General features: G+C 39.9%; 1 long non-coding RNA gene across 1 annotated transcript; it reads left to right on the plus strand.

The window, feature by feature from the left end:
• Positions 1-26200: 26200 nt before the first annotated feature.
• On the plus strand, positions 26201-27653 carry LOC129452329 (uncharacterized). The gene is made up of 2 exons (XR_008647074.2): positions 26201-26825; positions 27025-27653. It is a non-coding gene; the product is annotated as an uncharacterized lncRNA (long non-coding RNA).
• The last annotated feature ends 44436 nt before the right edge of the window (positions 27654-72089 follow it).

The following is a 72089-nucleotide window of genomic DNA, read 5'->3' on the forward strand; positions in this document are numbered from 1 at the left end:
CAACATGAATTAAGTACTGTAGCTCTTGATGTATTTTTGGTCTTTAAGTTTCCTAAAAGCTAATAAATAAATGGCCAAAAGCACAACTTTTATATAGACAAATTAGGTCAAAGATTATGGAGGGGTGCCCTAACGCAGTGGTTCTCAAACTTGGGTCCGGGGCCCCCAGGGGGGCCGCGAGATGGTGCCAGGGGGGCTCCAGTTTTATGACATTTTTATAAAATACACTACTTTGTATAATTTAATGTTTTGTTTAGTTAAAATGTAAAGTTTTAGAACTGTTTTTTTGTCATACATTTTCTTTGGGGGGGGGCACGAAGGAATGCATTTTGCACAAAGGGGGTCGCACGCTGAAAAAGTTTGAGAACCACTGCCCTAACTAACACTCTACTAAATATTTTACTAAGAAATTGGACACCACTACTAGGCCGCCATATGACATCGTACGCCCTATGTCAAAGTAGATGCAATGTTTATCATAAACTTAAAAGATGCTGCCTTCACCTGTAGTCATCCGTAGTTTGGTTACAGCCTAAAAAGGTGGTCCTGGAAGCCCAAAAGGATCAAAAATTTTTTGTTGGTCCTGGATCAACGCTTTAATCAAAGAAACCCCAACTTACCCTTAACTCAAACACCAAAATTTGTGTGAAATAATAGTTTGTATATACGGCATTGTATAATACGGCAATTTGATTGGTTAATGAAAATGTTGATCCAGGACCAACAATGTTCAAAATTATTCAACCCCCCAATGCTGTTAAGGGTTTTAGGGAATTTAGTGTACATTTGTAATTGTATTCAGAATGAAATCCTACAATGACTTCTTAAAGAACCATATGCAACTAAAATGACATCAATTGGTTTTGTAATATAGTAGTAAATGTGTCTTTTGTGAATTCTTCATTGACACAATTATTCAACCCCTTAAAGAACTACCACTCTGAAGAACAGAGGTTCATTGAAGTGTTTTCAATCAGGTATTGAAAACACCTGTGGATGTCAGGGAACAGCAATAAAGCCTAATAAGCACCAATTAGGCAGCTTTAAAATGACTGTGATACTCAACTCCTTCTAAACATTTACTGGTGTGGTTACAAACATGGTGAAGTCAAAAGAATGGTCCAGGAAGACAAGAGAAGAGGTGATTAATCTTCACAGGAAGGGCAATGGCTATAAGAAGATTGCAAAGATGTTAAACATACCAAGAGACACCATAGGAAGCATCATTCCCAAATTCAAGGCAAAGGGCACTGTTGAAACGCTTCCTGGTCGTGGCAGAAAAAAGATGCTAACTGCGACTGCTGTGCGCTATCTGAAGCGTAGAGTGGAAAAAAGTCCCCGTGTGACTGCTGAGGAACTGAGAAAAGATTTGTCAGATGTGGGTACTGAAGTTTCTGCTCAGACAATACGGCGCACCCTGCGTACTGAAGGCCTCCATGCCAGAACTCCCAGGCGGACCCCCTTGCTGTCTCCAAAGAATAAGAACAGTCGACTGCAGTATGCCAAAAGTCATGTGGACAAACCACAGAAGTTTTGGGATAGTGTTCTGTGGACTGATGAAACAAAATTAGAACTGTTTGGGCTCATGGATCAACGCTATGTTTGGAGGAGGAAAAACAAGGACTATGAAGAAAAGAACACCCTGCCTACTGTGAAGCATGGTGGGGGGTCAATCATGCTTTGGGGCTATTTTGCTTCTGCAGGTACAGGGAAACTTCTGCGTATGCAAGGTACCATGAATTCTCTTCAGTACCAGGAGATATTGGATGACAATGTGTTGCAGTCCGTCACAAACCTGAGGCTTGGGAGACGTTGGACCTTTCAACAGGACAGTGATCCCAAGCATACCTCCAAATCCACTAGAGCATGGTTGCAGAAAAAAGACTGGAACATTTTGAAGTGGCCATCGCAGTCACCAGACTTAAATCTGATTGAGAACCTCTGGTGGGACTTAAAGAAAGCAGTTGCAGTGCGCAAGCCTAAGAATGTGACTGAACTGGAGGCTTTTGCCCATGATGAATGGGCGAAGATACCCGTAGATCGCTGCAAGACACTTGTGTCAAACTATGCTTCACGTTTAAAAGCTGTTTTAACTGTAAAAGGATGTTGTACTAAGTACTAAGATTGAATGTCACTTGGGGGTTGAATAAAACTGATAATGATGTGAGCACAGAAAAGACATTTGTGGTTATTTCATTATAAATGTTATGTTATATTTGTCTGACCTACACATGCCTCTTTGATGTAGATGTAAGCAGGATGACTAAATGATCAAAATCAATGTCAAACCGGCCAAAACAATCAATTTCAGTTGGGGTTGAATAATTTTGAACACAACTGTACATATTTATTTAATACAAGAGTGAGTGCAGGTGCAAAAGAGGAGCTGGGGTCTCATCAGCTCCCTTGTTCAGTAGTCAGGGCACTGTGGTTAGGTAGTCTGCCATTATGCCAAAAAACGTTAGTTACCTAAAAATTCCATGCAACGCAAAAACCGGTGAGCATCGATGGTCCCTATGTTCCCTTACTGGAAATCACGTGGCCTTTTCTAAAGCCTTCCAACCGAAAATCACGCGAGCCTACTCAATAAACTTTATGAAATGCAAACTTTTATAAAGACAAACGTTTGTTTTAGTTTAAATATAAACACACATTGCTAGACAGTTAGGGACCACAATCTACTCAATATTTAAAATAATATTTATTTTAAATTGTAAAGATTTTTTTTTTTTTTTTAAATTTATTTTGAGTGCAAAAATAGGGAGGGGAAAAAAAAAAACACACAAAAAAAAAACAAAACAAAACAAAACAAAAAAAACACACAAAAACGAAACATAAGCATTGTCCTGAGACTGGGCTTCTTACATTATTTATAATCATAAAACATATTCAATTTAATGCGAAGGCTTATGCTCTATTTCAGAAAGTCCATAATTGGATCCCATCTTCTTTCAAAGGCAGGGGTTTTCAATTGCACATGTGCTGTTAACCGTTCCATTAAATAAACTGTTCTTATCTTTTGTGTCCATTGCGCAATGGTAGGTGGTTCTGGCTTTAACCAACATATTGTTATCATTTTCCTTGCTATCATTAAGAGGAGATGGAGAAGAAACGATTGATCTTGAGAGAGATTGTCTGGGAAGATATCCAGTAAAAACGTTTGGGAGTCAAAAGAAATATTTACTTTTAATAGATCTTCCAAGATACCCTTAACATCCTTCCAAAAGCCATATATGTTGGGACAGTCCCAAAAAATGTGGGTTTGATCTCCGATCAGTCCACAGTTCCTCCAACATTTGTCACTCATACTACACTTAGTGAGGAAAGACTTCAACGGAGTCCTGAAAAATCTAATTTTCGTCTTCCAATCAAACTCCCTCCAAACCTGACTGCCCACTCCCTTATGACAGCCAGAGCAAATGTTACTCCAAACATCGTCATCCAAAATAACATTCAACTCCATTTCCCATTGTTGTTTTACATATTGTGTATTATCTGACATGTCAATCAACATTTTTTTGTACATCAAGGACATTTGTTTTTTCATTACACCACCATTTTCAATCAAGTTAATAAAGTGCTTCTCTATATTTGTGGGCTCTCTTCTGATTAATTCCCAATCATTATGTTTTGTTACATAGCTTCTTATTTGTAAATACTTATATAAATCCCTTGAGGGTAACTTGAATTTCACTTGTAGTTGATCAAAGGTTTTAAATACATTTCCCTCAAACAATTGATTCACTGAGATGAGACCCCTCTCAGCCCAACTCCGAAAGCCGCTGCTATCTGATAAAGATGGAATGAACTCAATATTCTTATAAATAGTCATAGCTCGAGATAAAGCAGTCTTTCCTTTCAATTGTTTTTGGACCTTATTCCAAATCTTTAAAGTGTACTTGACCCATAAATTCGCAATTTTTATTTTTTTCTGAGACTGCTGATTGAGAAATGGCAGTTGAGAGAGAGGGACTCCCGAGACTGAATATTCTTCCATAGGGACCCAGTGTGACTCCGGATCATGAATGATCCATGCCACCACAGCTTTAATTTGGGCAGCCCAATAGTACAATTTGAGATCTGGCATATTAAGCCCCCATTTTCCTTTGGTGACATTAATATTTTAAGACGCACTCTTGGTCTTTTGTTCTGCCATATAAATTTTGACATTATTTTATCTAGAAATTTGAAAATAGATTGTGGAATATCAATAGGGAGGTTTTGGAAGAGAAATAATAATCTTGGAAGGATATTCATTCTTATACATTCTATTCTACCAAAAAGAGAAAGCGGTAGTACATCCCATCTGTTCAAGTCAGATCTGATTTCCTTTAATAATTTATCATAATTAGATGAAAACAACTGTGTGGTCTTAGGGGTAAGGATTACTCCAAGATATCTAAACCCCTGTTTAGAGTGTCTAAATGAGACAAGATTATTCAATTGCAAGGGCCAAGTCCCGACAAGCATTAAAGCTTCAGATTTATTTGTATTAATTTTATAACCTGATATCATGCTATAATATTTAAGACTGTTAAGCAAAGCTGGGACGGAAGTTAAGGGGTTTTCTAAAAATAATAAAATATCGTCAGCGAAGAGTGACAATTTGTGCTGAGTATTTGAATCATCTCTTATTCCCTGTATCTGAGGGTTAGATCTAATCAATTCGGCTATAGGGGCTCTATACTCAGAGCAAATAATGAGGGTGAAAGAACTTCACCCTGCCTAGTACCGCGTCCCAGTGGGAAAAATTTTGAGCAGTGTCCATTGACCCTTACTCGTGACTTTGGGTTTTTATAAAATGTTTGGACCCACTTTATGAACGTCTCATTAAATCCCATGTGTCTCAATGTCTGTTGTAGAAATCCCCAGTCCACCCGATCGAATGCTTTCTCAGCATCCAGGCTGAGAAGCATTGATGGGGTATTCCTTTTCTGTGCTATTATTTGAAGATTTAAAGCTCTTCGAACATTATCAGCCCCCTGTCTATTGGTAATAAAGCCCGTCTGATCGGGATTCACAAGTTTTCTCATGTATTTTTGTATTCTGTTTGCAATAATAGCAGTAAGTATCTTTAAATCAACACAGAGGAGGCTGATGGGACGATAAGACGAGCACAGAGTAGGGTCTTTACCATCTTTATGTATTACACTAACAGTGTTGGGGTTAGTTACTCAAAAAAGTAATATATTACTTATTACATATTACATATTACTCTCAAAAATAGTAATGCCTTACTTTACTTTATTACTCCCTGGAGCAAGTAACTAGTTATATTACTAGTTATATTACTAGTTACATTTTTTTTCTGGGCAAGAATGTTTATTTGGGCAAGCCACGGCCAAGAAAACATCCAAACACAAAACTCCCAAATCAATAAAAAGTTACAATTTTATTAGATTAAATTTGATAACAATTTACTCGTTCAAAATACAGGGATGACAACAGGTTGCAATTATTTTTAGATGGACACCTTTAAATGGACAGCTGATAAAATAATGACGGTTCACAATAAATTATTTCCTGATTAAGACTTCCAAGAGTTCTGTATTCTTAGCAGGGGGATACCATGATGTTAGTGCACATTATTTACCCACCCACTATACACAGCAATGCACAGCAAATTCATCCAACACCCAAACATATAAATATATCAATTTAACACCGCAAAGTAATAAATACACAATCAATTCAATAAATATCATTAAAATCACTCAAGCTAAAGACACAGCCTTCGTCAATTACGGTAAAATTGATATACAAAATTGATGGGATAAACAACCTGCACGCAACCCCTGTTTACATACAAACAAACAATGAAATGAGCGCCGGGAGACCGTGGCATAACCTCACATTCATCAAGGTCTCCACGGCGAGAAAACCCACCGTAAATACACCACATTTTAATACAACATAAAAATTACTGCTGGCTTCCTTACCCGCTACCGGACGTGGGGCACAGCGTTCGGAGAAACATTAAAGAGTGTGCACTTCACCGTCAAGTTATTTTCCTTCCGTTGAACATAATAAAATAATGACTGAATCTCCTCCCGTCGAAACTAGCGAACCTTCCTCTGAAAAAAAGCTTGCCGTTGTTGACGCTTCCATTTTCCCGATCTGTCTTTGAGTGCGCCGCTCTGCTGCCGGCTGCCGGGTGTCGACCAATCGGTGATGGTAAATGATACCTCATGCCAAACTTAGACCAATCACTGTTCCATTCACGCCCTCCTCCACTTCCCTTTTGTTCTCTGTGTTGTGTGCCTTTGTGTGATGAAGGTGCTACTGGCGAATGTAACGCAAGTAACTAGCTCGGGAAAACTGTAATAATATTACCATTTTCAGACGGGTAATGCGTTACACTACTAGTTACTGAAAAAAGTAATATTATTACAGTAACGCGTTACTTTGTAACGCGTTACACCCAACACTGTACACTAATAATTGCTTCAGACCATGACTGAGGAGGATCTCCCTCTGAGAGTGCATAATTGTAGGCTTTATCCAAAAGAGGAGTAAGCTCTTTTTCAAATATTTTATAGTATTCACCTGGGAGGCCATCCACTCCTGGAGATTTATTATTTTTTAGTTTTAAAATGCTGTTTTTTATTTCCTCTCTTGTAATTGGGCATGTCAATAGATTGGCTTCTTCCTCAGTCAATTTATTAAGACATATTGAGTTTAAAAAATTCTCAGTTTTTTCCCCCTTGTCTTGGCAACTCTCTTCCTTATACAGGTCTTGGTAGTAAGTGCCAAACGCCTTTGCCACTTCCTTGGGTTGAGATAGTATTTCCCCAGAATTTGGGCACCTGATTCTGTGAACCACTCTGCCTGCCTGTGCTTTTCGCAACTGAAACGCTAGCAATCTACTTGCCCTGTTACCAAATTCATAATTCTTTTGCCTTGTAAATCGAAGCTGCCCCTCTACTTTATAAGTTAATAATTCATTTAATTTCTGCCTTTTTTCTTTCAACCTATTTAGTGTTTCTGTATTTTGTACTGCTTGGTATTCTTTCTCTAATTGTTTAATTTTATTTTCCAGTTCTACTTGTTCTGCAAATCTCTCTCGTTTTAATCCTGATGAAATTGCAATAATGTTTCCTCTTAGAACACATTTAGCTCCCTCCCATAAAACTGATGGACTTACAGTCTCATTGTCATTAAATTGAATATATTCTAATAACACTTTCCTAATTTGTTGATAAATCATTTCATTATTTAGAATAGATACATTTGCTCTCCAGTACTTAAAATTATTATTTGGACTTAGCTTTAACGTCAGAGAAACTGGAGCGTGATCTGAGATGGTAATAGCTTCAATAGTGCATTGGATCACTCTATAGTAATCTACACCAGGTATCAGGAACATATCTAATCTTGAGTGACTACAGTGTGCATTTGAAAAGAAAGTAAAATCTTTATCTTTGGGATGCAGGCGACGCCAAACATCTATCAAGCCCAACTCCTCCATCAGTGCACTAAGAGTTAGAGATTTCCTGGTCTTTGGACCAAAGTCAGCAGGTAGTCTATCTACCGATGCTCTTAAAACGCAGTTAAAATCCCCCCCTATAAGAATTGTCCCTTCAGCTTTATCTGCTATTAATGATGCTGTTTTTTTAAAGAAAATGGGACAATCCTCATTTGGAGCATATACATTTACTAATGTCATTTTAGTGCCCCCTACACTCCCAATCACCATCAGGAATCTCCCCTCCTTGTCACTAAAAGTTTTCTCATGACAAAAATACACTGACTTGTTAAAGAGAATAGCAACTCCTCTTTTCCTCCCACTTTGACTAGAGCAGCTGTATTGTTGGTCTACCCACTCTCTTTTCAGCTTCATATGCTCTTTATCTGAGAGATGTGTTTCCTGTAACATTGCTATGGCACAATTCAGTTTTTTCAATTGATTCAGCACTTTTTTTCTTTTAATTGGACTACATAAGCCTTTAACATTATAAGTAACACATATTAACTTATTCATCTGTTAGTATATTGTATATATAGCTACTACAACTCTCTTGAATCTCACATAAATCACAAAAATAAAGATCATTACAAAAGATGACATTATAGCCCATCATACGTCTCAGGACAAGCAAAACACTTACAAATAAACACATAATTAACAAACTAAACAATGTAGGCTTCCACATACCCGACTGGGACAGATGTGAATCTTTTAACTCAAACCTGAATAGCCCAGTCCCCGATGTGTCTTGGACGGAGGCTGGTGACTGGTCCTCCGTGGGAAAAAAAAAACACGCCTTTTGCGGTATCGCTGTCGCTCCCAGAGCGTTTCGTTTGCGACTTGGGTGTGGATAGGTGGTCCTCCACTTAATGGTTCTCGCTTTCCGTCCAAATTAGAAATTTTCATTTTTTTTTCTCCTAAGTATGCTAACTTGATTAAATAGATAAACTTGGCGAAGGTATGCATTATTTATCGGCACTGAAAAAGGCTTTAATTTCAGCGTTGGTAAGCGTCGCTTGGCCTCCATTGGCTCTCCTTCCCGCTATACTCCATCCGCCACGGCACAACTCCTTATCCAGTCGCTCCCTCTCATCTACTCGAGCGTGCACCCCCATCTCCTCAAGCACCGGCACTGCATCCGTCAATGTCGGGTAGGTCTTCACACCATCTGCAGTAAACACTCTCAGCTGTGCAGGGTAAATACATGTTGCCCTAATGTTCTTCAACTTTAGCTGCTTTACAGCATCACGCACCAGCGCTCGTTTTTTCTGCAGTTCGGGAGAGAAATCATGATCAAAGTAGATCTGTTTTCCTGCGTACATAACTTTTTTCTGCTCCCATGCCTGCCGTATTATGATTTCTTTTACCGAAAAGTCCAAAAGTCTAACGATAAGCGAGCGGGGGGCTGCTTCAGGGTTTTTTGGCTTTGCAGTGAGCGCTCTATGCGCTCTTTCAATGGCGATGTTAAGTTCAGGGGGAAGTTGAAGAACAGATTTAAACAAATCATGTACAAAAAGCTTAACATCTTTTCCCTCGCTCCCTTCAGCAACGTTGTAAATTCTCAGGTTGTTTCGCCTTAGGCGATTTTGCATATCCTCACATCGTGCATTCAACTCCATTTCTCTATGCAGTAAGAAACGAAGAGCCCGCTCATGACGCCTGGTCGTATCTTCATTAGCACTGATTCGGTCCTCCGCCTTCGCGGTTCTCTTTTGCAATTCATTCATTTCTCCTTTCAGTTCACCGAATGACATTTCCAGACGTGTTAAAGTTAGCTGGGTCTGGGTATGTCCCTCTTGGTTGTCTTTCCTCATTTTTTCGAGCTCGCTAAGTATTTTTGACTCGGAGTCACGCATGCAAGAATCCGATTGGGAACTTTGGATTTGCAAGTTTTCGCCTTTTTCCTTAGCTGCGTCTTGTTTAGATTGTCCTTTGCCTCTAGTTGTCGCCATGTCGAGTTTATTAAGAATCGCCGAGTTTAATACTGGTTTTGTTAGGAAATTATTATAATTTTGGACGGAGCGTGTCACTCAAGCTGTTGCTGCCAACATGGCGTCACCGGAAGTCTCCATCCAAAGATTTTTATATGTAACATTTAATAATATTCCTCCAATTTTATGCACGTATATGTTAGAACATAATTACAGCGCTTTTTACAATGTGTAAACTTTAAAAAGTTAGCGAGATTTTGTTTTTTCCGGCTGTTGATGAGTAACAGCTGTGAATGATCACAACGCGCAGCCACGTCACAGGAGAATAAGTAGTGTCCCAATGTCAAGTGAGCTAGAGTCCTTACCAGTGCCCGAACCTGCATACACATTCACAACATCGGGAGATTGGGAACAAATTGAGACACTCGCCGAGCAGCACCCGCAGCCAGCAACAGTGCAGTGGTTGAGTGCGTCGCTTTAATTTGCCAGTGTAGAACGTTGCGTCGCATTAGTTCCGCTTTTGGCGCTCGCGTGTAAAATCTAAAAAAAAAAATGTATACTTTTTTATTTGGTCAGCATGGGGTGGCCACAGGGGTGGCCAGTGACATGCCTACAGAGGCACGGGCCACCCTTGGCCTCCGTGTAGAACCGCCACTGGTCTTAAGTTAATGTTTGGTTAACTGTTGAGGAAAAATATCTGATGTGTAAGATTATATTAGATCATTGCATTACAGTAGATCTTAAAGCTGTCTGTCTCGATTATCAAACAAACAAAAAAAGAAAGAAAAAAGATAAAATATATTTTTCTAATAGATATTGATTTTGACTTTGTGTTTGCCACATCTATTAGTTTTACCAGTGATTTTAAGGCATGGATGCAATGATTTTGCTCTTTAATCTTCAAAAATCTTAAACTCTATTTTTTTCGAAACTGACTTTGCTGACTATATTAACTTCAAACAGGTGTAGCTCTCTAGATTTTTTGTCAGATTCCGACAAATCATACATCGTTTTGAAGTTTTTTAAATATAAATTACCCATATATATTACTCATTCCGACTCATTTTGCTAGCACGGGCCACATATGTTTGTAGTTGGGTGATGCTCACGAAAACTTGGTTTTAAAAATGTCAAGCATGAAAATGTAAAAATTGCTTAAATTTACTTTTTTTCCCACCAGACATTGAAAAACAAAGTCTGGAGTAAATGGGAACATTAATTTAAAAACTTTTACTTATCATTTAACACTTTTTGTAACATAATTTAAAAAATTAGTCCTAAAAAATCTCATTACCGCAACAGTCAGAAAACATCAACACTGACATACTTTTAAAATGACATGACAAACCTGAAAGAACATAATTTGGAGATTCTGCACATGCATTTAAAATCAAACTATTATGCTTCTATTAATTAAATTAACATTTAATAAGCATCTGTTGCGGTAATGATAATCAAAATGTTGTGTAAGCATTCTGACAAGACAATATTTCAAATTAACTGTAAAAAAATGATCTTACCTGGTAGCCATCTTGAAGTAACTGGTCCATGTGCTTGGTCACTCAAAATCAAACTTTTTTAAAATTTGTATGTGTGCTTAAACTGTTCTCAAAAAGTGTTGCGGAGGATGAGAACATCAGGCATGGACACATCATTTTCCAAATTTTTCTTCATTATTATTATACATGAATATTCAGTAAATATTTTTTTCTGTCATCTTAAGTAGTCTAGCAAAACATCCATTTATTTTTTTTTATTAATTTTTTTGTGTTAATTTGATTAAATTACAACATAACGCATGTTCAAACACAGCCGGACACATTGTGGTAATGAGAATTTCAGCAGAAAATTAGATAAAATTTACAATTATAAATTCTTATGTTGAAATCACATATTGTGCAAGGTAGAACACAGTAGTGTGTTAATTCTGATGCTTTTTAATGTTACTATATGACACATTTTAAAGCTAAAATCATTAGTGCCGTGGTGTTTCAATGGTTTCGTGAGAATCACCCAGTTACATATTATTAACAAGGTAATATTAAGATATATATTTAATAAAAGTAACACAAAAATCTTGTACCGCTGTGTTCCTTTCGTCCCAGCAAATGGCGTGAAATGTGCAACTTATGTTTAAAGTGAAATTATACTCAAATGTCATTCTACATTTGTACAACATTTCACCTGGTATTGATAGACAACACTTGTGAGCTATGGACCACAGCAAAAAATATCCTGTCTAAAACATTATCTTTTAAAAATATGTTATGCTGAAAAATTTTACTCCTCCTCCTAATACAAACTACAGAGAAGAACTCAAAAGATGCCAATTACTTTTTTAATATAATTAATTATACTGGAAGATATGGGAGCACAAAGGTGACCTTTCATGAGAAAGAGCAATACATGGAAATGAAATGCAAATATAAGTGTTACATGTTTTCATTGTTTGTCTAGAGTAACCACAATCTGCATAAGGTTTACAAGCCATTCATGCTTCAGAAAGGGTCTAAGGCCCCATACACACTGCAGCTAAATTCAGATATCACCAGAGGTGGGTAGTAACGAATTACATTTACGAAAGTCTCGCGAGACGTTAGAGAGGCTGCATGCGTTGTGAGGGGTAGCTACGCATCACCCTTTTTAGCGTGCGACCACATGTATATGATAGGAGAAGCAGATGAGGGCATGTGCATTGTGCGAGATATCTGAGGCAGATCAAGTTCGGTCTATGTTTTCACTCTAAGAGGTCAAAAAAAAATAGTTTTATAATGCGATGCATGCTTTGTTCACTAAACGAGCTGACATCTCAGCGTACAGGAATTCAAGATCCAACCTGAAACACCAAAGTGGTAATGTCTATTTGAACACTATTAATGGCCATTTCACACACTGTCCGAATGTTTTTGCCATATGCACTCTTGTGCAAGCGATGAGAAATCCTAGTGTAAGTTAAACCATACAAACAGCACGTTCACATCTGCACATTTTCATATCATTTCCCCACAAAACTAAACAAACTGAACAGCATAATGTAACGACGTTTTGCGTTTACACACAAATCCGGACACCTCACTTATGTGAAGAAAATACATTCAAATAAAAACGAGGTTGTATTTTATTTAAATCCTTCCTAAAGAATGAATGAATAAAAATAAAAGAATAAAGTATGGTAATAAAGAAACATGTATTATATTTTATAATAAATGTAGAGTTGATTTGCACAAACAGATAAGTTCCATATGAATGTCACGGTTAATCCGTGTCATGTCTTGTTTCTGTTCTGATTGTTGTCACCTGGACATTCATTGATTAATTACCTGCTTCGTCACACCTGTATGTCATTTAGTCTGTGTATTTATACCCCTGTCTGTGTCACACTCACTGCTGGATCATTGTCGTAACTTCCATGTCTGTTCCTGTGTGCCATGTACTGCGTGTTCCTGTGTTACTTACCTGCCCGTTGTTTGCTACTCGTGTTTTGTTTCTCGTTTATCATTAAATGTTACCATGTCTTTGTGTGAACTCTGCGTATGCGTCCTGATTCATGTTCCCAGTCGTGACAATGAAATTCTAAAATGAGCATTTTTATCAAGCTCCTGTTTAGTAATTGCACTCTAAAGTCAATGAAAATAACTATTCATATAAAAACATGATAACAAACAGACACACATGTTCTTTTTTATTTACTGTTTGCTTGTTTAAAGGTAGATGCTGACAAGTTTGTGTTGTGAACATGAAAATAAATACAAAGACCGTCAGAAAAACATCTGTGTGTGTTTGAGATTTTTTCTCAAATGACACGTTATGTGATGTCAATGTATCCATTGCAGGACTGAGATAGGCTGCTTTACTTTAACATAGGTTTTACGTATATAACCAGAACAATGAGACTTTTAAGGGGAGGTTTGTAAGCCCTCCAAGTAGTCAGAAATTCAGTGCTTCTGCACTACTTCTCTATCAGATCGTAACGAGTAACTACCCACTGCGCAAAGTGACGTCGGAATTAAGTCTTTTTCATGTCATTTTTGGACGTCCGAATCCGGTCCATAAAAGGGGTTGTTTTGTAACGCCAGGCGACGTCTTTTTTTCGATGTCTTCTGCACGTCTAAAGGTTAACATCCGTAGGACCTCCATGTAAGGAAAAACAGACATGAAAAAAGCAAAAATAGAGGATTGTCTCTGCACTACACCAATTCATTGCAACACCGAAACACTTCAGTCATTTCCTGCCGGCCGTGGGATTCGAACTACCGATTTCTGGGTTATAAGCAAGTCTCACTAACCACTCAGCCACATGGCCATATCTTAGCATTGTAAATCAGGCATACTTATTGCATTCATACCATGAACTCAATGTTATGAGAATATGTGAGAATATTTTCATGTTAAATTGTTAGTATGGTCATATACTTTTAATATAACAAATTACACATTTAATTACAGATTTTTAAGTGTACATTTAGATGAATTTGTATATAATTCAAGAAAGCAGAAAAAACAGTACTGTATAAATAATATAGACTATTCGTAAGTATAAATCATGTTGGTACAGTAATGCTGATATTTGTAAATAAACTCATTTTTATAGGCCTGTCATAGACGTCCAAATGACATCCAAAGAATAACCCAGTTCAAATGTCAAATGTTGCCCGTAAAAATTACGTCTAAATGACGTCCAAAAAATTACCCAGTTCAAACGTCAAATGTTGCCGTAAATATGACGTCCAAATGACGTCCAAAACATTACCAAGTTCAAACGTCAAATGTTGCCCGTAAATATGACGTCCAAGTAGGGTCATGGTTGGACGTCCAAGTAGTGGACCTAGTTTGGACGTCGAAAAGATGTCCAGAATTGGTCATGGATCGACGGACCCAATATAGACATGATCTGCACGTCTATCCGACGTCCTGTGTTTAGTGGGTAACTACTTGTTTTTTGGTCTAATACTTTTTTACTCTTACTCAAGTAAATAATTAGATTGATACTTTTACTTGAGTAAATTTTTGTATAATTACTTTTACTTGAGTACAGATTTTGGGTACTCTACCCACCTCTGGTTGTCACTTCACCTTTTGATGTTAAATTCTGCTCGATACATACACACTTTAGTTCAGTAATTTACGAGTTACAACCACATTCAACTACTGAAATAACTCCCTCAAAATACAAGTAGTGATGGTAAGCTGTCCGGTTATAAGATCAACTGGAACAAATCCATACTTATGCCCCTTAATTTAGCTGCTAAATCAGAGATTCTTACCCACTATGATCCCTGTCAGCGACCAGTTTATTTATCTTGGAATCAGAGTTTTTCCTTCGTTATCTCTTATTTCCAAGTGGAACTATCAGTCTCTTTTGGATAAGATCAAGAGCGACCTTTTGTGTTGGTCCCCACTTTGTTTGGCTCTTCATGGAAGGATAGCTACAATAAAGATGAATATACTTACTAGATTAAGTTTTTTATTTTCAGTGTTACCCCTGACTCCACCTGCTGAATACTTTAAAGAGATCAATACAGCAGTATCGAAAGTTTTGTGGAATAATAAACGGCCTAGAATCCGTTTCAAATCTATGCATCGATTAAAACCTCATGGTGGCTTATCTCTACCAGATTTTTGGTCCTATTATTTAGCATACCAGATGAGACCTCAAGGACATGGCTAGATATTGACTCCCCGGTTCCATGGCGGGCTTTAAAAACTAATATTATTTCCCCATTACGTCTACAAGATTTACCCTTTACTGGAATATCTAAGAAAGCTCTAGAAAATTTTGGTCCAATTATATGCCATTCCATCAAAACCTGGAAAGCAGCAGAAAAGATTATGGGAGCCTCTGCTTCTTATAATGACCGTACCCCCATTTGGCATAATAATAATCTTTGCACTGGTAACAAACCATTTATTTCTAAATGCTGGGCTGAATGTGGTATCTACACTTTTAAAGACCTGTACAATGATTATGGGCTCAAGTCCTTTCAGATGTTAAAGGATGAGTTCTCTCTCCCAGGATTCTCCTTCTCTCTTTATTTAAGATTAAGATCTGCGCTGAAAGCTTACGGAGTGCCCTGGGCAAATAATATACCTTCTCATCCTATGGTAAAGTGGATAGATTCCAGCATGTCTTCCAGAGGTATTGTGACTATAATTTATAAATCACTTGTGGTACGACAGTATTCAAACATTCCAATTGAGAGTTTCTGGGAGAGAGAACTTAATACTGTGATTGATTGGGACAGTGTCTGGGAAAATTGCTTCATCACTTCTAAAAACCCAGCTCACCAAATGATTCATTACAAGTTAATTTATAAGGCATATGCCACTCCCTGTTTATTATATAAAATGAAAAGGAAGCCTGACCCTTTCTGTCATCTGTGTAATAGTTCAAGTATAGGTTCATACAAGCAAATTGCTTTGCTATGGTCCTGGGTACAGGATCTTGCGTCTGATCTTTTGAAGACTACGGTCCCAAAGGACCCACTGTTTTTTCTCTTGCTGGATGATTCCTCATTGACATTGTCAGTTAATCAAAAAAGGATTCTATCTGCAATTCTGACTGCTGCTAAAAAGGTTATTCTAAAATTATGGTTGGATCCATCTACTCCAACAAGAGTGATGTGGATGTCATATCTGCTGGACATTGCCCGGCTTGAGTGTACCACAGCCAAAATACATGGTGCCAATGGAAAGACAATACAATTTTGGTTGGACCTTATTGATGCTGTATCAGACCTCATGTAATCCTAAATGGTTTTGTAATATTGTATTGTAACCTCCTCTTTGGTTGTTTTTTGTTTGTTTTTGGCAGATCTTGGGCAATGTTGTTGTAAAAAGTTATAATTAAAAATGTTCAATAAACAAAGAATCACAAAAAAAATACAAGTAGTGATAAACAAGACGAGACGTGATAAACAAGACGGCAGAACGTTGCTATGGTTTCCTTATGTGTCAATCATGGCATTTTCGGGAGTGAGTCTTGTTCCGTACAGACATGGAGCAATTAGGGGATTCACTCCCGCTTTTAAATGCGATTAGCACTCCAAAAACTTTACAGTATTTACGCAGCCTAAGTCACTTCTTCTGTAGAAAAAGTGGAAAAACTTTTATTTGCATTATGGCTAATCGCAGTAGGACATTAAGGCCCGGTGCCAGAGGGGCCTGCCCACCACATAGAGATGATCACAACATTAACTGTGAAAAAATCTGCGCTCTGCACTTTTTTTCGCTTAGCCGTTAATTGTTTTAATGGTTTAGCAATGAGATGTTTTCTGACCCAGACTTACTGTTGGCTCTCGGGCAGGGAATTACAGTGTCATACACATACTTCTGACCCATACAGTTTTGTACTTTGAGGTAATGTCCAGAGCATATAATACCAATATTGTTCAATGTTTCTTTTTTGTATTATGGACCAGTGTACTTCGGAGGAGGACACAAAACTCGAGACGTGCACTGTTTAAACAACTTTAAAGAGGACATATCATGAAAATCTGACTTTTCCATATTTAAGTGCTATAATTGGGTCCCCAGTGCTTCTATTAACCTAGAAAATGTGAAAAAGAACAAACCTGAACCTTAGTTTTGGTAAACCACCCAAAAACCATACCTACACCTGTCACACCTACAAAGTGGCAATTCTAACATGTTATAATAAATTATCTATATAGTATTTTGAGCTAAAGCTGTGTTCTGGGGACACTAAAGATTTATTTTCCATCTTAAAAAAGTCTTGTGAAATGTCCTTTTTAATACTAACAGTGAACTGCATGTTTGTCACATTCACAGTGATAACTAACTATACCATGATAAAATCATTTTCTCTGCTAGTTATTTGCTAGAAATGAACTGCAATTTTAAAAATTATTATTTATTACCAACATGCATATAATCTAGACCCAGAGATTAGTCACCCATAATAACTTTAACAATAAAACAAAGTTATTGTTACTGCAACATTGCATTACCACTGTATGTCTATTGAACTACTTTTAGAATTATACTACACTGATACTTTGTCATTTTAAACCTGTCTGGAGCAAGAGAGAAATGCAAATTAGCATCAGAATCAACACAGACCACAAAACTACCCCATGATTTACACATCCGAGTTACATATATCCATCCTTTTTCATACGAAAACATATATTTTTAAAAATGTCCCAATCTTTATAACTGGTGAATATGGGGTCTGCTTCCTCCAAGTGCAAATAATGTGCTTCCATCCTTTCGCAAAAGTAATCCACATGGCTCTAGGGGAAAAATAAAGGCCTTCTGAGGGTAATCGATGTAATGTTGTAAGTGAAATATACATAACAAAAATAACTAGCTCCGGTAATGCCCCAATCTTAGACTCCTCTGCATTCAGGAAAGAGTATCAGAGTATCAAACATGGTTAGATTTATCCTGATAAATTGCTTTTCTTGTCCTAGATATAGGTGAGAAAACAATAGAGGCCTGCTACTGCAGGTTTCACATTTTCAGTTTGAATCACATACTTCAAAGAACTGAGATGCTCGATTAATTGACTCTTGAATGAAAACAGCAGACAAAAAAGTATTTGTTGAAGTTTCAAATGAAAACCAAACCAGAGTCCACTGTGCAAAACAAACTGGGGAAGCCATGCAAAAAAATCTTCATTTAGATTTTCCTGCCCACAGTTGTTTTCATAGAAACATTTGAGTTTATTTAAATGCAGTGCATACACTCTTTAAAGCTTTCTGATTGGTTTCAAGCACCCAGCATTTGTTGTGTCTTCATTTGTGCGTTGTGATTGGACTCTGTTACTTTTACTCTGTCACACTCTTTTATTATTGGTTGTATGTCAGTTTAAATAAGAGAGAGTCTGTGTCATAATGTAGAGTTTTGTCCTCGTCTTGATCATTGTAAACTCACAAAACCTCTTCACTGGGTAAAGATGAAAACTACAACCACTGTAATCCTTATTGGACAGCTTTATGGACTCACTTTATGTGCCATGAAACAACATTTCTTTATAAATCTGGAAAAGACATGGGATGATGCGCAACAATACTGCAGAAATAACTTTCATGATCTGTCCACCTTCCCCAGTGAGACTGAAGAACAGCAGTTTTTAGAAGATGCAACTGTTCAAACTTCAGACAGCTGGATTGGGCTCTACAAAGAATCAGGAATCTGGAAGTGGACAGGAGGTGAAGTTGCAGAACAAATAAGCTGGAGTGATAATCAACCAGAAAAAGATGACTGTATCTACATAAAAGATAAAAACAATAACAATGGCGACAACAATAACACAGACAACGACCGTAACGCAGACAACGACCATAACACCGACCGCAACAATGACCGCAAGGACAGTAACAACGACAACAACATCAGTAACAACGACCGCAACGACAGTAACAATGACGGCAACGACAGTAACAACGACCGCTATGACAGTAACACCGACCGCAACACCGACCGCAACACCGACCGCAACAACGACGGCAACGACAGTAACAACGACCGCAATGACAGTAACACGGACCGCAACCCCGACCGCAACCCCGACCGCAACAACGACCGCAACAACGACCGCAACGACAGCAACAATGACCGCAAAGACAGTAACAACGACCGCAACGACAGTAACAACGACCACAATGACATTAACACCAACCGCAACAACGATCGCAACGACCGCAACAACGACCGCAACGACAGCAACAACGACCGCAATGACAGTAACAACGACCGCAACGACAGTAACAACGACCGCAACAATGACCGTAACAATGACCATAACAATGACCGTAACAATGACCGCAACGACAGTAACAACGACAACAACGTCAGTAACAACGACCGCAACGACAGTAACAACGACCACAAGGATAATAACACCAACCGCAACAAGGATCGCAACGACAGCAACAACGACCGCAACGACAGCAACAACGACCGCAACGACAGTAACAACGACCGCAACGACAGTAACAACGACCGCAACAATGACCGTAACAACGACCGCAACAACGACCACAACGACCGCAACAACAACCGCAACAATGACCGCAACGACAGCAACAACGACCGCAATGACAGTAACAACAACCGCAACAACGACCGTAACAACGACCGCAACGACAGAAACAACGACCACAATGATAATAACACCAACCGCAACAAGGATCGCAACGACAGCAACAACGACCGCAACGACAGCAACAACAACCGCAACGACAGTAACAACGACCGCAACGACAGTAACAACGACCGCAACAATGACCGTAACAACGACCGCAACAACGACCACAACGACCGCAACAACAACCGCAACAATGACCGCAACGACAGCAACAACGACCACAACGACCGCAATGACAGTAACAACAACCGCAACAACGACCGTAACAACGACCGCAACGACAGCAATAACGACCGCGACGACAGCAACAACGACCGCAACGACAGAAACAACGACAGAAACAACAGTAACAATGGTAACAACAATGACAATAGCAACAACAACAGTAACAATGGTAACAACAATGGCAATAGCAACAACAATGGCAATAGCAACAACAGTAACAATGGCAATGACGGTAGCAACAGCAATGACAGTAACAACGGCAACAATAACAATGACAACAACAATGATAACAAAAATCTGAAACTGTATCATAAAGATTGCACAAATACATTCACCTTTTTCTGTATGAGAGTATTTGAGATTGTTGTGGTTCAGCAGACTGAGACCTGGGAGACAGCACTGGATTACTGCAGAGATCATTATGATGATCTGTCATCTCTGAGCTCAAACAGAAGCATGGATTACGCTTTAAGTAAAACCACAGAAGCTCAAACACAATATGTTTGGATTGGTCTGCGCTTTCTAACAGGGCAGTGGTTTTGGGTGAATGGAGATGATCTTGAGTACAAGGCCTGGTCTGAAGCTGAAGAGCCCCAATGTCCTGCCATAAACCAACGCTGTGGAGCCCTGGACACAAACACAAAGTCCTGGACTTTCAGAGACTGTCAGGAAAAGCTCAACTTCTTGTGCTTTTAAAGGTAAGTAGATGCTACATTATCTTTGCAATGTTGTAAGCAGCACACATTATAGCTATATGGTAGCACTCGTCTGATGCAGGGGTGGGTAAACTGCGACCCGTGGGCCACATAGGCTGTTTAGGCACTTGGAAAACCCCTCACATGGTGAAATTTAATAAATTGTTTATAGCCTACCATCAAGTAGCACAACAATCAAGTATCACAGATAAAAGTCACTTTACTGTGGTAAAAGACTTATTTTGGTCACTGTACAAGTCAAGTTGTTAAAGATAAATAATATTTTACCGCAAAGAACACAAACATTTGAACATTAGGTGTATATCTGTTTATTATGACATGCAAAGTCACTTATTAAACTAATTTTCTGTATAAGAGCCTTATTACAGTATACATACCCTTATTAATTTTTTTATTTTCTAATGTTGAAGTCTGTACAAATATTCTGTGTTGGGGTAACGCATTACAAGTAACGTGCATTAATATTACTTTTCTGTAGTAATGAGTAAAGTAACGCATTACTTTATAAAGGTACACATTAATATTTAAGTTACTCTTTAAAAATAGTAATGCAAGTTCCTTTTTAGTTTAATTAATTTGATTTAAAAATAATAACATACTGAATTAAACTGAACATAGTCACGTAGAACAATCTATGCATGCTCGCCTGAGTGGAAACAGTCATAATAAAAAAATACCCAATTACATATAAAATTATATGCGTTTATACTTTTACTTAAGTAAAAGTTGGAAAGTACAAGATGTTTAATGTACTTAAATATTAAATGTGAAACAAAAGCTTGTAAAAGTATTTATAAAATACAGTGGAGTAAAAATTATGATATTATGCTTTGGAATGTATTCCAAAGAAAAACAGTGATAAAATAGGAGTATTTGAAAAATGTACTTAAAGGACAAGTTTGGTATTTAACACTTAAAGTCTTGTTTTCAGATTGTTTATGATGAAATAGAACGGTTTTGACTGAAATTTGGACATATGCTGCTGCCCCGAGAATTTTAAGGGGTGTTTCTTGTATCACCTCCCACCTCTATAATGCCTATATAGGTGCACTGGAACAATCCTGCCTTAAATGCATTAAACTTTCGTATACAAAGACGTGAAACTCACCGAGTGGTCAGGGGTGTTCACTAAATGCTCACACAAAAATCGCTGCAAAATATGCATTGCAACAGGTTTTATCGTAGTTCTTGTCCAACTCCATTGATTTGTATTAGATGTGCTGTGAGGTACGGTATTACTCCACGCCGGGAACTTTGTTTGTATTCTTGCAGTTGGCAAAGGTGGATTATCGCCAACAACTGGGCTGGAGTGTCTATTATTCAAGCTCTCAACGGAAGAATGTACGGGTGTGAGGCGTTTGGAAAAATAGGTCCACAAGTTTACAACGAATACTAAAACACCTGTTGGAAAGCATCTTTTGAAGCGATTTTGGTGTGAGCATATCAGTAAACACCCCTCACCACTTGGTGAGTTTCACGTCTTTGTAAACGAAAGTTTAATGCATTTTAGAAAAGATTGTTCCTGTGCACCTATACACCCATTGTAGAGGTGGGAGGTGATAGAACAAACACCCAAAAATTCTCGGGACAGCATCATATGTCCAAATTTAGTCAAAACCGTTCTATTTCATCATAAACAATCTGAAAACAGGGCTTTAAAGGCGGAGTCCATGATGTTTGAAAGCCAATGTTGATATTTGAAATCACCTAAACAAACACGCCTCTACCCCAATAAAATCTGGACCTTCTGTTGATAGACCCGTCCCACACATACGCAACCCGGCAAGGATGTCGCTACTTACTGCTGATTGGCTATAAGTGTGTTTTGGTAGTCGGCCCGTCTCCTTTTCCAAAGCGTTTTTCAAACATCGTGGACTCCGCCTTTAAGTGTAAAATACCGAACTTGTCCTTTAAGTAAAAAATTTAAATACTTTACTACCAATATCAACAGAGGAACAGCAAACTGTGGCGACGAGACGTGACGTCTCTGTTCCCTTCCTTCAGGGAACGAGGGTTACAATGGGTGACGTACGGCTTCTGGTTGAATGGGCTATCAAACCAAAAGGGCAAGCAATGCCCTGTTTCTCATAAGCCAGGGCGATTGTGTCTACAATCCAATGAGACATCATCTGCTTAGTGACAGCTTTCCCTTTCTGCTGACCACCGTAACAAACAAAGAGCTGTTCTGAGGTGCGAAAGCTCTGAGTCCGATCCACATACACATGTAATGCACGTACAGGACATAACAAAGCCATGGCTGGGTCTGCCTCCTCCAAAGGCAGCGCTTGCAAGTTCACCACCTGATCTCTGAAAGGAGTGGTGGGAACTTTAGCCACGTAGCCCGGCCGGGGTCTCAGTGTAACACTGGATTCAGCTGTCCCGAACCGAAGGCACGAATCGTTGACCAAAAATGCATGAAGATCCCCTATTCTCTTAATAGAAGCCAATGCGAGGAGCGTCAACGTTTTCATAGTGAGAAACTTAATACTTACTGTCTGCAGAGGCTCGAAAGGGGCGTCCTGCAGGGCTTTCAGCACCATGGATAGATCCCAAGGAGGAATAGAGGGAGGGCACAAAGGATTCAGCCTTCGTGCACCTCTTAAAAAACCTAATGACCAGGTCGTGCTGACTCACTGATCTACCATTTATCGGCATGTGGTGTGCGGATATCGCCGCAATAACTACTTTAATAGTAGATGGTGACAGCCTTTTTTCCAAGTGATGCTGGAGATATAAAAGCACAATTCTGATCGAGCATTCCCGGGGGTCTTTCTTCTTGTTGAGAAGTACACCATTCAACAAACAGGTTCCATTTCAGTGTATATGCCTGTCTCATAGAAGGTGCTCGCGCTGCAGCGATGGTGATAGATACCGCCTGGTGTAAATCACCTAGAACCTCCGCACCCCGTCCAGAGACCACACATGGAGGTTCCACAGATCGGGATGCGGGTGCCATAATGTGCCCCCTTCTTGAGAAAGAAGGTCCCTCTTCAGGGGAATCCGCCAGGGAGGGGCTGTCGCGAGGAGAGTGAGCTCTGGAAACCAACTCCTGGTGGCCCAATATGGAGCAACTAAAAGAATACTCTCCTGTGCAATGAGGCTCACTAGGGGAAATGCGTATTTGTGAAGACCTCTCGGCCAGCTGTGTGCCAATGCATCCACGCCGAGGGTTCCCTCGTTCCGTGAATAAAATGCAGATCTATGGAGATGTAAACAGATCTATCTGTGCTGTGCCGAAACATTTCCAAATCAGCTGAACCATCTGGGGTGGAGTCGCCATTCACCTGGGCGCGCTGCTTGTGAAAGCGCGTCTGCCGCTGTTTTGAGCGACCCCAGGATGTGAATGGAAGAGACCTCAGATTCTTCTGACTCCAAAGGAGGAGATAACGGGCGAGATGCGACAGGTTACGAGAGCGCACACCGCCTTGGCGATTGATATACGCAACAGTCGCAATGTTGTCGGTGCAAACTAATACATCTTTGCCCCGCAACTTGCTGCTGAAGCGGACAAGCGCAAGATATACAGCCCACAACTCTAGGCAATTTATATGCCAGTGCAGCTGAGGTGATGTCCAAACTCCTGAAGCTGCAAGCTCGCAATACGTTGCTCCCCACCCCGTGTTGGAGGCATCTGTGCATACTATTGTATGCCTGGAGACCTGTCTCAGTGGCACCCCCGCCCTGAGAAAGCTGGGTCTGACCACGGGGTGAAAGTGAGACGACATTTGGGTGTAATTATAACACGGTGAAAGCCAGTGAGCCACGCTCTCCTCGGGACTCGGTTGTGAAGCCAATGCTGAAGCGGTCTCATATGGAACATATTCCCCAGGACTGTACTGATAAGCCCATCCCTCGAACGCAAAGCGGAGAAATGGCCTGTCGGGGAAGTATCGAGACATGAAAGTATGCGTTCTTCAGGTCGATGGCTGCAAACCAATCCTGTGGGTGAATGCATTGAAATATGCTCTTCTGCGTCAGCATTTTGAATGGCATTCTGTGAAGTGCTTGATTCAAAACGCGCAGATACAGGATCGGTCGCAACCTGCCGCTTTTCTTGGGTACGATAAAGTAAGGGCTGTAAAACCCTGACCTCATCTCGGCTGGAGGAACCGGCTCGATCGCGTCCTTCACCAGCAGGACACCAATCTCTGCACGGAGTATGTGCGCATCGACGGGTTTCATAATAGTGAAACGAATGCTCGTAAATTTGGGAGGTTTGTATTGCATTGGGCGAATTGTATTGCATAGCCAAGACGGATCATGCATAAAATCCAATGTGATGGGCTGGGAAGTTGTTGCCAAGCTTCCAGATGCCGGGCGAGCGGGGAATTAACGGCACAATCGAAGTACCCGCGGCGAGGGGAGCAGCGGTGCTCGACGACGCGCTCTCTTGGGCTGCGTTGACAGGCATATTGTATAAATGAGCACTCACCCGACTCTGCTGATGGATGGCTGCGCAGGGAAGACTCTGATGAAGACGTCCCAGGGTGCTCGACACATCTGCTGGCGAGAGAGAAGAGGGAGGACGTAGGGTTATGAGCCCATCCGTCACACCTGACTGCCTCTGAAGACCTGGAGCAGAAAGAGGAATTCGCTCTTTTTGTGGTTTTGTGGGTGCCGGCTGAAAAGCCGGCGGAACGGAAATTAAAGAAAACCAAAGATTCCCCGCCCGGTCCTCCTCTGGGGGGGGAGTGGTGCGTTCACCATTTCCCGAAGAGCGATCCCCTCCACCTCCAGGTCGCCCATCTCAGAGCCGCTTTGATTTACACTTTCCACCAGGACACCCTCGGTGAGGGGCAGACTGAGGAGCCGACGTCGACAGGGCAGGTGTTGGTTTCTTCCGGCGTGGCATAATGTTAGCGAGAGCCTCAGTCTGCTTCTGGGTGGCCGAGACCTGTTGTGCAAAGTCTTTGACCGCCTCGCCGAACAGGCCGGCCTGGGACACCGGAGCATTTAGGAGCCGAGTTTTATCGGCATCCCGCATGTCCGCCAGGCACAGCCAGAGGTGGCGCTCCTGGACCACCAGAGTGGACATAGCACGACCGACGGCCTGTGCGGTAGTCTTTGTCGCACGAAGTGCCAGATCTGTAGCCGCACGTAGGTCTTTGAAGACCGCCAAATCGTGACCTCCCTCTTGCAGATCCTTCAGAGCCTTAGCCTGATGGACCTGCAACAAAGCCATGGCATGTAAGGCAGAGGCCGCCTCCCCACAAGCCCGGTACGCAGAGTCTGTCAGAGCTGACGAGTGTCTGTAGGCTTGTGAGGGAAGGGTCGGACGGTCCTTCCAGTATGAAACGCCAGCAGGACACAGCTGCATCGCTATTGAACGCTCCACTGTCGGGATACCGGCATACCCTTTAGCAGAGGAGAACGTACTTTTGCTCTTTTACTCAAGAAAGTGAAAGTACACATTTTTATGTAATTATGTATTAAATCAATTTTAATATGCAATATAAAATGAATACACAGTATGATTCTATCCTTTACAATGTAGTGAAATTTTTTAGTAAAGTACATTTTTTTCCCAAGACAAACACTTTAATAAAGCACAGATGCTTGGAAAATGTAATCAAAGTACTCAAGTAGTGTCCGCCGTACTTCCGTTTCTCAGACAGTTGGAGGGGCGTAGTAAACGGATGCTTTCCCCCAAGCTGTCTAGCTGACATCATCAGAGAATGATCGGCACTACAAGAATTGTCAGTTTTGATTTCATCAGGAAAAAGGGACAAAATTAATATTATTTAAGCAAAAATTAGAATGGTCCAAGCATGTGCTACAATTGGGGAATAGGTCCTCAACAGGACAAATAAAAAAACAGATGCTGTGGATTATATAGACTAGATATATATAAATTATATATTATTACTGTGGTTTAGTTACAACTTTGATTGGATTTTCTTTTAAGAAGTGGACCTACAGTCAATGCCTATTGAACCGAATCACCTAATTTGGTTCATATACCCACTATATGGCAAATAAAGTCTCATGTATACAGTTTTTTTTTTTTTACATATTTTAGACATCTTGCATGTATATTGTTTATACCAGGGGTCTCCAACACTGCTCAAGGTAAACTGTCATGCAGATTTTAGCTCCAACCCTAATCAAAGGCAGCTGAAGCATCTAATCAAGGTGTTCAGGGTTGATTAATAATAACAGACACTGGTGTGTTGGAGCCAGGTTGGAAATAAAGTCTACATGACAGTAGCTTACCAGGAGAAGGGTTGGAGACATCTAGGGCACGTTCAAGTTAAACTGTTTCCTGGAAACGGTGTGCACCCGTGTGTAACGTGGATTGAGATACGTAGTCTTGTTTAGTGGGTCTGTCAAAACTACAGTCCAATCAGCACCAACATCACACTGCACCTTTAAGGGTTAGCATGGAATTGGATGGACTTTCATTAAGACACATTTCAGTTTTTTATCTATAACAATCAATTTTTTTTAAACATTTTGTGATATTAAGTCCCCAAAATGAGCATGTCTCTTTTAGCTTGTGCTGGTAGTTTCTATGATGGCAAATAGCAATACATACTGTATACTGTATGTTTTAATATATATAATGTCTTTTAGAGCTTCTTGGCCTAGACTGGCATGCTGCTGGAAGGCCGACGTTAGACTCAGCTTCAACACTCTTGGAGCACTTTCTTCAAACAATGAAATCTGAGGAGGATTAAAACAGATGGATTTTTAACAAAATGTGAACAGTGAAAAGTTATAAAAACACAAAAATGAAAATAATAACATAATGTATTAGGTAATTGCTTTGGCTAACAGATATTGTAGTTTATAAATGATATAAACTCACGAAAGTGACATTTACCAACAGTGAACATGGTTTGACAACACCATACCAAACCACTGCTACTGACAACAAGGATTTATGATTTATGTTTTTTTCCTGCACTACGATGGTCTTCTGTGGTTCCTGCCTATAGCCTGAAATGCTGGAAGAGGATCAAGACCTTTCCATGAGCCTGCAGAAGACAAGCATTCACAAAACAAATTTTGTTATAAATCTTTATAATTACTTATAACCCTTTTAACAAAGAACAACTTTTCCTTTCTTGTACATTCTGTAGAAGCTAATCTTAATGCCACACCAGATAATGACCACCGAATGACACATTCTGTGATATGTATAGCATGTACCATTACATTTACTGAAAAAAGCCAATTTATTAAAAGGTGCTGTTTACAAACCTTCAGTCGTATCATTGTTCAGTATGCTGGAGTTTTGCATTAAGAAACATTGTAGATTAAATTGTAAATTCTATGATTGTTGTGTTGTGACTTTTGCTTTGCATATTATAAAGGAGCAGTAGAATAACAGTTCAGAGCAGACATGTGAAGAGCTGGGTGCTCTGTCTAGGGTCTTGAACCCCAGTCGCTTTATCAAAATTATTGAAAAGTGCCCCCGTTGCAATAATTATGATCAGCCATATTGTGGTCAGTGCATTTAAATTATAATTATTCTGACAATGGGCACAAAACAGTTATAAATATAAATAACTCGAAAATAGGTAGCAATGAGTAGCAAGAAGATCCCCAGTTTGAGCCTTGGCTCGGTCAGGTGGCCTTTCTGTGTGTAGTTTGCATGTTCTTTCTGTGTCAGCGTGGGTTTTCTCTACATACTCTGATTTCCTCCCACAGTCCAAAAACATGCTGGTTAGGTGAATTGGAGATACCAACTTGTCTGTACGGGTTCACCATTTTTCACCAAAAAATAAATGAATAGAATAGAATATCAATGCTGAAATGGAGTAAAAAAATAAACATTTTCTTACAATCAGGATTAGGTGTGGGGGGCAGGGTTTACAGACAGGGACCAACCATTAAACCTATTAGATGTAAGCGAGTCAAAATCTCAACGCAGTAAACTAAACATTGCTAAAATCTAAAATGTAAAAAAAATATATAATAATATAACAAAATAGGCTAATCTTGAATGAATGATCTGTCATGGACCCAGAACCCCATATGAGATACTGTTTAAAAGCTTAGAATGTCTATTTTCTGCAGATATGCATCACGTTTACATATATTTTACTTTAAGAAAGTTTTTTACACTTGGTCTTTTGTAAATGGCCTAACTTACAAGTGAAACCTTGGTGTGAACTGCCGCAAATGTTACATCATCTTTTACCTTAGGTTCCATAGCCCATTTTCTTTGTTTTTGTGCATGAATAATCCCTTGCTATTTATTTTATGTAAAAACACAACAACGTACTGTTATGATATTCAAAACAAAAAAAGTTATTTGCCACCCTTCAGTTAAATCAGAATAACTTTCGCTTTCTACAAGATAAAGACTCTTTTTGTGTCCTTTTACTGCCATCTGCTGGTAACAACCAGAACTGTCAAATTTCCTTTTCCCTCTACATTTACATTTTGTCATTTAGCAGACGCTTTTGTCCAAAGCGGCTTACAAATGAGGTAAATAATAAAAGCAATTATAGCAACACAAGAACAGCAATACATAAGTGCACGGGAAATAGTCTCATCAATCAATAGTCAAGAGAAAGGAAAAATAGAGAAAGTTAGTAAGTTCTATATTAGGAACTAAGGTAATGGTGGAAGAGATGGGTTTTTAGCCGAGTCTTGAAGATGACTACAGAGTCAGCAGATCGTGTCACGGCCGGCAGATCATTCCACAGTTGTGGAACAGCTCCTGAGAAGGTATGGGCTAATGTTTTTTTCCCTTTTTGAGATGGCACCACAAGTCGTTGCTCTGTGGTAAAGCGTAGGGATATAGAGGGTACATAAGGCTGTATAAGTAATTGAAGGTAAGGGGTGCTGACCCAGTGGTTGTTTTAAAGGCCAGGAGCAGAGCTTTAAATTTGATGCGAGCTGGTATAGGAAGCCAGGGTAACTTGACAAAGAGAGGAGTGACATTCACCCTCTTTGGCTCAATGAAGACCACTCTTGCCGCTGCGTTCTGAATCATCTGCAGGGGTTTGGTCATGCAGGCTGGAAGTCTAGCCAGTAGCGCATTGCAGTAGTCCAGCCTGGACAGGAAAAGAGCTTGGACTAGGACCTGCGTAGCGTGCTCATTTAGGAAAGGTCTCATTTTCCTAATATTGTAGAGGATGAATCTACAAGAGCGAGCAGTGCTGGCAACATGCTCCGTGAAGCTAAACTGATCATCAATGACCACTCCCATGTTTTTGGCTGTCCTGGAAGGTAAGATGGTTGAGGAACCTAGCTGAATGGAAAGGTTGTGCTAAATCTTTAGTTCAGATGATATGACAAGCAGTTCTGTCTTCGCAAGGTTAAGCTGGAGATGGTGATCCTTCCTCCAGAGTGAGATGTCCCCCAGGCATGCCGAGATGCGGGCAGAAACCATGGGATCATCAGGGTGAAACAACAAGTGGAGTTGAATGTCGTCCGCATAGAAGTGGTAGGAAAAGCCATGTTTTCAAATGACAGAGCCTAGGGATGTCATGTATATTGGAAAGAGCAGTGGTCCAAGCACAGAGCGTTGAGGCACCCCGGTATCGAGATGTTGGGGTTCGGAGACGTCACCTCTTCAGGATACCCGAAATGACCGGCCTGAGAGGTACGACTTGAACCATAGAAGCGCTATATCAGAGACACCCATAGCCATAAGGTTCGAAAGGAGGAAACAACCCTCTAAAAGCTGACATCTGCTGGAGCACTTAGGGCCAGAGTTATACACTTTCAAATACAGACATTAGAAAAAAAATTCAAAAAGCGCCTCTTTATTTTTGTGTTTATTAGAGGATTGACAACATACAACCATTTTTAGCACTTTCAACAGTGTTTTATGTAATTTCAAAGGGTTTCCTGTAAAATTATACCAAACTTTGTATTTACACCTCTGCATGTGGGTATGGGAAACTTTTAAATTTGGAAAGGCCAAATCCAGGAAATCCCCAAAATAGCTCCAGCCTGAACCTTCTTTTTTGTTTTAATAGTTTGATCGTCTGTTCAGATCTAGATAAAGATGTAATTTACTCTAATAATTAATAACCTTTTCACGTCTGTATAAAGCATTTCAGTTACTGACTAATAACCTTTTCATTGTCATTAAAGTGTAATTGCTGAACCTAAACATGTACTATGTTTATTTTTATATACGCATGTTACAGATATTTCTATAAAGCTTTACTTCAGTGTTTATCTTTCTGACAACCTTTTTTGCTTTCACTTATTTTTTACACAAATATCTGTACTTTCTACTTTTTACATTTTCAAAACAGGCTTGTTGGTTTTATTAAATACAAAAGAAAAATTTCAGATCAGGGCATTTGTCAAGTTTTGATGCCCTCCATCCCTATGTGGAGACCGTGCAACAGGAAGCAGCACACATTGCCGACATTGGTACATCACACAGGCTGTAGCCCAATCCCAGCTCCTGTTGTATTTTTCTTAGCTTCTTGTTTAGGTCTGTGATGAAAAACAAAAGCACTAGCTAATGTATTAACTGACAAAATAACTCAAGCATATCACCACAGAACTTACATCAAGAGTCTTTTTTAACCACAAATGAGATATTTAAAAGAATGTTTGAAACCAAACCGATCATGAGCCCCTTTCACTTTAATAGTATCCTTTTTACTACTATGGAAGTCAATAGACTTAATCAAATAAGTTATTCTTTCTGTAATATTGGTAGGAAGGCAGGTGAAGGCAGATAAAGGCAGTGTATCCAGACAAAAGACAAATGAAACACATGGCTAGATATACAGGGGGAAACAAGATGACAAGAAACACCTGGGAAACAATCAACACGAGAACCAGAAACAGAACTACACAGAACTACAAACATGGAATGACAAGAAATGACTTCAAAATAAAGATACTGGACTAGTAAAAAGAAATTATTTCTTTTAAATGTATTATTCCCTTAATCGTCAATGCTAGGTGGTTGTATATGCCCCTATGCCCTAAGCTGTATTTTACGAAGTTCTAAAATAGGGGTGTCAAACAACCGGCCTGCAAGCTTGTGGTTCGCATATACTGTCTACATAATAAAAATAATGTATGTAGTTTCATATTTATTTGATAATTGATTAAAACTTAGTGGCCATTCCATATTGCCTCTAAAAATGTGTTAAACGAGTCAAACCATTTCTTCTGTCCTTCCAAATTGCTTGGGTGGTTACATTATATTATAAATATCCATCGGAAGTAAAGCGTGTCTAGGAACAGGCGAGAGAAAACAAAGTGCGGGACTTAATTGATTTAAATTGAAATATACCAATTAGTGCTGCCAATAACGACTAATTTTCTAACGACTAATCATTCGACAAATTTTTCGAATAGTCGACTATTCTAAACGACTAATTAAAAATTACAATGTAAACAATATAAATAATAATAAAAAATTCCAGTGCAAAGTAGTTGCTGAGCAGAAATATGAAATGTTTCACTTTTACTCTTTGATCTATAACTGTTGCTCTTCTTATAATTGTTGTTGTGTTTTGAGCCATTTTTTTATTTTAAATGTGAGTGATATAGCACAGACAATTCGGTGCAAATTCAGAAATATAAGAGAATACACTGTTGTTACACAGACTACAGAACACGTGGACGGGCATACAGCATCATAGGGAGGGAGAAAGCTCGCACACAGACTCACACTACTGCTAATCTTTCTTCAAGTCATGTTAACTTGATCAGTCGTCTTTGTCAGTAACATCTGTGAATGTTGATGTTTAGGCAGAAAAGAAAGTATATGGAGGAATGAAAGTATACGGAGAAATGTACATTGAAAACACTGCCACCTTTTCACTGTCACATGAGAGAGAGGTGCGCTGTCAAGGCGCTGCACCCAACATGAGTGAGAGAGATAGAGAGAAGGAGGGAGACGGACTAAGCACTCGCAACATTGAATTGAGCCGTTTAAAATAGTAAAATTAAAATGTAAATGGGAATCATGAAAAATCTATTTGTGACGTCCAGTGTTGATTCCGTGGTGGAATCACAAACAAATCAATGTATGGGAAACACTTATCGCCTTTTACATCCAAAGACAGAGTCATTGTACTTCTCAAAAGAGTTAATAAACAGTACAGACTAGCTTGCTGTTTCATTAATAATCATATAACAGTTACTTACGTTGTCCTATTCTCTGTGGAAGCACCGTCAATAACTCCCAAGTGTTTTCGTTTGAGGTGCTCGTGCATTGTCGTTGTGCTCCTGTGATCAGCCAGCGACGTTTGGCTCAGTGTAACAGACCACTCTTTTATCACAACTTGGCTTAAAATACTTTCATACTTTGGAAGCTTTCGGACTCCTAATTCCATAGACTCACCTGCCACCGCCAATTTTTCAAAATTAAAGCAGTGAAGGCAGGGGGAGAGGGAAGAAAGATGATAGCGTAGCAGATTAACCAGCAGGGTGTGCACAGCGCACAGACTGGTGTGGAGGTGAATTTCATTTGAGCCATTTGAGACAGGAGACACAATAGTGGGCCGTTTGAGATGGGAGAAAAATAAAAATGCGACTCCTCGACTAAAAAAATTGCCGTAGACAAATTTTCATAGTCGATTGCGTCGACTACGTTGACTATTCGCGGCAGCACTTATACCAATGTGATTGCTAAATGCCACGTGGCACTGACACCTTGTGCCCCCCGTGCAGGAGCCCCCCCCCATTTAAACGTTCTGGGGCTGATGCAACCTGAGCATGGGTGTCGAAAATGTAAATTACATTTTCTTGTATTCTGGTGCCTTTTCATTAAACCTAAAAGGTTTTTCTTACCTTGGTGTGACACGGTAGTAAAAACACGAAATTGGGTTAAATATGGACTCAGAATAAGACAAGTGGAATAGATTTGAGGAAGCAGCAGCGTGGAAATCAAGGCTGTAGCTGAAATGCGAAACTTGAGTTTATTTTTTAGGTCATTCCTCAGGATTGGATTTCATTGATGGCACTCTGACAATTGAACAGACATACGCGCTAAATTAGAGAAAAGGTGAGTGGGTCCAATATCATTGGTCTAAAAAAAGATTGTGGGACTTTAAAAATAACATAAAAAACATTTGTTAATATAACTTCAAATAACACATTTTTTTTACTATGTATGCAGTATTATATTACATCTGATAAGTTAATTCAGTTTCTGTACTACCTTAAACCACAATCCAACCTGAAAGAAAAAAACATGAAAAGCACTGTTTATTTTATTCAATTTGATGGAAATTTCTTATCCATTCAGGTGCTATACAGCAGTCAAATCCAGCATATGGGATGCAAAAGGGCGGGACAGCTATAAATCTACATTCACAATCAGAATCATTTTGAAATTACATTTGTATTATTGATTGCAAGTTTGCTGAATAAAACTTTCCTTTTATTTCATGGCTTTTGTGTTAGTGTTTGGCATCAGTTTAATTAGCATTTTTGACTTGTTTCTTGACGTCAATGTTTAATTTTAATTTGTTGTCTTTACAACAGCAAGGTGCATGCTGGGATGCCATGTCAGATGCTAAAAATCTGAAGGTGCTGAGGCAATACTCAATCCATCTCAGGTGCAGAGCCATTCTCTATTAACACTAAAAACTAAGCTTAAGCAGAGGCATTACTCCAATTTACACACTCTCTCCAGTATGATTTATTAAGATTATAGTGAATGTGAAAGTGACATGCTTGTCAGTGCAGTGAAAAAGAGGTAAGGAAAAAACAAATATCGTTTGTTTAGGTTTCAGATAAGAACCAAATCAGGATCCACTGTGCTAAACAAACTTGGAAGGCATGCAAAAACGTTTGACGTTATTTAATGCATTATAAAAGTTTATTTGATTGGTTACGAACACAGGACATTTGTTTGTTGTCCTCAATGATGTGTTGTGATTGGATTTGTTATTGTCACTCCATCACGCTCTTTTATTAATGGTTGTAAGCCGGTTTGAGTAAGAGAGAGTCTGTCTCATAACGGAGAGTTCTGTCATCACCTTCAAATGATCATTGTAAACTTATCTTTACTTTACTGCTTACTGCTTAAAGATGAAGACGATAATTACTGTCATCCTGATCATACAGCTCTATGGACTCACCTTGTGCATCATGAAACAACATTACTTTATAGATCTGGAGAAGACATGGGATGATGCGCAACAATACTGCAGAAATTACTTTTATGACCTGTCCACCTTCAATGGGACTGAGGAGGCACAGCAGTTTTTAAAAGATGCAAATGCAACTCAAACATCTGCTGCCTGGGTGGGACTCTGGAACGATGAACAATTAGACATATGGACATGGTTAGAATATGAAATTACAGCAATAGTTATTGAAGATACACCAGCCCCAAACACCAGTGATAGCTGTTCTTTGTTCAACAAAGACCTTGTACAACTGATTGATGAAACATGTTCTAATAGTCATGCTTTCTTCTGTATGCAAGTATTTGAGATTGTTGTTGTTCAGCAGACCGAGACCTGGGAGACAGCACTGGATTACTGCCGAGATCATTATGATGATCTGGTATCTCTGAGCTTAAACACAAGCATGGATTACACTCTAAATCTAACCACAGAAACTCAAACACAGTATGTCTGGATTGGTCTGCGCTTTCTAGCAGGGCAGTGGTTTTGGGTGAATGGAGAAGATCTTGAGTACAAAGCCTGGTATGAAGCTGGAGAGCCCCAATGTCCTTCCAGAAACCAACGCTGTGGAGCCCTGGACACAACCACATACACCTTGACACCTAGAGACTGTCAGGAGAAGCTCAAGTTTCTTTGTTTAACAACAGCACCAAATAAGGACACATCAACTGATCAGGACACATCAACTGATCAGGACACATCAACTGATCAGGACACATCAACTGATCAGGACACATCAACTGATCAGGACACATCAACTGATCAGGACACATCAACTGATCAGGACACATCAACTGATCAGGACACATCAACTGATCAGGACACATCAACTGATCAGGACACATCAACTAATCAGAACACATCAACTTATCAACAATCTCCAAACTAAACCTATTAGACTGGAGTTACTCTGTGGTTGGGTTACTGCATTATCTTTTTAACAGATGTTGCATGCTGTTCTTCGTTGAACCTTTATAAATTCTTCTGATAGTTCAGAGATACAAATGTATTCATATGTTGATGAAGTTTATACTGTAGCTTTACTGTTAGAAAAATTAATTACTGGCACATTCCTTGATTACTGTTTACTTTTGTGACTTTTTAGAGTTTTTCGTTGTAAGAGTTATTAAATGTGAGTTAAAGAGAAGGGTGGTTGATGCTCTTAAATAAAATCACATCAAGAATCAAAACAAAATTTTTTGTTATTTTATTAAACACATGGAATAAAGTGAGTGAGATTATCATCCCCATCCACTATTTATGTATTCATGTACTTCTGACATTACAATTTTCATTTAAGTCTTAAACCTTAAAAAAATAAAAATTTCTAAAATCATAAAGCATTACACAGGACACAATTTGACACCAACTACCAAAAATCGAAATGCCATTAACAGGGGAGAGCGGGGTAAGTTGTCACACTTTTGTGATGTACACCCAAACATTAAATTACACATTAAATTAATAACACTGTTGTTTAGGGCTGACTTCTTATAGTCGAGGAATCGAAGATTCGATTCGGAGAGGTCTGATTCGACTATGAACCTCATAGTCGAATAGTAGGGAAGTGTTATGTAACCAATGAGCAGCAGCACTGAGAAGCTTAACCGCATGGATGACAAGTAACTGCGCTTTTCACGTTAAATTCATATATAGCTATGCCCTTCTTGTTTTTCACATCATATGAATAATAAAGGTAAAATAGATAGAGTTAAGAGAGTAACTTGTTTTTCGTACATTTCTATTCAAAATGTAATACTATGCAAAAGTGAAACTAAGATGACAGAATAACTGTAGCGTAAATTTAAATTACTATAATTTAACTGATCAACACAAATACAAAGCGCCATAATATAACTGATTGCTTACCAGCATTAAAACCACTTAAAATTTTTCTTTGTATACAACGTCCGTTCTGTGGATAGCTGCAGCCAATAACGCCAATGGCTTTATTATTAACTGACTGAACACTTGACCTTTACCTGGACATTTAGATATGAAAGTTTTTCATCAACAGTATCTGCATGAAACATTATAAACATTGAAATTCACCTGCGACTCGACTGTTTCTGCACATCCACTATGTTGCAGAGAGTCCGCTTAATTAATGGCTTTTCGTTCAGTCAGCGTGAGCTAAACATTTTTGTTCTGTTATTTTTTACTCGCATAGGCTATATTTCTACATATTTTTGGCCAAGTAACACTCGGATATAATTTAAGTTGTTTTGTAATGTACATTTATATTTAAAATGTAATTCTATGCAAAAGTGAAACTAAGATGACAGAATAACTGTAGCGTTGTCTGCATCTAGAGTACCCAGCTTACACAAATACGTAACTGTTACGTAAGGTCGATGTAATATTATGACCAAACTTACGTTGTGGCGATGAACCGAGTTATGTCGTGGCGACCGGAAAAGTGAAATTCCTGGATTCGTCGCCTGCACGTAACTTCGCAACGTAATCTGCTTGTCGTGGGCATGTCGTGACAACGTAATGGATTAAAAGTTTTATGTTGGTAATCAGTTAGTACTGTAATTTAATTTTTTTATTCTATGGGCGGACATCTGCAGTACAACTAATTTAACGTGTCCTTATTTGCCCATAATTAAAAGACTTACATAACATATGAATGACAGACTCCGAGTAGAATACATTTTATTGAACATGAACATTACATTACAAACATTTAAATAAACATATGGTAAAATAAACGGTAACACTTTATTTTACGATCCGCAAAGTACCGCGTAATTAAACTGAATTTACAGCGTACCTACTTGTAACAACAGAGTACCTCTACAGTACGTACTTGTAGGTATAAGGGAACAATATCTTAAGTTTGAAGGTAATAAGGTGTTAAGAATATGAAGAATTATAAATTATTTATATTCTAAGTATTTTATAGCTACTAGGGTACCTATTGTAATATTACGTGGTATGTATGACTTAGTCAAGTCTATGGGGAAATTGTTTTATTTTTTTATGATTTTATTGTGAATTTTTCATATTGACTACTGAATGTTGTATACAGTCGATGTCTATTAGCCACATCGGCAAATAAATATAACAGCACATCACTTTTATTTTAGTAGCCTGTACTTGATTTTAATAACAAAAGTCCATCTGATTTAATGTGGTCTTTTTTTAAGGTAAGTACAATAAAAATAGCAACTTATTCCCTATTTACCAGGAAACTCTAACATTTGTGGAAATATTTGAAGTGGTGCTTTGCAATTTTGACTCTGAAACTCTTTTATTTCAAATGACACAATAATGACCACAAAGCAGCACGCTATTTGTTTATTTTTAATAGGTGTTATCATTGGTAGAATAAAACTTTGCAACATGTGTAAACACAAGTATTTTAGCCAAATATAATTTATGCAATGGCAAACTAGAATGAAATAACAGCAGATATCAGCTCCCGCTAAAGCAAAAGACGACTACATGCGTAGGCTACTGCGCAGGTGTAGAGCGCGCGGCCGTCTGCAGGAGGTTTGCTGGAACGCGATCCTGAGGTGAAATTTCTTTAAGAGGTTTTAAAAACGTTCTACACTGTGGAGTACGGCTGCGAGTGATGTGAGCAGGATCCGCATGCTGGATAAGGTGACTGGTTTTGTTAATACATTACTCACGCATTTCAAACAATGTTTTTTCAAGAAAGTTGCCAGCTAACTGTAGCAGCAGGTTAGCTAGCACACAAGTTAGCCTAAAATTAATAACTAGCTCAGAAAACTCCGTTTTTTGTCAAGGCACAGTGAAGAAACATTTACTGAAGGCTTTCATTTATGTTTTTTATATGTAATGCAGAACAGCATTTGTGAGAAGACGTCAACTCAACATCCGAGTGGACAAGAACACCAACAGAGGAAGCCAAGCCGCAAAAACAATGAAAATTTGTCATGACTTTTTATTTGAAATTAAAGTTATGTGATAAACATTAAGTGTTGGCTTAATTGTAGTGTTTTAAAGATGTTTTGAATTTAGTTGTTTTAAAATAAAAATAACAATATTCTGTATGTTTATGGTATTTATCCTATAACATTTATAACAAGAGGTGAACAGAGCACCACTTTAATTTACAGCCCGCAAATATAAGAGTTACCTGGTAACTCCTGTATACATATACAGATCAAAGAGGTACAAGTTGCTATTATTTTTATTGTGCTGTTATATTTTATTTGCGGACGTGGCTTGTAGACATCAACTGTAGGCTATACAATACACTTTCATCAGGTAAGTAGCTTTATTATTAACTGACTGAACCCTTGACTCTTACCTGGACATTTAGATATGAAAGTTTTTCATCAACAGTATCTGTGTGAGACATTATAAACATTGAAAATCACCTGCGACTCGACTGTTTCAGCAGAGAGTCTGCTTAATTAACGGCTTTTCGTTCAGTCCGCGTGAGCTAAACATTTATGTTCTGAAAATGTTTTACTTGCAAAGGCTATATTTTCACATATTTTTGTCCAAGTAACACTCAGATATAATGTAAGTTGTTTTGTAATGTAAGTTCATTTTAACTTTTTCTGACAACATGACAAATCTTCCTTGCCAGTGGTTCAGTGGTTAGTGTAGGTTGTCTGCAAATCGGAAGGTTGATGGTTCAAACCCCAGCTCCACCTGACCAAGTGTTGAGGTGTCCATGAGTGAGACATCTAACCCCAACTGTTATATGTCATCATGAACTGAGGGTGCATGGAATGGTTTGTCACGAGATTTGAAAAGTAACTATTTTTGCTTATAACTACTGCAAAATTTAGTCTAAAATCATGAAATTGCTATTGTTAGATTCCTTGAGGCATGCCTTGATGCAAACTCCTCCTACAGCGTTCGGTTGATTGGCTTGGATTTGGTACACACAATCTAGACTCTAGACAAAAAGTCATACAAAAAAATTTTGATATACCAATCAGTTATTGTATAGCGCATCAACAAATATGATGGCGAGCATGCCGAAATGGATTTAAGGCTATATCTTCGCAAAAGTTTTGCACATTAATGTGCGTATTTCCAGTGGTTCAGCTCCACCTGACCAAGTGTTTAGGTATCTTTGAGCAAGACATCTACACCCCAAATGCTCCTGATGAGCTGCATGGCTGACACTGTATGAATAGGTGAATGTTTCACAACTTGTAAAGGTCACTAACTTAGGGTGCATGGAATATTATGTTACAGCGCCACCTATTTCATCAGTGACATTTTTGAATGCCCTTGTAAACTTTTCAGTGCTCCCTAGTGGTTAAGAGTTTTGAGGTTTTATCTCCAGATCACAATCATGACCTGAGGCACCATCTATTGTTTCGGTGCAGTGCCCCCAGTGGTCAAGTCATTTGAGGCTATATCTTAACATTGCTAAATCATATGAATATCAAATTTGGTGGGTGTCATCACAATCATGACCAGAGGCACCATCTATTGTTTCGATGCAGTGCCCCCTAGTGGTCAAGTCATTTGAGGCTATATCTCAACATTGCTTAATCATATGTATATAAAATTTGGTGGGTGTCATCACAATCATGACCCGAGGCACCATCTATTGTTTCGGTGCAGCGCCACCTAGTGGTCTCAAGATTTAAAAAATTGCTATTTTGCCTTAATCTACTGAAAACTTAGATCTAAAATCATGACAGTCATTACTGATACTTAATTATGTGCCCTTTTTGGCTTGACCCCGGCATCGCTGCTTTGCAGCTATATTTATATAAATAAGTTTGTTCTGCTTACTTTTGTATTCAGTGCAAATTGTTGTTCAAAATATGTGTTTTGTTTCATAATGGTGTTTGACATTTCCACTTTTTACTTTTTCCATCTTCAACTCTCTCATTACCACACAAACAGAAAAGCCTCACTTGGGCCAAAAAAACTCATACTTCTCTGTCCACTAATCTTTGAAAACCGTTTTCTTTGTCAACCTTTCTTTTTTAGAGACTAACATCATCACCTTCCCGAACGCTCATGCACTGCGGTGAAGTGTTGCCCAAATGCCTGCCTGATTATTTAAAACATTATACACTCACTGAATGTTATGTAACAATAGGTTTGTTCGACTTCTTGTGGCACAGCAAGAACCAATCAGAGTCTATGGCAAGTGGACCACAAGGTACACAGGCAGGAACAAGGATCTAAGTGCAGGTATTTTAATAAGAGTAAACAATAGGCAACAAGACAACAAACCCATACCCCCCTCTCCCCGAGGAGCACCTTCCAGAAGCTCCACAACAAAAAAGAAATCACAGCAGAGCTGTAGACCAGCGGTGATGGGAACGAGGGCAGAGCTGGAGACCACTGCTCTGGTGGTGACAGGGAACATACAAGTTCAAGGAGCACTAGGGGTTGGGCATTTTGGCCAGGGCAGAGAGTATAGGTATCTCGGGAACAGCCATCTTTGCAAGAGCAGAGTGTCTAGGGAGCTCAGGATCTGCCTTCTTGGCTGGGATAGAGAGTTTAGGGGCTTCTGGAGTGGCCATATTGGCTGGAACAAGCAGCACAGGGAACTCAGAAGAAGCCATCTTAACCTTGACAGGAAGCACGGGGGACGTCTGTACAGAAACCATCAGAGGGTTAGTTTGTTGCGTTTTTATGATGATATTACAGGGTGTTCCAAATGAGCAATTATTGTCAGTGAAGTCTAGTTCAACAGATATCCTGTGTACAGGGAGTAAGCAGCAGGGAACACTGCTTTGGATCCCAGTTGATCAGAACACCCTTGTTGATGTCTTGCATCATCGAGTCTGTGTGGACTACTGTATCCTCACTCCTTGGGTCATTACAAAATTACAAAATAAAAAGACAGATCCAGTGGCCAGAGGCATCCTAGCATTTAAGGACTCTCTTCTTGTCCAGTTTACTTTTCTGATCCACATGTATCAATGTCAGTCCAGTAAGCCTGTCACTAGACATGTTAGATCTAAACCATGTTTTTAGAATTCTTATTGTAGAAAATGACCTTGCACATGTTGTCACTGGAAGAGTAAGAAACATTTTCAACATGCATTGGATGTTGGAAGAAAGACATCTAAATTGTCTGAAGAGTTTCCAATGCTGATGCAGGCAACACTGCATCATCCATCTGAAACTTGTGGCTCATTCTATTTCCTGCTTTGCTGTTACTGGGTAAGGAAGGTCCACATTGTACCAATTAATCCTTCTTTACTCTCTTTCTTCTGCGAGTTTCTTCAAAGATTTTGGTACCAAGTATGCTGTTTATATTGCAGGCTCAATCCTTGCAGAGAATCTTCTATCTAGCTCACTAGTCATGTGATCTATGAAGGGATAGAAGAGATTCACCTGATAGTGGTCTTCTGCTGACTCTGTAGATATGTTTGCTCTGTAATTCTGTTTTACCAATATTCTACGCCTAGCTGGGACCACATTTATTGAGTTGGAAAGTGTTGATGCTTTTTGAAAACATAGTATGAATCCTTGCTCATTCCTTTGGTTGGCTATGACTTGTTGTGCATACAAGTACTTGCATCCTCATATGCCGTGATTATGTCCAAGTTGGTAGCCTACAGCTGTTTGGTTTGAGGCTGCATACACCCAAGCACTTTGTTGGCAATTTTAGCTGCAATGATTGTCTCAAATGTTTCCATTCTCTGTTGAGCAGTACAAACCTTTCTAGAAATAGAAGTTAGTTCTGCCCCCATAGTCTGCAAAACAGAATTCATAGAAGGTAACTTTTCACAAAAGCATTCAGTGTGTTTACTCTGCTAACCCATCTCGTGTCAGACATTTGTGGGATCCCAGTGGGAAAATCCCAAATTCAGTATCGCAGAAAATTAGAATATTACTTAAGACCAATACAAAGAAAGTTAGAAATCTGGGCCAACTGAAAATTATGAACATGAAAGGTATGAGCATGTACAGCACTCAATACTTAGGGCTCCTTTTGCCTGAATTACTGCACCAATGCAGCGTGGCATGGAGTCGATCAGTCTGTGGCACTGCTCAGGTGTTATGAGAGCCCAGGTTGCACTGATAATGGCCTTCAGCTCTTTTGCATTGTTGGGTCTGGCATATTGCATCTTCCTCTTCACAATTCCCCCATAGACAAGTCATTAATACTTTACCATATTGGGAGTGGATAATACCAGGTCCTCCCAGCCACAAGGAGCCATGATCATGTGGTGCTTCACAATGCTGTGATACCAGTTGGTATCAGGCATGGGTGTCAGAACCATTATATGTGTGTGAGACAAGACCCACCCACTTTTTAAGACCAATGATATTGGACCCAATAACATTTGTCTAATTTAGTTCATTTGTCTGTTCATTTGTCAAAGTGCTGCCAGTCAAGACCCTCAGTCTCCCTCACCTTCTCATTGTCTTCAATCAGAATTTGAGGTCCCAACCAAGGAAGAATAGGCGGTCAGGGGGCACTTGTGGGACTGAGAAAGACTACGGTGCAAATAGGCAGTCTGGGGGAGTGTATGGCGCTTCCCGGACAAAACAAGGAAGAATATGCGGTCAGGGTCTGAGGATCTTGTCCGGAATGACTAAATTGCCCTTAGTGGCATATGTACAGCCCCTATCCGGTAGAACAGCCCCTTGCCACCGGTTAGGCCGAAATTTTCCAATTGCAATTGAAAATGACAGTTCAAGGAGGTACACGAAAGGAGCATGATCCCTCGCACCAACTATTAATACAATGACAGTTTTTTGAATGGGAAATTTTCCACAAACTACCTAGATTCCTTAGATTCATAGAATCATTTGCTTTTTCTCTGAATTGCGTGTGCAGCCTACCAAAATTCAAATGAAATCACAATTCCCCTTGCATTTGCATTTCCAATGCATTGTACAGAAACCTGTTGAGTCAGTGTTGGGGGTTGGATTATACTATGGGGTGTGGTTGTATTTGAATATGACATTACTTGCAGTAGACCACAAGGTGGAGCACAAGAAAAGATAACATGATAACAGAAAAAAAATGTTTTTTACTATAGCGTTTTGCATATTTAAATAAATTATGATGTCTCCACATTACTAAACCAAAATAACAAAGCAGGCTAAATGACAATACAGTTTGATCTTACAATCAGAACATGTGTAGTCATGTGATTATTTGACTAATTACTTAAAATTTATGATCAATATTATTAAAAAATATTAACTCAGTCCATTACTAATGTAGCTAGACATTATTATTGTATAAGGTTATCTCTTACATAGCGAATATAAAAGTAATGTGGCCGCATTATCTTATAACTTGCACTCACTAACTAATATCTAATTTGATTGTCAGAGCATTTGAAATCTGAAAGTTATTTTCTCATTTAAATTGAGATTAGTATTAAAGGTTTAAAAATGTAACATGTGTGAAAATAGTACCAAGGCAATTAAAACATTAAGACAAACAGTACAACCTTTATTTACAACTTGAGTAAAATAAACTGCAAACATCTACAAACTATAAAAAGTCTGTAAACATCTGCAACTCCCCCTATACTCAGGTGGCCTCTCGTATTACGTCATGCACCCAGATCCCTTATGGCAGTGGTTCCCAAACATTTTCAGCGTGCGCCCCCCTTGTGTACGGTGCATTCCTTTCGCGGCCCCCCAAAGAAAATTTGTGACAAAAAACTGTTCTAAAACTCAACATTTTAATAAAAAATAACATAAAATTATACAAAAAAGTAGTGCTTTGGTTAGTAGCCTTATTTTTTTTGGTTTAACTACACAGAATTCATGATAAATTAATGTATTTCATAAAATGTCATAAAACTGGGGCCCCCCTGGAACCATCTCGCGGCCCCCAGTTTGAAAACCACTGCCTTATGGGTAATGTAGTACATCCCAACACATCTCTGCCCAACAGAGATACATTTTAAAATGCTTAAGGTGCAAAAAGCAATCTTAATTTTAACAAAATTATCCTCACATAACTCATTAGTTAATATTAGTCAAGATATAAAGCATAGCAAAAGAGAAGGTACATTCATTACAACAATCAAACCTGTGGCATGTCTGTTATTTAAACTTCAAACATTTTGCATAATATTATAAAATCTGAAATGCATAAACATTAATAGAAATACTGTTTATTTTCAAACAACACATGTATTGAAACTGTATTTCAACAGAATGAGAATTGCATCCCTCTTAAGGAAATAGGTACACAAGCATGACATGATATAACAAAGCCCACAAGGCAAGACAGTGCCAGGTAGGGATCCGGACCCCCAAAACAAAAAGCAGGACTTCAGTCTCCACAAGGAGGTGGGCACAGGATCCCGTGCCACTCTAGGCTCACCATCCAGCCACGCCCCCGCGGGGCTTGCCAACCAGGAGCACGCTTGCAGAGCTTGCCGAATGGACACGCATGGCTCACAGACCAGGAACACTCCTGTGGAGCTTGTTAACCAGGAACAGGCACCTGGAACTCTCCCTCCAAAAATACGGCACTCGCAGCAAACCGTCTGGGAAGCAGGAACTCCTCCTCTGCTCCCCAACCAGAACCGCCACGAAAACAGCCATCCCGGAACAGGCACTCGTGGTCCATTATCTTGAAACACGTCTCACTGCCCATGATCATACGACTCCCCAAACAGGAACGCCTTCTTGCAGTCCTCCCTCCAGGGATCCACAGCTCACCAACCAGGAACGCAGGCTGACGTCTGGCCACACCGGTGCATAGGCCATGGTTCACCATACCGGGACATGGACACCAAACAAGACGACAGGAACAGACTTGGTGCGAAACTAAATTTTATAAACAAAACAAAAACAGAGTTGTCTGCTGAGTTCTAGAATGGTCGGATCATTCTGTCATGAGTGTGGAAGACAGAACCCAAGTGCAGACAGCTCAGCCAAAAAGACTTGTATTATATAACAGAAACAACCTTGAGGGAGTAAACAAGGCAAGAATATAAATGATTACATAAAACAAGGCAAGTCAAGACAGGACCCATGACGGTGTCAAATGTGACACATACACACAATGATCCGACACAGGTAGGGTTGCCACCCATGTCTGATAAAAAACCTGGACATATATGACCCGGCCAATTGGTTTGCTCACAAGCCCCCCCCCCCCCAAGTTAACAAGATTTAAATAAATGTATTATTAACATTAGCAAAGATAAAAAAATTGCTTTATGCTATAAGTGCAGTTTATTATTAGTTCATGTGTTAACTAATGAACCTTATTGTAAAGTGTTACCCAATTATTTGTTCATTATGTTAAAATATGTAAATCAGGTTTACAATTTATTAAAGTTGCTTATACTATTTATGTAAACTGTTTTTATTTATATTCCATTGCAACTTTAAACAGGTCTAAATAGCAACTAGCAAATATGCACATGAAATTAAACTTGTTGAACTCACCTCAACATGTATTTTACAATCATTTAACCCGCCATGGGAAAAGCTGAAGTCACTGTTACAAACTCTACACCATGCAAGATTTTAACTCTTTTAAGAAAGGGATACACTTTCGTGTAGTCTGGTGTAAAATATGTCTTATATTTTCGCTTTTGGGGCACTCTCCCTCTGCCATGGCGCTCCTGTTTCTAGATACACTGATTAGTTTGGTTCGGGAGAAGAGATAAAAGCCCGCCCACACTGACAATTGATTGGTTGATGTCCTGAAACAGGCCAATCAGGAAGCTCTCTGTCTTACATGCGCTAAATGAGGCAAACACACACAGACGCAAGGTCTCCCTCTCTGCCGTGCGCGCGCTAAATTTCATATTCACATAGCGTTTCGAAAACCGGGACATTCAGTGTCCCGGGAGAGTTGATAAATTTCCCGGGACAGGTTATTAAAAAGAAGGACAATCCCGGTAAAACCGGGACAGGTGGCAACCCTAGACACAGGACATCACACACAATGGCTTTAAATAGGGTAGAATAAACTAGGGAACAAGGACACACAGCGGAAGGGGGTAAACTGATAATGAATAATTAACAAGGAAACAAGGGGGCGGGGTCAAGACTTAAGACAGGAGAGCATGAGGTATACAAAACATAAACACAGGCCACGTGACTCTCTACACAAAACAAGACAACAGTGAGGGCTGCCATGACCCTGTCACATGAAACAGGTAAAAAGACATACAGGGGCTGACAGGAGTTCCAATTTGATACAATTTCAATATATTAAATATAATGCAAATCAATTCCAATTGATTACATATATCTTGAAATGTATTTAATATACTTGAAGTTGTTTTAAAATAATAAATTTAATATGTAAAAAAGACATTTTAAAATATTTCTTTTTCACCTGGGAACTGAGCGTAGATCTGACATAAGATATGCTTTGCTGTTAGTTATCGGCCACATATTATTAGTGTATATCGGCATTTATCCGATCAAGTTTTTACATGAAAAATAGAGCATTTTGTCCATGCAAACGCAAAGAACATTGGGAGGCAAAGGAGTGAATGTTCTGATTTTTATGCTTCTCTGTTAACAGATTTCTGCACAAACAGCAGTGGAGAATTCAATTCAATTACATTTTATTTATATAGCGCTTTTCACAATAGTTAATTGTTTCAAAGCAGCTTTATATTAATATAAGCAGTGAAAAGCGCAGAAAAACGACAGATAGCACAACATAATACACGATTGTATAAGCAGCTAAATTTGCTGTGGCTATGAATCAACATTATAAGCGAGCATATTACTAATGTATTGTATAGGGGAGGGTGCTAAATTAAGCCCAAGAAGGCTGCCTCCCCGGGTTGAAAAAACCCCTAGGAGAAAAAAACCTGGGCTTTTTAAAATTGGGGGCCCAATGCGAAGGTATCTATGGTAAGTAAGGGTCACCTTCCGATCTTTAAAAGAAAATGAAACCTGATGACCCGTTTGACTAATGCCTGAAGCCCCACTGTCGTCGTTAATGCAGGTTCTATATGGCATACTATTCACAAGACTGCAAGAAAGCGCCAAAATCGCAACCCGACCATACGTGCCAACCCGTTTGACTAAGGCCAGAGGCCCCACTGTCGTCGAGAACAGTGAGAGGATCTTTACTGAACTGATCCGATCCATTGAGAGAAGACGATCTGAGGTGATACAACTGATCAGAGATCAGGAAAATACTGCAGTGAGTCGCGCTGAAGAACTCTTGAAGAAACGGAAGCAGGAGATTGAAGATCTGAGTAGGAGAAATTATGAGATGGAGAAATTTTCACTAACAGAAGATCACATCAGTTTACTTCAGGTAACTCAACACTGTACATTAAATACATAAAAAAAACAGTGCTACTAATGGAAAATACAAAAGTGAGCACCAGATAAAGTTGTGAATTTCTATTCATTTTACTGGTGTCTTAATGTAATTTTTATTTATTTGTTTAATTTTTTGTATTTATTTATTTTATTTGTCATGGGGGTTCTGAATTTACTGTAAAGAAAGGATTGGTAAGATTTTGAAATGTGAAGAACTGTTTGATCTAAATTAATTCAAGATGCACTGTTCATGTACAGCATGTAACATTTAAGAATGTAAATTATACTAAGACTGTAGCATATTGTAGGTTTGTGGTCTAAATAGTGTGTGTTGTGAAGAAACTCAAGTTTTTTCATTGGGTTGTGTTCATGTAGAGTTTTCAGTCTCTTCTTCTTCTTCTGGGTCTTCAGACAACATCACCATCAGTTCTCTTCTCTCTTTTGATGATGTAAGGAAATCTGTCACTAAATTGAAAGAAAAGATGGAGGATTTCCGTAAAGAAAAGTTTGAACAGATATCTGACAAAGGTAAAGAAACATCTATAACTAATGTATACTTTTCCATTGCATAGAACCCCACGGTTTGGTTTGGTTTGGCTCAGCTTTCATTTGTGAACTTTTCCACTGGGTGCAGTACAAAGCTGATACCAAAACGTGACGCAAAAATGTCACATAGTGACGATTGCACGGGGCGGAACCAAAAGGAAGATTGGTTCCGCCCGGATGGTTTCCTACCCGGACGGGTGAGCAGAAACACCGGAACTTCCGGTGAGACTCCGAGAGGAAAATCAAGCCAGATCAGACGCAGGTGAGAGAAATAAATGCAGTGATTGGGGATTGGACAACCCTAAGATGGACAGGAGTATAAAGAGGAGTCCAAAAACGCAAGTAAGGGAGTTCGAAAACGGGTGACTTCGGGGCAGCTGTAGTTCCGCCTAGGGCGGTCGATTCGGGGGAAGCTCCTTTCCGCCAAGGGCGGACCGAAACCAAACGCACCTTTTGAAGGACCCGAAGGCTCCGTTGATCCGGGGATCGCTGGTAAGCGAGCGGAGAGAGCGTGGAGCCGCAGGAGGTGGAAGAAAGGCATTGCCGTTGTGGTTTAAAGGAGCACCACGAAGAAAGGAGTTAGAAAGCGGCAGCTGTTGTTGTTGTTATTGGCGGTACGTCAACTCACCGTTTCGGTGCACAGAGGAAGGCTTGGATAACGTCACATTTGGAAACGACAGAGGTTGTGCCTGTTGGATGAGGAGGGAGAGAGAAATAAATCTCTGGGCTGAGTATATTGAGTGAGGTGATGTTTATATGACGAAATCTACGTGCACTCTTGATGTGTTTAAGCTACTGAGAGTAAACGGCCTACCTGCTGGTGTGGATGAAGGCGTCTTCTGGCCACAGATTGTAAACAAGCAGAGGTGTCATCGCCGTCTGAAGAGGACAGAGGAGACATGACAACGGATCAGTATTGTTGATAGCGGCCCAATCACGGAGCAGAGTGGTAGGCGAGCCGGGCAACGGAAATACAGGGGGAGCACAAGTGGTCGCAACAGCGACGTTCACCTTCTGGCCTTCTATTGTTGACAACGGCCTACGAGCCTGAGACAGGTCTAGGAGAGCGGGGTTCTGACCCTATCTTTTTCACGTGAAGTGTGAGGCGTGCTGTGGGTGAGTCTGTGTCTTGCTGTGAGTTTGCACTTTGAGTCACTGCTGTGAGACGCTGTGTTTAAACCATCAGTAGCCGTGCCCTCCTATAACAGTCGAAGGGAACGCAAAGGCCGTGGAGGAGCCGAAGGACCCTTATTTATCTGCTGTTCGAAGACGCTGGAATGGAGACCCGCTTACCTGTGGGTATTCACCTCTGTCCATTGCCACGGGCCTCGGAGTGACTAGAGAAGTACCAGTGCCTGTATATTAATCCTCTGTGTTACAGCTAAAGCCTGCAGAAGGAGAGAACACAAACCCAGTTACTTGTGGAGTACTTACCTTGTTCATCGGCCCAAGTGAGAGGAATATTAGAGCCTGGACATTAACCCTCTGCATTACAGCTAAAGCCTGAGAAGGATGGGCTGGGGCCCCCAGCCAAGGGCCCAGAAGCATCCTAATACCCCCCCCCCCCCCCCCCCTGCTATGAAGGCTCGAGGACTGACTTTTTTAGTATTTTAACCCCCCCCTATTTATCGTTTTAATATTTAAATAAAGGTTGTTACATTTTATTTCTCTGTCTGCTTGGTCATTGGGGTGTTTTGGGAACCTCCTCGGGGTGGAACTAGGAGGGGCGTGACCCGCGACAGGGGCGGTCCGCTTCTCCGACCTGTTACAAAAACACTGTAGATCACTGATTGGTCTGAGAGAATCGTCACTACTAGCGTCATCACTATAATGTAAAATATTAGCTTTACCCTAGTGCTAGCTTGCGATGTCTTGAGCAAACATGTTGTCATCTGTGCTCTGCTATAAGTTCACAAACTCCTTTTTAGGAATGAAAAACATCCACAGGTTGAGAATCAGGAACACATAACAGTTTTTTCCAGACTTGCAGTTTGTGGCAGCACATTCGCAAACAAAATTAACAAACAATGTTATCAAGTAATAATCTTACAAATCAGAAACATCCCAGAAAATAGCATTTATTAAATACAACTCACCACTAAAAGAGCTTCTTCCTGCTCTTTTTCAAAGAGAATTCCTTAAAGGCGGAGTGCACAATGTTTGAAAAACGCTTTGGAAAAGGGAGTCGGGCCGGCTACCAAAACACATTTGTAGCCAATCAGCATTAAGCCGTGTGTCTACTAACCGACATCCTTGCTGGGGTCGCATATGTGTGGGCAGGTCTATCAAAAGAAGGTCCAGATTCTATTGGGGTAGGGGCGTGTATATTTAGGTGATTTCAAATGTCAACATTGGCTTTCAAATATTGTGCACTCCGCCTTTAATTAAATCATTAAAATCAAGTTGATGCAGAATGTTGTTCTCGCTTTATTTACTTTACTGTGAAACAGTTCAACCTCAGTTTATTTTTTATACATCCCAGTTTCGAAAATGACCTCTCTACCAAAGCTTTTGACACAGAGATGGTCAAAATACCAAAATTCATCTGCTTGTTGTTGCTCTTTTATTTCAGCCGCTGTCATATTTTCTTAAATTTTCGTTCGACATGTCGAGATGAGGAGGATTCGTGTGTGACAACTATGTTCTACATAGCACGTACATATAATTACCTAGATCAAAATGTGTTTTAAAACTCAGAATAGAATTGTCTCGTGGGGCCCTCTAGTGTTCGGGGGCCTGGGCTGCAGCCCATGTTGCCCATTAGAACAGTGGCAAGGTATTATTTTGGGTGGTCAATATACAAAGTGTTCAATAACACTAAAAATAAATTATTTTCCACAAAATGTATATAGATTAAATTAAAGTTCTTCATTTTCCAAAATGTACACAATTGTATTAATTATACAGCAAAACTAGAACAAATGGGACTGAGATCTGTTTGGCCCTGATCTGCACATGACTTTTGCTTCTTTAGAAAGAAGTTGGTAATATCGCCTTTTCTCTTCATTCTGTTGTTGCTATACAAAGGAAAACTTGGTACACCTCATGAAGAAACCAAAATTTGGAACAATTTGCTTGTTATTATTTACCATAAGTACACCGTTACTAATAATACAAATACTAAAGTTATACATTACGACAAAATCTGAGTATATTGAGGTCTAGCCTATTTGACAACACAAGGAAAATTGCTTAAAGACGTCTAGACATGTGATGTGACGTTAAGGGAGGAGGCGAGTTTTCCGTAAACTTTAATGTAATGATGTAAATAGACTTCTGTCCCTCACACAAAGGCTTCAGATGACTTTGTGAAATTATAATTCAACCCTCTCAGACCCAAGCTGACGTGAAAAAAGCGTGAGGCGCCGAAAAGCATGCTGTTTACATCCCTGTACTATCTCCACGGTGGGTTTTATTAAGTTCAATATGCTGCATTACACGTGCCAATATGAATAAGCCTACCTAATGTCTGTGATTGTTGCTGAACATTTGCTTATGACATGTTTTTTTTTGTTGTTTTAAGCATCTTCACGCAGGCGTGACAGGATCAGTTTTACAAGACTAGTAATGCTCATTGAAGTATTAATGCTAAGCACTACAGTGCAACGTCTCCCTCAATTCCCGTTAAAACAGTACTTCATTTAATTTAATACCAATAAAAGCCATACATACCAGCAAAACGCTCTTCATCGATCCTGTGTGTGTTGCTGCGTTATGTTTTGGAGCACTAAGGAGCTGCGTGTCAGCTTAACCAATAGGCTTGTTCGACTTCATGCGGCGCCGCAAGATTCGACAGCAGGATTACGTCAAAGTACCGCGAGGGCAATTTAGAAACACACCCCTCCGAATGATTTCGCGAATCGCTCTCGCGGAACTTTGACGTCATCCGGCTGTCACGCCGCCGCATGAAGTCGAACAAGCCTAATGAAAAGTGTAGCAGGAACAGCACGCTGCACACTTGTTCGTGCTGCGTAAGGATGGATTCACGTCCGCTGGGAGATTTGAGAAATGTTCGTAAAAATTAAACAGTGTAATGTTTTCAGCGGGGTGGCAACCATTTGTTTTATTAAGTTTTTATTTAGCAAGTGTCGACTCTTAACAATAATAAATGTGCATAAAACAAGAATTCTTTCAAAATGCAGCCCAATATCTTACAGCAACTATAAGCTAAGATCAGATGTAAGATTCACAGAGGATATTAAGCATCAAGCAAGTGCATTTCAGCAGGCCCACACGTAGATCTTCCTAGGCTTTTTTATAATCCTCTGTTTTCTTTTACTTGGATGAATGATGTGTCTCAGATATTTACTGTTTATAACTTATAAATGGTGCAATTTGTTAAAACTGCCACGAGAGGGCACACAACCAAAACAATAACAATGTCGTGGTTTGATGATGTTATGAATGAGGGGAATGATGGGATCTGTTGTTTGAAAAATCAGGTTGTAGGGGACCTTAAAACTATTAATACCTTTTCACAGGCTTCTGGTCTACATTTAAATATCCCCAAATGTGAAATTATTTGTTTTTATGATAGCCTTGAAATCTCTGTAAATAAGATACACATTAAAAATAATGTAAAGTATCTTGGTGTCCAAATCTTTAAGAAAATTTAGCTGAGGCAAGAAATTAATTTCCTTCCTAAAATTAAAAAGCAAAACTAATATTCAACAAGTGGCTTTAAAGAAATGTATCCTTTCTTGGTAGAGTTCTTTTAATTAAAGCTGAAGGTATGTCTCATTATATAACTTTCTCATAATTTGTCCATGATAACACATGTAAAAAATGTTATAGTTTATTGTTTAACTTATTTTGGAAAAACAAACATCAACATTTGAAAAAACATAACATGTTTGATTTTTTTAACGTTAATTATACCTTCAAAGTAAATAGGATAAAGAATTATGTCAACTCTTTTTGGTACTTTATTTCACAAAATATGGAAGGGCTTAAATTTTTGGTAACTTGTAACTTCTCCTCCTCTAAACTTCTATAAAACTTTCTAAATTCCATGAACATGCTCTGTTGGCATGGAAACTCTGTCATGAAAACCTGGACATTAAATTTTTTGTTGTTTGCACCATAATACTTAATTCTGTGTAACTGAAAACTGTTGTACAAAAACGTGGACAATTACACTGCTTCATGTTCAAAGAAAAATATTTGGTTGTTATATTTATTGGTTCCCTTTCGAAATGGGACCTTCCTAAGAGAGACCAACCTACTTCAAGAAGTTACTAAAGCGCTAATGAAGTTGGCATGCAGGTATTTGCGTCTGCTGGCGCTGCCCCACACCGTGAGTATTTAACCAAATCAGCTTTTTACACTTCGAAAGCTAGCAGTAATCTGCTTTTGAGAAGTTCTCTCCTTTACTGTTTACCTTTTGCTGACGTTGGAAAGACAGCACCACAGCGGATGATCGCGGTTTCCGGCTTTCTTTTTAGTTATTTTCAACTTGAGTTTGAGTGTGTGCATTGCCTCTCCCCTGTGTGCATCATCAACTAAGCAACTAAAGAGTGTTACCCTAAAAGAGCAGCACAAGTAGAATTTGTGTCTTTTTCAAGACAGCTGTTCTCTCATGTCACGGCAGAGTGCGTATTTTTCAAGATGTCATTTTGTCCATGCCGTTCTGGATGCAAATATATGGGTCCCAAGAATGGTCACGATCTCTTTTTCTTGTTCCTGGGCCTTGAGCACGCTGAGGCAGTGTTCGTGGGGGGTTCATGCTCTCATTGCGAGAGTATGACCATTGTGGATCTGTGGAGGCAGGTGTGGTACCTCCGGGAACATCACCCCCCATCTTCTGGTGTTGAGCTCCGCCAGGGTGTGTTCACACTCACTGAGGTGCCGATGGAGACGGCGGGCTCATGTTCCATGACGCGCCGGCAGTCGTCGGTCCTTCCATTGAGAATTCTATGTCTGTCGCTGCATCAGAGGGGTGTTGTCTGTCTCCGACGCGACTTGGATCCACTGCCACCTTCGGGCTGGGTCATGCTCTCTTGGGCAGCGGCGCAGTGGGGTTGGAGTGGACTCAACCTTCCCCACCCGAACCGTCCCACCTTGATGACTGACACTGGGTCATGGAAAGCCCCATTTTCCAACCATCACCGGCCACTTCAGCCATCACACCTCTCTCTGGAGGAGCCGCTAAGGGCTACATCGGGATCCCTACAATGGAGCAGGCGGTCGAGATGCAGCTGTGTCCAGAAACCGCTGCCTCCTGGAAGGACCGGATAACCCTTCCCTCGCAAGCTTGTAAGCAGTCATTCGGTCTAACGGCGGCTGCGTATCAGGCTTGTGGGGAGGCGGCTCCTGCACACCATGGCGCTGCTGCAGGTCCATCAGGCCAAGGCTCTGAGGGATCTGCATGAGGGAAGGCATGACTCGGCTGTCTTTTCAGACCTCTGTGCAGCCACTGACCTGGTGCTCTGTGCGACCAAGATCACAGCACAAGCCATCGGTTGTGCGATGTCCACCCTGGTGGTCCAGGAATGACATCTCTGGCTGTGCCTGGAGGACACGGACGCTGATAAGAACAAGTTTTTGAATGGTCCAGTTTCCCAGCCCTGCCTATTCGGCGAGACGGTAGAGAATTAAATTCTAAACAGTTCTAAATAACGTTTTTTTCTCCTTACATCCAAAAACACACTTCTTTGTCGAACCTTCTTGATAAAACTAGGGTTGTGACAGTTGTCATAATCATTGCACAACATCATAATCATCGTCTCTTGGTCACTCAAGGTTGCGAAAAAGTATCAATATGCGCTACCAGCACACCATCAGAAGGCATTTTTAGCGTGGCTGGAAACATTATAACCCCAAAAAGATTTCTCACTTGAACCAAGTGTTGTTCTACGGATGGAAGTGCTACAGCACACGCTGTTCCTCCTTTTCAAAGCAGGTGGGCACGTCTGTCATTGCTAAGTAAGCTAAGCATTGCGTGACGCTGTGACTTGAAAAAAACGGCGCCTGTGAACACGCACGTTTGTTAAGAAATGTATATCTGATCCTCGTTAACATTTTTATATTTAAAAATATATGTATGCATTATACTCACCGGCCACTTTATTCGGTACACCTTACTAGTACCGGGTTGGACCCCCTTTTGCCTTCAGAACTGCCTTAATCCTTCGTGGCACAGATTCAACAAGGTACTAAAAACATTCCTCAGAGATTTTGGTCCATATTGACATGATAACATCACATAGTTGCTGCAGATTTGTTGCCTGCACATCCAGGGCACGAAGCTCCCGTTCCACCACATCCAAAAGATGCTCCATTGGGTTCAGATCTGGTGACTGTGGAGGCCATTTGAGTACAGTGAACTCATTGTCATGTTCAAGAATCCAGTCTGAGATGATTTGCGCTTTATGACATGGCACGTTATCCTGCTGGCAGTAGCCATCAGAGGATGGGTACACAGTGGTCATAAAGGGATGAACATGGTCAGAAACAATATACGATGCTCATTTGGTACTAATGGGCCCAAAGTGTGCCAAGAAAATATCCCCCACACCATTACACCACCACCACCAGCCTGAAACGTTGATACAAGGCAGGATGGATCCATGCTTTCATGTTGTTGACACCAAATTCTGACTCTACCATCCGAATGGTGCAACAGAACTCGAGACTCATCAGACCAGGCAAAGTTTTTTCAATCTTCTATAGTCCAATTTTGGTGAGCTTGTGAATTGTGAATTGTAGCCTTAGTTTCCTGTTCTTAGCTGTCAGGAGTGGCACCGGGTGTGGTCTTCTGTATATCTCAGTTGTAACCAGTGGTTATTTGAGTTACTGTTGCCTTTCTATCCGCTCGAACCAGTCTGTCCATTCTCCTCTGACCTCATGCATCAACAAGGCATTTGTGCCCACAGATCTGCCGCTCACTGAATATTTTCTCTATTTTTGACCATTTTATGTAAACCCTTGAGATGGTTGTGTGTGAAAATCCCAGTAGATCCGCAGTTTCTGAAATACTCTGACCAGCCCGTCTGGCACCAACAACCATGCCACTTTCAAAGTCACTTAAATCATCTTTCTTCCCCATTCTGATGCTCGGTTTGAACTGCAGCAGATCGTCTTGACCATGTCTACATGCCTTAATGCATTGAGTTGCTGCCATGTGATTGGCTGATTAGAATTTTGCATTAACACTCTGGGGTCGACGGCGGCGCGGGCGCCGCAAACTCTTTATTTTTCAATCACTCCACAAAGAGAGTTAAATTACTCTGCTGATTTTTGACATACAGATATGATTTATACATCATTTAAAACGTTACAGTGTCTATTTTTTCTGTCCACTCCCAATAAAAACAGAATGTTGTGCTTTTCGCAAAATTAAGAAAATAAACATGATGCGCGTTTTGTTCTCTCTCCCTCAGTGAAGTCCTTTCAGAAACGCGTCAGAAAAATAAACTGTAACTTAACGAATACTTGTCGTAGAGACAAAAGATAAATGTCTACATAATGCTTGGAATGTCTCCTTTTAAATGATGTAAGTGAGATTGAAAACAGATATTGTCATTCGGTGTTAACTGTATGAGAAGGTGGAGAAGCACCGTATTTCTCCAGTTACCTCATTATCTGTAATGAGAAGAGATCGCCACACCCCCGCGCCATTGAAGTGAACGAGCAGAAACATCCATATGCATGACTCGTGCCTTCTGCAGTCAATGGATACGCAATCCACAATCCATTCTCTCCATTCCTTGTTGTTCCATCCGATTGCACCAAACATGACATCTAAATCCTTATTTACTTGCGTATGTGTGTCAGTATCTCCAGACGCGAGTGTTTTCTTTGTCTTCCGTCAAACAGTTGACGCGAAGGGAACACACATACACAAACACGCGAGTAAGGAAACTCGACGCGCTTTTTAGTATTCTTATAAAATACGCGATTACAAACAGTACAATCCTTATTTAGTTGCGTCTAAGCGCATATCTCCGCACAGCATGTTTATTAAACACAGGATCACTCGCGTGTGTGCACACATTCACTGCATTCATGATCAACAGGTGAGGTAATGGCGGCGACTGTAAACAAACATTGATAGGTTTATCACGCGTGTCCCTTGTTGTGTTTCTAATGATTACAAAAACACAAATAAGAGTCCAGACACCGATAGGCAGTTGTTCTTTTGAGCTTTTTACTGTACAAAAGTAAACCTCTCGCTGGCCAACCAAACACTAACCCTGTGTTGAAGTGTGTTCACTTTACGATAGCCAAACAGTACCTTTACCATGATTAGGCTACTATGGTTTTTAAAAGGTTACTTATACTTGTGAAATTAATAGAAAATATTTCAATAGAAATATATATAGGCTATAATGTGTGTGTGTATTTACATTATATTAAAAGTAAACCTTATCATTACTACAGAGAAAGTTACATTCCTGTTGAACATCCCCACAAGGCTCATGTGGCTCATTATTCAACTCTTTTGTCTCTCAGCTGTCAATCACTGATTATTCAGGAGCTTTCCCGCCTCCACGAATACAGCCTTTCCCAAGCAAAAGTGTCTTAGAAATTGTAAATAAAAATCTTGCTTTATGTGAATGAGTAGGCCATATGATTTTCACATCATTTTGAAGAAAAAACTCTAGACTACTAGATCCTGTTTTGAAAAGTTTTGGGAAAACATGTTTAGAATGAGTTTTGTGGAGTTATATCAGTGACTTAAAAGTTTAGCTTTTTCAAAAACCACGCATAAACATTTTTCTCTCAAAAATACAAACATGTACATACATGTTGATTATATGATATTGTAGCCCAGTTTGTGATGAACACAGTGTTATGAGACTTTTGCCATTAATATGTTTTTAAGCAACTGAAAAAAGCACAAATGTCAGTGCATGTCAAAACTTCCCCAGGGCCCTAAAAACCCCTTAGACCCCAGAGGGTTAACACGCAGTTGGACAGGTGTACTTAATAAAGTGGCCGGTGAGTGTAAGCCTATATGCGTCAATGCATGCGAACACATATGCCCACACACACACACATTCTATAATCACCGCAACACCGCAATAAATTGGAGCATTGCCACTGTGGTGGTAAAATACTGCCACCGTCACAGTAAGGCAAGGCAAGGGCAAGTTTATTTGTATAGCACATTTCATACACAGAGGTCATTCAAAGTGCTTTACATAGAAATGGGAAAACAAAAATCAATGATACATGAATTTAAAATATCAATTAAAAGAAAATAAATGTGATTTTAATAAAAACTGTTTAAATGTGTGAAAAAGAATAAAACAGGAATAAAAGTATAAAACAGTTAAAAATAAGAATAAAAACAAGAGAAATAATTAAAATAGGGCATATATAATATAGTGCAATCAGTTCGGACGCAGCATAGTGCTCATTCAGTAAATGCATAGCTAAACAGATGTGTTTTGAGTCTGGATTTGAATGTGGCTACTGTTGGAGCACATCTGATCTCCTCTGGAAGCTGGTTCCAACTCCGACTGGCATAATAGCTAAATGCTGACTCTCCTTGCTTTGAGTGAACCCTTGGTATTTCTAGCTGATGTGATCCTAATGATCTGAGTGATCTGTTGGGTTTATATTCAATGAGCATATCAGCAATGTATTGAGGTCCTAGTCCACTGAGTGATTTATATACCATTAATAATACTTTAAAATTAATCCTAAATGTAACTGGTAGCCGACCTGAGGACTGGTGTGATATGTTCATATTTTCTGGTTTTGCTCAGAATTCTGGCAGCAGCGTTCTGAATGAGCTGGAGCTGTCTAATGGTCTTTTTGGGAAGGCCAGTGAGGAGGCCATTACAATAATCCACCCTGCTGGTGATGAAAGCATGCACAAGTTTCTCTAAGTCTTGTCTGGAAACAAAGCATCTAATTCTTGCGATATTTTTGAGATGATAGTATGCTGATTTAGTTATTGCTTTGACATGACTACTGAAACTAAGGTCAGACTCCAGAATCACACAAAGATTCCTGACTTGATTTTTAGTTGTTTGACCTCTAGCGTCAAGGTATGCATTCACCTTGAGAACTTCATCTTTGTTTCCAAACGCAATGACTTCAGTTTTCTCTTTGTTTAACTGAAGAAAGTTTTGGCACATCCAACTGTTAACTTCATCAATGCATTTCACAGGGAGTCAATGGGGCTGTAGTCGTTAGGGGACAAAGCTAAGTAGATCTGAGTGTCATCTGCATAACTGTGATAGGCAGTTTTGTTCTCTCTCATTATTTGGCTTAGTGGGAGCATATACAGGTTGAACAGGAGTGGGGCAAGAATTGAGCCTTGCGGGACTCCGCATGTAATGGATGTCCACTCAGATTTATGGCCACCTATACTTACATAATAACCTCTCCCTTCTAAGTATGACTTGAACCATTTCAGGACCACCCCAGAAAGCCAGACCCAGTTTTTCAGCCTGTCAAGAAGTATGTTGTAATCGACAGTGTCAAAAGCAGCACTGAGGTCGATTAGCACCAGCACTGATAGTTTGCCTGTGTCTGTATTGAGGCGAATATCATTTATTATCTTTAGGGTGCTGACTCTGTACTGTGGTGTGGTCGGAAACCAGATTGAAAAATGTCAAAGTAACCATTAGAAATTAAGAATTTGTTCAGCTGATTGAAAACAACTTTTTCAATGATCTTGCCTATGAAAGGAAGATTTGAGATTGGTCTGTAGTTGCTCAATACAGTGTTATCTAGGTTGCTCTTTTTCAGGAGGGGCTTAACAACTGCAGTTTTAAGGGACTTTGGATAAGTCCCAGAGTTAAGTGATGAATTTACCACTTTTAGGAGATCTGCTTCTAAACAGTTAAAGACACTTTTGAAAAAATATGTTGGGAGTGTGTCAAGGGCACAGGTTGATGTTTTAAGATGCTGTACTGTTTCTTCCAAAATTTTGCCACCAACTGCTTTGAAATCAGACATCGTAACTACTTTCTGATGTTGTGGTCTGACCCCGGCGCAGCTCAAGGATGTGCTGATCACCTTTCTGATATTATTGATTTTCTCAGAGAAGTAGTAAGCAAACTCGCTACATTTGCTGTCTGAGAGCATTTCACTTGGAATGTGACTTGGGGGGGTTGTTAGTCTCTCTATAGTAGCAAAAAGAGTGCGTGTGTTATTTAGGTTGTTGTTTATAATATTTGAAAGAAAGTCTGTCTAGCTTTGCCTAGTTCCACACTGAAAGCACGAAGGCTGTCTTTATAGATATTATAATGGACTACAAGTTTTGTCTTCCGCCACATGCGCTCAGCTTTTCTGCATTGTCTCTTCATATTCTGGACCGCTGTTGAGTTTCTCTAAGGTGATTTTTGCCTGCCATTCTTCTTCCTGACTTTTACAGGAACAATATCATCGATTGCACTCTTAACTTTCGAATTAAAGGAATCAAGGAGAAACTCAACAGAGTCTGCAGATATGCTTGGTGTTAAAGATATAGCCTTCATAAATAGCACACTGGTGATCTCATTTAAGGATCTCTTTTTGACAGACACAGATCTAGTTTCAATAGTAGGAGAGATTAATATATCAAAGAAAATACAGAAATGATCAGACAGTGCTACATCCTTAATAACAATTGATGAAATGTTTACACCCTTACTGATTAAATCTAGAGTGTGTCCACGATTGTGTGTGGGTCCATGTACATGTTGAGTCAGATCAAAAGTATTTAAAACAGCTGTGACATCTTTTGCCATAATGCTTTCTGGCTTATCTATGTGAATGTTAAAATCTCCAGCAATAGCAAAACAGTCAAACTCTGAGGAAATCGTTGATAACAGTTCTGTAAAGTCCTCAATAAATGCTGGAGAGTATTTTGGGGACCTGTAAATAATGATCAGTAGAATGCATGGGGTACCTTTCAACACAATACCTAGATATTCAAAAGACGGGTAATTCCCAAATGACACTTGCTTACATTGCTTTACATCTTTAAAAAGAGAAGCTACACCTCCACCTCTCCTGGCAGTTCTGCAGACACTCATAAAAGTAAAGTTAGGAGGGGCTGTTTCATTAAGGACTGTTGCACTGTAGCTTTCTTCTAGCCATGTTTCATTTAGAAACATAAAATCCAGGTTGTTTGTGGCTATTAGGTCGCTGACTAGAAGTGATTTGTTTTTAAGTGAACAGATATTTAAAAGTGCTAACTTAACAGTACAATTTTTTTCCCTTACAGAGATCTTAGTTTGATATGTCACAGGCAGCAGATTAGATTGATTTGCCACACGGTTTGATACAGCCTTAAGCTTTCTATCATGTACTAAAACAGAAATAGAGAAAGATATAGGCACACTGAGTTCCTGCTTTTTATGTATACAAATGAAAGTATTAGTATTTTCATAGCAGGAACCCGACACACATCACTGAGAGCCGTTATCAGTTGTTTTTGGTTCACCTACAGTAGATGGAGGAGGGTGTGTGCCTTGGCGTTGTGTCAGAGACCGAAGAGCTCTCACAGGGCGAGGAGGGGGAACTGGGCCCTCTGGCTTTGGTGGTTTTGGGGCTTGCCGTTTTCTGGTTGAAATCTGGGGGCTTGCAGCAATAGAGTGGGATAGTTTAGTTCCAGCATAAACCAGTTCCTCCATTTTTCCAGAGAAGGTCAAAAGCGGGGATGCTGGAGAGAGGAATGACATATCTAGTGAGGAGTCCTGTTGTTCTGATGTGACCGGAGGCTGTGATATGTTGTCTTGGTTTCCCTGGCTGTTTTCCAGAAAGTCGTCCTTGGGTGCTGAATCTTGGAGCCGTTCTAATCTGACACAGTCTGACTGTGGTGAGCTCTGTGGGCAGGACTCAGCTGAGATTGTGTCCATGAGCAGTGGTTGTTGTGGCTGCGTGGTGTTATCTCTGTCCTTGTGGGATCTGTCAAAGTCATGTCCATTCAGGTGCTGGAGAGAAGTCCTGTCGTCATTCATACTCTGTCCAGGTGTGTGTGTGCCATTCAGGTTGAGTGGATTGGCACACACTGCTGAAGGATGATGAAGGGAGAAATAGATATTGTCCTTTAGCACTCTTGCACCCAGTCTGTTTGGGTGGATGCCATCCTGTTTAAATAATTGTCTCTGACTCCAGAAAGATTGAAGTTGTTGATAAAGTTCAGTCCCTTTATGTTGCAGGTTTTTTGCAGCCATGTATTAAGTCCAAGCAAACGTGAAAACCTATTTGTTCCTCTTGCAGGAACTGGTCCACTGATGAACGGCTGAACTTTCACTGTTCTGAGTGTTTCAAAAAGTTTGTTGAAATCCCTCTTAAGGAGTTCAGTTTGCTCTTTGTGAATATCATTCTTCCCCACATGAATGACAACTCGATTTACAGTCTTATGTTTCATCAGAATGTTCTGAAGTTCCCTGTTTACATCAGAAACAGTTGCTTGTGGAAGGCAGCACGTAGTTGAGTCCCTGTTGCTAATGGTTTTGATAATTGAGTCACCCAATATCAGAGTTCTGGGCTCTGATGCGCTCTGCGCTGAGTGCCACTGTCTGCTCGATCTTGAGCGGCAGTTTGCTTCAGTGTTAGCTGCTGGCTGATTTGATCGGTGTTCAGTCACATTTATCACATTTGGGGATTCCTCACTCATATTCATTAATACTTCAAATCTGTTCTCAAGATGTATAGGTGGTAATAGAAAGTCAGAGTTTGCAATCCTTGTCCTAGCTGTATCTGGGGTAGAGGAAGCTACTGTGGCAAAATGTGATGGTCGTGACAGTCTGATTTCTCGAGTGATTTTGGGTCTTGCTCCCTGTTTGTACCATTGATTAGTGTGTTGATCATTAGATTCATGGGACTCACCAGCTGAATGCTGAGAGCGTCCATGATGACGAAGCTCTGTTGTGTGTTCCATCTGGTTGGTAGTTCTGTAAGTAACTTTGTTTCAAGAACAGCAATCCTTTTTTTAAAAGTCTGTGGCAGTTTGTGCAGCAAGTAGATTGTTGATGAGGCATTTCTTTTTCTTATCCTTTTGAATGAAGGCAGCTGTGTTTTTCCTTCTGGAATGTAAGCTGATGGCGGTGGGAGGCTAGACGGATGAAAAATTCCACTTTTTTGTAATCCTCCAGTCCCGAAAGTTTGTAATTTAACGTTGATGCCAAGCTTTGTTGTTTGAGCACTATGCTGATTTGCTGAAGTTAAAATTATAAGATAAAATATAAAAAGCGATAGAGCAAAGCGCAGAGCAGTAAGCAAAAGCGTTTGATGTTTACTAAATGCACTCTATATTCAATACTGGTGTCTAAAAAAGACAATTTTGACATGACACCATTGAATGTTGCATCATGTTATATTGCAATACAATACAGCAAGTATAATGTGAATCATATATGAAATTAAATCATAAAATGTATTAATTACTGTTTAGTCAGATGATATGAAAACAATTACCACTTGTTCAACAAATATATAGACTCATGTACATTCAAAAATAATAAATCTAATCTTGTTGATAATCTTGATTGATATAATAGCATATGTTTTCTGTATGGATACGAATCAAAACACAAGCAAGAGCGGCATCTCTGTCTAGTTGAAGTTTGTCGCGAAGCTCTCACCATCTAGAAAAAGCGACACCGAGATTGATCCTCGATCTTTCTCTCTTCTTGGGCCATACTCTTACAATGGAACCAGCGGCAGTTAGTAATAGTTGTGTTCCATAAATAAGTTACACAATCCACCATAAAACTAAAAAGAAGAAGTAAATAAAGGACTGCTTGAAACAAGCTAGTGGTTTGTTGGACGCTAGACAGTACTTCCCCATTTGTCCAAAAGGCTGTTGTCATGTGGTTTCTACGTTAAGTAAAGGCGGTAACAAAGGGTAACATATGACGCCATTGAGAGGCAACTATACTACCCCGTGTCATTGTTTAGAATGGCGATTTTCTCACAAGTAGTTGAAAGCATTTGAGAAATTGTAAGTTCTCAGCTGAACAAAAGATAAAACATGGCCTAATGGTTTTTGAATATTTTCAAAATATTTTAACAGGTCCACCTCAGACGCCATTGCTGCTGCCCTTTACATCTCCCTCTCTCACCTGGAAAATAAGGACATTTACATCAGGACCCTCTTTATTGATTACAGCTTCGCCTTCAACACGGTCATCCCTCACAAACTCGCTCAAAAACTGCTTGTACTTGGACTACACCCCAAACTCTGTGACTGGCTCCTAGACTTCTTGACTGGCAGACCACAGTCTGTTAGGATTAGAAATAGGACATTAGACACAACCATTACAAACATTGGCACCCCACAAAGTTGCATTCTCAGTCCCATCCTCTACACACTGTTACCACATGACTGTGTTGCCACACACAAGAACAACACCATTCTGAAGTTCACTGATGACACCACAGTGATAAGACGTATCACAGGAATGGATGAAGTGGCCTACAGGAAGGAGATGGCCAGTCTTGTGACATGGTGTGAAGACAACAATCTTATTCTCAACACAGACAAATGATTTGATAGTGGACCTGCGGAGTAAGAAGGGAACTCAATAGCCACTGTTTATCTGACAGCTTGAAGTGGAGAGGGTGAACAGCTTTAAATACCTTGGAGTCCACATCAGCGAGGACCTCACCTGGACAATGAACACCACCCAGCTGGTTAAGAAAGCGCAACAGCGACTGTACTTCCAGAGGAGACTGAGGAAGTTTGACATGTCAACCAAGATCCTCCACACCTTCAATAGTTGTGTTGTTAAGAGCGTCTTGACCAGCTACATCACTGCGTGCAGCACTACTGTAAACGACCACAAATGCCTGCAGAGAGTCCTCTTCCCCCTCTCTGCAGACCATTTACCATGGCAGACTCCAAAGAAGAGCTGCATCCATCATTAAAGACCCTACACACCCTCAAGACGGACTGTTCACACTCCTACCCTCAGGAATAGGGTGATCAGATGAGATTGGCTGAAATTTGGGACGGGGGGCAGACGTTACAGGGGTCATCTAATAATAGTTTAATTTAATAATAAAAGATAATGAATTTCAAACTGACCCAATTATATTAATATAAGTACATATGCATATAAATAAATTGATATAATACGTATAGAAGTTCATACAATAAAAGTTAGATAAGGGGTTTTCAAACCTGTACTGCACATTTTGCATGTTTCCCTTTTGTGACACACCTCATTAGGTTACCTAACACACCCAGTTTAGGTCTTGCAGTCTCTACTAATGAGCTGAAGATTTAAACCAGGTGTGTCTAATGAGGGAGACATGCAAATTGTGCAGTACTAGTGGTCCTCCAGGACAGGTTTGAAAACCCCTGAGTTAGATTATCCAATAATAAAAGATTACAAACTATTGAACCAATCATATTTTATTAATATAATTACATATGCATATAAATTTATATAATACGTATAGAAGTATTTTTTTACACTGTGCCTCGCCCTTGACCAATCTGACTCCTTCACACGACTGACTGTCATTGCCTGCAATTTCAGCTTGCGGCTGCTGCAACTTTCGCTCTCTTAATCTACTCTATAAACCCTACCGAGGTTTTGGAGGCTCGACGTCAGCATTTTGCGGAGATTTTAACTGCTGCCAGCACTCCTGTGCCTTATTAGTGCATATCCTAATGCGCCCCTACAGTATAAAAACAAACAAGATGCTGCAGCCACTTAACCTCCTCGCTCATGTTTTATCAGACAATGGGCCCTATCTTGCACCCAGCGCAATTGACTTTGTCAGTGATGCATGTATCATTTCGTATTTTGCACCGGCGCACAGCGGGTTTTTCCCTCCACAGACGCACGTCGGCAAACTAGGGAATGAACTTGTACTCCCTGGGCGGTTCAGCGCAAAAAAGGAGGCGTGTTCCGGCGCAAACCATTCCTGATGCTATTTTGCAGTTTCAAAAAACAATTGCGCTACTAACAAAAAAAAAAATAGTCTAAAGTCAGTGGCGCGTTGCTCGTAGTTCATTATGCTATTTTAAGGGCGCATGCTTGACCATAATGTATAGCGTGCACAACGCGCATTGCTTATCTAATCTACACAGATGCAACAGTTATTTTTGCAAATCATAAATTGTTACAATAAAAAATATTAACACATTTGATAAGGGAAATCATTGTGGTGAGCATTGTGGTGATAGTTTTTATGTATTGTGTGGCTGCGTTAAAAAATTCTCATGCAAATAACGATTAAAATATTTTCATACGTTTGTTGTGTGGCTGTATTACGTTTATTTTATGTAAATAATAATTAAAATGTTTTCATAAGAAACCTTAATGTATATGAACTTGATTTGTAAGTGTACTTTGGGGTTGGATCTTGCTTGCGTTTCCGATTTCAAAGCCCCCAAACACTTTCAGCGGTGAGGGTGGACGCAGCAATGTCCTCTGCTGGCGTCAGGTCATGTGTAGAGGCAGATCCACCTCCCGTTACACGGCGTGCCCGATTTATGCTGGCAAGCTTGGGATTCCCCCGTCTCCTGACATCATTGTAGCGCTTTGCGCAACGATAGCTAATGAGACAATTGTGGCTATTCCCTTACAAAAATTAACCATGGTTTTATTGCGGTAAAAGTGTAGTAACCATGTTTTTTTGGTCAATTGATTACTATGAGCAAAACCATGCTTTTACTACACTAACCATGGTTTAACTATGGTTTTTGAACAGATTTTGTGGTAACCATGGTTTTACTACAGTAACCATGTTTTTTTGGTCTTAACTGTAGTAAAACCATGGTTAATTTTCATAAGGGTTTCATCTCACGCCTGTTTAACCTACACTGATTTGGGCGGGTTTCTCCCATCCCCATACAAAACAACTTCTCTGTCTTTGACTGCTCTTACAAGAACATCGGTCTCATCGGCTGTGAACCGCTCCTGGTGTGCGCCTGGTAAATCCGTCATTTATAATAGCAACCCGCCATGGAACTTGCGCCCTTGCATTTAAAGGGAATGTTGGATAGCGTTCTGATTGGTTTATTTGACGTTACGCCCAAACCACACTTATGAACAAAGAACCTACTCAGACCAACCCCTTATTGATTTGCGCCTGGCGCAAGACTTATTTCTCCCGCCGGGAAAATAGCAACAGCGCCCAAGATCCGCCCACAAAGTCACTTGCGCTTTGCGCTACGCACTTGCGTTTCAGATCGTTAAAATAGGGCCCAAGAACTCCTCAATATTTTGCTTCAGTATAATTTTCGGGACAAATAGAGCAGGATTCAGGATTAGGATTTTGCTTCAGTATAATTTTCGGGACAGTTAGAGCAGGATTTGGGAATCGGTACAGCAGCTTAGATTTTGGGACCGTCCCGGTCACCCTAGTGACACACCATGATGTGTGTTAAATTAATATTTTAGGTAATTTTATATGCCTATTGGGAAGATTCCATTAAAAAATACAACCGTAAAAAGTACATAAAATATTATGTGAAACATTGTTAACAAACTTTATTTTTAGGTAGACTGACATGAACTAAATTAACTAATCAAAAAACAATTTATCTAAGCTTTAGCTTAGGTCTCACTGCATGCAAAGTTAACAGCACTGTACTGTAAATTGCTGTAGAAGTTTCTGGTTAATGAATGTGAAGGCAGCACAAATAATTGTCTGCTGATAACGAGACGCTATAGCAGGGGTGTCAAACTCAATTTCATCCCGGGCCACATCAGCATTACGGTTAATCTCAAAGGACCGGTTGTATTTAAACAACTGTATGAATGTATCAACTCTTTTATTACTGTACATTGCATAATTTTCTCTGCATTTGCTTACTATTGGTTTTGTTAATAACTCTTTGAATGTAGAAGCCCAGGCAAATAATGACAAAGTGTATAGAGTACAACTATTCTACAGATTATTCTAAAAATAATTGTGGTGACAAAAACACATGTTGTATGTGAGTACACTCAAAATGTTTTGTTATCCTTCATTGTGCAGGTCATAAAATTAGAGGCATTTTAGATACTAATAAAGAGCTTTACAATCTCCACCACAATATGCATTTATTAGACACATACTCTCACTTGTCATTTCTTGCCCTCTTTACAAAAAAGCTGTGATTTTTTTTACCTCGCTTTGAGTGTCTGATTGACTGACGTCTCATGAGTTCAGTGTTGTAGGCTACAGATCAATAGTTTCAATCGTTTATTAATGAGTCAGATGAGTCATTCGTTTGCGTATTTAGCGGAAATAAACGCGTTGTAAACTAATCCCAGCAGGACATCGCGAAACATTTCTGTACATGAGATGGAAAACATTTTCTTGCTGGATCCGCGTGAGTGTGCGCGAGAGAGGGAGAGAAAGAACGAGCAGATACTGTCCGTTCCATATACGGACTACCAGCACATCCGGGAACTTGACTGTAAATTTCGTCACCGCCCCTTTTTGGGTGATAGAAAAGCAGCCCTTCCATTGGCTTCCATTCAAAGTAGCGGAACAGGGCAGCGTTTTTACACAGCCAGCAGGCGTAAATAACTTATGAAACCACTCAGATTAAACATGTTGAGTAATTATCTGTCCCCCCTGCCCGCCATAGAGCCTGAAAGATACATTAACACATTTAATTTGGTCAATATAAAAACATGTCCCTTTCATTCTCACAGCGTCGAATTTGTGTAACAACGCCATCCAGTGATAGCTGGAAATATCGCTAAGCCAGTTAGTTGTATGACTCGACGGAAAAGTGCACTCATTACTCTAAATATAAAGACATAATAAATAAATACGAAGTAACTTTCAAATACGAAGTAAAATCATTCACTTGCTTCCCTGTTGACTCATTGAGGTACGAGTAAAATGTCCGGGTAAGACACCTCTGGCCAATAGGAAGCGTTGTTACACAAATTTAACGCTGTGAGAATGAAAGAGACATGTTTTTATATTGACCAAATTAAATATGTTAATTTATCTTTCGCGCTCTATGGCCGGCAGGGTGGACAGATAATTACTCAACATGTTTAATCTGAATGATTTCATAAGTTATTTACGCCTGCCGGCTGTGTACGAAGGTTGCTTTGTTCCGCTATTTTGAATGGAAGCCAATGGAACGTCTAGAGTGATTTCCCCCAAAAGTGGGCGTGAACCTGTTCAGAGACATTCTATGACGTTGCGCCGGTTGTGCGTATGCGGAGGTCGCATAGGCAATGGTTTGAAAGCAACGGTTGTGATTGTAGAATCAAGAAAAGATTATGGGTTTTACTGTAAGATGGGTCAATTACTGAAAACAAAAACAACCCAGTAAAAATGAAAATAGCAGCTTACTTATTGTAGCTGGACCTAGAGCTGAGGTCAGCTCACTCAATACAGGGGCGCGCTTATCAATCGGAAGTCTTCAGCCTCCATAGGTCGCATTTGTAGGCTGCATACGTCATGAAGACCGTCTTATTTCAGAATATTAGCTTTTTTCAAGTTGACTATTATTCTTATTTAATCGTATATTGTTGTAACACGCTTGTGACTTGCAAATGTAATACTCAGTTAACTTTAATACACCAGGCGTGTAATGACGGATGCAGAATGCATATGCGACCTAAGGAGGCTGCCTTCTAATTGAGAAACGGCATACACACTCTCCTCATTCACGGATTTACTCACTCGTTTTTTGTATGTCCATCACATTTTGTCCTTTCTTGTTTCTTGTCACAGCGAACGCTAACTTTTTCCACATATCAGATTTAAAAGTTGCGTTTCTTTTGCTTCCACCATTGTCGCTCCACTTTTAGAGAGGCATCAGAGTGGCACGCATGGGATTATGGAAATTATAGTTCCCGCATACCTCCACTCGCTTCACTTGGCCGGAAAAAAAACTACACGTGTTGTCCGGAAGACCTAACGTTTTACCAAATCATGTGACCACGGTAGTACCGGGAAAATGTAATTCCGCAATACCACGAAATTTATAATACCGCTACATCCCTACTAATGACAAGAGTCTGCATTATTCTGCCTTCATGCGTTTATTACACAAGATGGTTTCAGATGAGTTTAGTTCAATTCAGATTTTTACACGTTTATTGATATTTTAATCGCAGTAGTGTTTTGGATTTGTTCATATTTGCCCGTTCAGCATAAAGCTCCGTATTTTATTGCCTCCGCTGTCACTGTGAAAAAAAAAACATTCATTCATCTGCTTCATGTGATGTTAAACATGTAAAGTGAAGCACGGTCTCCATTTATCTACAGATAAATAAACACATTTGACTTGTATGCTCGTCTTGTAAGTTTATGATTAGTTTGTGAACGAAAATGAAAATAATTAAAACATGAAATAACGAATAATAACTGACTTACGGACTCTTTACAACACTGTTTATCAAAAGAATGACGAAGATTGAAAAAGTCTATCGCAACCAGCAGTAGCTTAATGATATTCATCACCTGATAAATGTCTATTAAGAGTATTCCATTAATATAGCGTACAGCGTCAGTTCAGGCAGGCCACGTAGTCAAGCGGTGCTATCAGCTGATTGTCAAACCTAACCCAGCCTATCAGCTGATCCGATGCCTATGCATCAATTGGTCCCTTTCAAACAGGGCGCCTTATTTAAATGGATTTCAGTCTGTCTGCTTGGCTGCTTCGACTGCTTTGCTTGCAAAAGCGCAGTTTCTTGCAACATGATAATACGCTTTTATTTTGTTGTAACGTTACTCACCCAACTGCTGACCATGTCTGCCGCCGCAAATGATAACGTTACAGATCCGTGGCAAATTGAATTCATCGAAGAATCCCAGCAACAAATAAGTCAAGCGGAGGAAGCCATTAATGACGAAAGCAATGCTTCTGTCCGCCGGAGCTCTCGCCTGGCAAGTAAATCATCATGTAGTCCTCCCAGCATTATTGACTGGCCGCTGCCGAAACTACTGGAAACCTTATACAGACACGACATCCCGGCACCAACTGGAGCTTCGCATAAGGAACTGTTTGCCTTGCTTTGTGAAAAAATTGACGTCCCAGCAGCAGATATTCCTCCTCCTCCTCCATTCTCCGGCAAGAAACAGACGCAGAAGAGAAAGAATCTCGAACCGGCTTCCACTTCGGCTGATGTTGCACCCAAGCGGGCAGGCGGATCCGACGTCTCAACCCGAGCAATCTACTCTTCTTCAGTCCAAAACAACGACCCAGTGTTGTCAGCTTTGTCCAGCATTCAGTCTTCGCTCTCCAACATGAATTCCAGAATTCAAGCTCTTGAGTCCGGTTCAACATCTAAGGCCTCTGCAAACTTTTCCATTTCTGGTCCGTCTTCCGATAACTCCTCATCGACCACGGCGCGGCTGCCCGTGTTTACTCCGCAGCAGAATGATGACGTCATCAATTCAGTGACTATACCACGAAGAACTATGGGAAGTGCAGTTCCCGTGACTACAGGCTCTCCATTCTTTCTGCCGGCTGCTGCGATTTCTCATCAGTTGAGAAGCCAAATCATCGCAGGTAATGATGTCAACCTTGTCAAAATATTATTGTGCTCCGAAATGAGTGAGAAGCGTGTTGTTGATTGCGGCGATGTGTCTGTTATGCTTAAAGATAGCGACCCCCGACTTTCAAAAATGTTAACGCTAGCTGAGTTTAATGTGGCATTTGGGGTTTACAGAGACGTCATCTGCGAAATGTATCCGTCTCGTAGAGCCGAACTTGACACTTATTTAGCGATCATTTCTGACTTGGCTTTGACCTATGGAGGAACTCTCTTCTATGAATATCATAAGTCATTCTCTGCAAAAGCTGCAATGTTCATTCAACGTTTTAATCAAAGATTGGACTGGTCTGTAGTTGACTTAACCCTCATAAGCAGACATTTCACTGGTCATCAAGCTCTTTCCTGCTCGATCTGTGGCTCTCATTCTCACACCCTCAATCTATGCCCCAAATCTGCGTCTCCT

Source organism: Misgurnus anguillicaudatus, chromosome 17 (genome assembly GCF_027580225.2).
Source record: "Misgurnus anguillicaudatus chromosome 17, ASM2758022v2, whole genome shotgun sequence".
NCBI classification, from domain to species: Eukaryota; Metazoa; Chordata; class Actinopteri; order Cypriniformes; family Cobitidae; genus Misgurnus; species Misgurnus anguillicaudatus.